Source organism: Rattus rattus, chromosome 15 (assembly GCF_011064425.1).
Source record: "Rattus rattus isolate New Zealand chromosome 15, Rrattus_CSIRO_v1, whole genome shotgun sequence".
Taxonomy (NCBI): Eukaryota; Metazoa; Chordata; class Mammalia; order Rodentia; family Muridae; genus Rattus; species Rattus rattus.
In genome coordinates this window covers 748,545-820,633 of record NC_046168.1, presented here as the reverse complement: position 1 = coordinate 820,633, position 72,089 = coordinate 748,545, and the positions used below count along the sequence as shown (strand labels likewise).

Sequence of the window (72,089 nt, the reverse complement as noted above, 5' to 3'; positions counted from 1 at the left end):
AGTGGAACACTGTAAATAGTACCCATAAAATGATTTAGGTTGGCCATAACTCACCAAGGCAGGGAAACAACTATTTTAAGCAGCTTGATAAGGTGGTTGAAAGGATTTAGTTCACTTTAATACAAATTTACCAAAAGCCAATTCTCCTGATGTCAATTTGCCTAATTAATTCATCTAAAACGAAGGTATTAAAAAAGCATTGATTCCCAATCCAAGCTATGAATTGGGTGATTTTAACCTGAGAGAAAGAGAGAAGCAGTGATGCAGAGGGTCAACTTAAATCAAGTCAGATGTTGGTTAATTACTTCCAAAAGCTTTGTGCAACCATTGTCCTAGCATATCTTACAGTCAGGACAGTATTGTTGGTCAAAAGGTTTGTGGTTGGTTTAGTAATTATGTTTCTTTTTTGGTAGCAAAGATGCTAGAACACAGGGGTAAAGGCATCACCTTGACTTCTCCATGACTTCTTCAATGGGTTAAGTTGATATTCTTTTTAGCAGTGGTGACTTGCTATCAGTTTATGGAGAGCAACAACAGCCTGGGTTGTTTAGAAGTTTTCATGGGACCCTTTTGGCCCACAACTCAATCAGATGTAACCCAATCCTGGTATAGAAGCTTTATTTGGTGACAAGAGATGACCAGTTGAGGCTCTACCTCCCCCATTATTTGCCAATTTCAGTATAAATTTCAGGAAACTTATATTAGGCCATTTTATACCTCAAATGGCCCTTAATTCTAGCTATCTCTCCCCATATTAGCTCCCTTGTCCCTCTCTCCCATCCCCCACACCAGGTAATTCTCCCATTCCAGCCTGACCCGTCCGTCCATAACTATCTATTGCATTATCCTTTGCAAATGAGGGCTACATGTATGTAACCCCTAGTCTAGAGGTTCTCAACCTATGGGTCGAGACCCCTTTGCAAGTTGCATATCAGATTACAATTCATAACAATAGCAAAATTATAGCTATGAAATAGCGATGAAATCATTTGATGGTTGGGCATCACCACAATATGCAGAACTGTGTTAAAAGGTTGCAGTGCTAGGAAAGTTGAGAACCACTTGCCCTAGTCTTTTACTCTCTACCTAACCTCTGTGATTCTATGGATTGTACCTTGGTTAACAGTGACATAGCAAATAATATCCACAAATAAGTAAATACATGCCATTTTTTTCTTTCTGTGTCTGGAATGCCTTGCTCCGGGGTTTTTTGTATTTTTTTTAATTCCACCCACTTACCTGCAAATTTCATACTCCCTTGTGTAATTGTACCACATTTTATTTATCCAGTCTTCTTTGAGGAACATCTAGGCTGTCCAATTTCTAGCTATTAAGAATAAAGCAACCAAGAATATGGTTGAACAAATGTCCTTGTGATAGGATAAAACATCCTTTGGGTATATACCCAAGAGCGGAGTAGCTGAATCTTGACTCAGATTGATTCCCAGCTTTCTGAAGGACTGCCATATTGACTTCCATGGTGGCTGTACAAGTTTGCACCCCCACCAGCAAAGGATGGGTGTTCCTGTTACTTCACAACCTCACTGGCATAGCTGATATTCATTTTATTTATCTCAGTAATTCTAACAGGCATAATATGAAATCTCAAAGTAGTTTTAATTTGCATTTCTTTTATGGCTAATGATGTTGAACATTTCTTTGTTTCTCAGCCATTTGGGTTTCCTCTTTTAAGAATTCTTTGTTTCAATCTGTACCACACTTTTAACTGGGTTTTTGTTTGTTTGTTTGTTTTCTTGTTATCTAGTCTTTTGGGTTATCTATATATTTTAGATATTAACCTTCCGTGGGATATGTAGTAGGTAAAACTCTTCCCATTCTGTAGGCTGCTGCTTAGTCTAAATGATGATGCTCTTTGCCATGCAGAAGTTTTGCAGTTTTATGATGTTCCATTTATTAATTGATGATCTTAGTGCCTGTGCTAATAGTGTTCATTCCTTGTAGTTTCCTTGTGGAATTTTTATTGTCACTTATGAACACCATTGTATCATCTACGGATAAAAATACTTTGACTTCTTACTTTCCAATTTGTATCTTCTTGACATTCTTCAGTTGGCTTGTATCCCTTCTCTCTCCTAGACTTTTATCAGGAAGGGGTGGTAAACTTTGTCAAAGGCCTTTTCTGCATCTAATGAGATGATGATGCAGTTTTTATCTTTCAGTTTGTTTATATGATGGGTTACATTAATCGATTTACTTAGGAAAAGTTTCCCTGGGATGAAGCCTATTTGATCATGGTGGATGACCTTTTTGATTTGTTCTTGGATTTGGTTTGGAAGTATTTTATTGAGAATTTTTGTATATATGTTTATAAAAGCAAGTGGTCGGTAATTACCTTTTTTTGATTTTTTAACTATCTTTATGTATGTATCAGGGTAACTTACCTTCTAAAACAAATTGTGCAATGCTCCTTCTGCTTCTATATGGGGAATAATTTGAGAAGTATTGGCATTCATTAATTCTTCTTTGAAGTCTTGTAGAATTCTACACTAAAGCCATCTACCCCTGAGCAATTTTTTGGTTGAGAGACGTTTAATTGCAGCTTCTACTTGATTAAGGTATATAGTTCTATTTAAATTGCATTTCTTATCTTGATTTAACTTTGGTAAGAGGTGTGTATTGAGAAAATTATCCATTTCTTTTAGATTGTCCAATTTGGTGGAATACTGCTTTTTAAAGCTTGTTCTTATAGTCTATTAATATGAGACATCTCCATTTTTATTTAGGTACTTGGTGCTATAAACTGCCTCTGAGAACTGCCTCCTTTATGTCCCATAAGGCTGAGTATGTTCTGCTTTCATTTCCATTCAGTTCTAAATGTTTTTAATTTCTGACTTGACCTATTTTTTTTCATTCAGTAGTGAGTTTTTTCAGTTTTCATGAGTTTATTAACCTTAGTTGCTTTAATCTGTGGTACTCAGATAGGATACAAGGAGTTATTGAAATGTTCTTGTATCTGTTGAGACTTGCTTTGTGGTTGTGCTTGTTTGTTTGACTGTGTGGTTGATTTTGGAGAAGGTTCTGTGAAGTGCTTAGGAGGTATATTCTTTTTTTGTTTGTTGAAATATTCTGTGAATGTATACTAGATCTATTTGATTTAATTTAATTTTATTTTTATTGTATATTTTATGTATTTACATTTCAAATGTTATCCCCTATCCCTCTTCCCCCCATCAACTCCCCCTCCCCCTGCTACTGTGAGAATGCTCCAACTCCCACCAACCCACTCCCACCTCAAGACTCTGGCATTCCTTTTCATTGAGAATATGAGCCTCCACAGGACCAAGGGCTTTTCCTCCTATTGATGCTGAACAAAGCCATTCTCTGCTACATATGTGGCTGGAGTCATGGATTCCTCCATGTGTACTCATTGGTTGATGGTTTAGCCCCTGGGAGCTCTGGTGAGGTCTGCTTGGTTCTGCAGTTCTTCCTATGGTGTGGCAAACCCCTTCAGCTCCTTCAGTCTTTTTTCTAACCCCTCCATTGGGGTCATCTTGTTCAGTCCAATGGTAGCTGCAAGCATCCTCATCTGTATCAGTAGGACTCTGGCAGAACCTTTCTGTAGACACCCATATCTGACTCCTGTCAACAATCACTTCTTGGCATCAGCAATAGTGACTGGGTTTGAAGTCTACAGATGGGATGGATCACCAGGTGGGGCAGTCTCTGAATGACCTTTCTTCAGTCACTGCTCCATGCTTTGTCACTATATTTCCTCCCCTGAGTATTTTGTTTTCTCTTCTAAGAAGGAATGAAGCATCCACATTTTGGTCTTACATCTTCTTGAACTTCATATGACCTGTGAATTTTTTCTTAGGTATTCCAAGCTTTTAGGCTAATATCCACTTATCAGTGACAACATACCATGTGTGTTCTTTTGTGACTGGATTACCTTACTCAGGGATCATATTTTCTAGTTCCATCCATTTGCCTAAGATTTTATGTAGTCATTGTTTTTAATAGCTGAATAGTATCCATTATGTAAATGTACAACATTTTCTGTATCCATTCCTCTGTTGAAAGACATCTGGGTTCTTTCCAGTCTCATAGCTATAAGGCTGCTATGAACATAGTAGAGCATATGTCCTTGTTATATGTTGGAGCATCGTTTGGATATATTCCCAGGAGAGGTTTAGCTGGGTCCTCAGCCAGTACTATGTCCAATTTTCTGAGAAACTACCACACTGATTTCCAGAGTGGTTATACAAGCCTGCAATCCCACCAACAATGGAGGAGTGGTCCTCTTTCTCCACATCCTCACCAGCATCTACTGTCACCTGAGTTTTTATCTTAGTCATTCTGACTGGTGTGAGGTGGTATCGCAGGGTAATTTTGATTTGCATTTCCCTGATGACTAAGGTTGTTGAACATTTCTTTAGGTACTTCTCAGCCATTTTGTATTCCTCAATTGAGAAATCTTTGTTTAGGTCTGTACCCCATTTTTAATAGGATTATTTGATTCTATGGATTTGAACTTCTTGAGTTCTTTGTATAGTTAGATATTAGCCTTCTATCCAATATATGATTTGTATTTTTTGATGACTAAGAATGTTAAACATTCATTCATTCATTTATTTATTTATTTATTTATTTATTTATTTATTTATTTATTTATGTGCTTCTCAGTCATTCAGTATTCCTCAATTGAGAATTCTTTTTTTTTTTAGTTCTCTACCCCATTTTTAATAGGATTATTTATTCTCTCAGGTCTAACCTATTGAGTTCTTTGTATACATTGGAAGTTAGCCCTCTATTGAATGTAGGATTGGTAAATATTTTCCCAATCTGTTGGTTGCTATTTTTGTCCTGTTGACAGTGTGCTTTGCCTTACAAAAACTTTGCAATTTTATGAAGTCCCATTTGTCTATTCTTGATCTTAGAGCACAAGTCTTTGGTGTTCTGTTCAGGAAGTTTTTGCCTGTGTCTACATATTCAAGGATCTTTCCCACTTTCTCTAATAGTTTCTATTAGTTTCAGTGTATCTGGTTTTATGTGGAAGTCCTTGATCCACTTGGGCTTAAGCTTGGGACAGGGTGATAAGAAAGAATTGATTTGCATTCTTCTACACGCTGACCTCCAGTTGAACCAGCACCATTTGTTGAAAATGCTATCTTTTTTCCACTTGACGGTTTTAGCTCCTTTGTCAAAGATCAAGTGACCATAGGTGTGTGGGTTCATTTCTGGGTCTTCAATTCTACTCCATTGATCTACCAGCCTGTCTTTATACCAATATCATGCAGTTTTTATCATGACTGCTCTGTAATACAGCTTGAGGTCAGGGATCGTGATTCCCCCAGAAGATCTTTTATTGTTGAGAATAGTTTTTCTATCCTGAGTTTTCATTATTCCAAATGAATTTGCAAATTGTTCAATTCTGTGAAGAACTGAGTTGGAATTCTGATGGGGATTGCTTTGAATTTTTAGATTGCTTTTGAAAATATGGCCATTTTTACAATAGTAATCCTGACAATCCATGAGCATGGGAGATCTTTCCATCTTCTGAGATCTTTGATTTCTTCTTGTCATATAAATCTTTCACTTGCTTGGTTAGAAACACACCAAGGTATTTTATACTATTTTTGTCATTGTGAAGGGTGTTGTTTCCCTAATTTCTTTCTCAGCCTGTTTATCCTTTGAATAGAAGAAGGCTACTGATTTGTTTGAGTTAATTTTATATCCAGCCACTTTGCTGAAGTTCTTTATCAGCCATAGCAGTTCTCTAGTATAATTTTTGGGGTCATTTAAGTATACTATCATATCATCTGTGAATAGTAATATTTTTACTTCTTCCTTTCCAATTTGTATCCCTTTGAGCTTTTGTTGTTGCTGTTGTTGTTGTTGTTGTTGTTGTTGTTGTTGTCGTCTAGTTGCTCTGGCTATGGATTCGAGTACTATATTGAATAGGTAGGGAGAGAGTTAGCAGCCTTGTCTAGTCCTTGATTTTAGTGGGACTGCTTCAAGTTTCTCTCCATTTAGTTTAATGTTGGATACTGGTTTGCGTATATTGTTTTTACTATATTTAGATATGGACCTGGAATTCCTCATCTTTCCAAGACTTTTATCATGAGGGGATTTTGAATTTTATCAAACGCTTTCTCCACATCTAATGAAATGGTTATGTGGGGGTTTTTTGAGTTCATTTATATACTGGATTATGTTGATTGGTTTCCATATATTGAACCACCCCTGCATCCATTGGGATGAAGCCTTGGTCTTGGTCATGGTGAATTTTACATGGGGGACACTTTTTTTTTCATTGGTTGAGAGTGACTTTTTAATGACTGAGTAGTTATTTCTTTTTCTATTTTTTGTGGGTTAAGAACTGTTTAAATGATAGTTTAAATCCTGGGCTTTTTTTTGGTTGAGACTTTTAATGATTGCTTCTATTTCTTTAGGGGTTACAGAACTGTTTAGATAGTTTAAATCTGTTCTTTTTTTAAAATTTCCTCAGATTCTGTTGTTATGTCTCCCTTTTCATTTCTGGTTTTGAATACTCTCTCTTTGCCCTCTGGTTAGTCTGCCTAAGTGATTATCTATCTTGCTGATTTTCTCAAAGAACCAGCTCTTGGTTTTGTTCTGGCTTTTTTTCTTTTTGATTCTTTATATAAATCCTTTTTGTTTCTACTTGGTTAATTTCAGCTCTGAGCTTGATTATTTTATGCTGTTTATCCTCTTGGGTGAATATGCTTCTTTTTGTTCTAGAGCTTTCGGGTGTGCTATCAAGTTGTTAATGTATTCTCTCTCCAGTTTCTCTTTGAGGCACTCAGAAATATGAGTTTTCCTCTTAGCACTGTTTTAATTGTATGCCATAAGTTTGGGTATGTTTTGCCTTCATTTTTATTTAATTCTTAAAAATTTTTAATTTCTTTCTTTATTTGAGTTCAGCATTGTTCAACTTCCATGTATATGTGGGCTCTCTGTTGTTTTTGTTGTTATTGAAGACCAGCCTTACTCCGTGGTAATCTGATAGGATGCATGGGATTATTTTAATCTCCTTGTATCTATTGGGGCCGGTTTTGTGATCAATTATATGATTAATTTTGGGAACATACCATGAAGTGCTGAGAAGAAGGTATATTCTTTTGTTTTAGGATGAAATGTTCCAAGGGTGTCTGTTAAATGTATTTGGTTCAAAACTTCTGTTAGTTTCACTGTGTCTCTGTTTAGTCTATTTCCATGATCTGTCCATTAATGAGAGTGGTGTGCTGAACTCTTCCACTATTATTGTGTGGTGCAATGTATGCTTTGAGCTTTAGTAAAGTTCCTTTTATGAATGTGGGTGCCTTTGCAATTGGAGCACAAATGTTCAGAATTGACAGTTCATCTTGGTAGATTTTTCCTTTGATGAATATGAAGTGTCCTTCCTTATCTCTTTTGATAACTTTTGGTTTAGTTGATTTTATTTGGTATTAATCTGGCTACTCCAGATTGTTTATTGGGAGCATTTGCTTGGAAAAAAATTTCCCAGTCTTTTCCTTTTAGGTATTGTCTCTTTGTCACTGAGGTCTATTTCCTGTACGCAGCAAAATGCTTAGTCCTGTTTACATTTACAGTCTGTTAGTCTATGTCTTTTTGTTGGAGAATTGTGTTCATTGATTTTAAGAGATATTAATGAACAGTGATTTTTTTTTCCTGTTATTTTTGTTGTTAGAGGTCGAATTGTTTGTGTGGCTATCTTCCTTTGGGTTTGTTACAAGAAGTTTACTTTCTTGCTTTTTCTAGGGTATAGTTTCCCTCCTTGTTGTAGTTTTCCATCTATTATCCTTCATAGGGCTGGATTTGTAGAAAGATATTGTGTAAAATTTTTTTGTCCTGGAATACCTTGGCTTCTGCATCTAGGTAATTGAGAGTTTTGCTGGATATAGTAGCCTGGGCTGGCATTTGTGTTCCCTTGGGGTCTGTATGACATCTGTCCAGGATCTGTCCAGCTTTCATAGTCTTGGTTTAGAACTCTGGTGTAATTCTGATAGGTCTGCCTTTATATGTTACTTGACCTTTTGCTACTTTTAATATTCTCTTTTTGTTTTCTGTATTTGGTGTTTTGACTATTATGTGAGGGAAGGAATTTTTATTTTAGTCCAATCTGTAGGTTTCTTATATGTTCATGGGCAGCTCTTACTTTAAGTTAGGGACGTTTTCTTGTAAAATTTTGTTGAAGTATTTTCTGGCCTTTAAACTGGAATCTTCATTCTCTTCTATACCTATTATTCTTAGATTTGGTCTTCTCATTGTGTCTTGGATTTCCTGGACGTTTTGGGTTTGGAGTGTTTTGCTTTTTGCATTTTGTTTGACTATTGTGTCAATATTTTCTATGATATCTTCTGCCCCTGAGATTCTGTTCAATCTCTTGTATTCTGTTGGTGATGCTTGTGTCTACAACTCCTGATGTGTTTCCTAGGTTTTCTATCTCCAGTGTCATCTCCCTTTGTGATTTCTTTATTGTTTCTATTTCCATTTTTAGATCCTGGATGGTTTTGTTCAATTCTTTCACCTTTTTGGTTGTGTTTTCCTGTAATTCTTTAAGGGATTTTTGTGTTTCATCTTTAAGGATTTCTAGTTGTTCACCTGTGTTCTCCTGTATTTTTTAAGTGGGTTATTTATGTCCTTCTTAAAGCCCTCTATCATCATCATGAGATGTGATTTTAAATCCAAATCTTGCTTTTCCGGTGTGCTGGGAGATGATGTCATGTAGTCTTGGTTTCTATTGTTAGGGTCCTTGTGCTTGCCTTTCACCATCTGGTTGTGGGATGATGTCATTACACAGGTGAAGGCAGATACAAGATAGAACGAGGCCTGTCATTTGGATGAGAAGGATGGATGGATGGGAGAAAAGTTTGAGGGAAGAGGAGGAGACTGAAACACGGAGATAGAGGAAGCTGCGGAGAGAACAGGGAGGTTGATGTAACGATTCCACTCTGTGTGTTTACAGGTTGTTATGAATATTCTTAAGAGATGGATGTGTATAGGGGTTTGTAAGTTTAGGTTGGCAATTATATATTATCAGTTGGATCAGAGGTTATTGTGTTGTGTGTTCTTTCTTGTGACGATATAAGTTTAAGAGAGTTTGGGTGGCGGAGACACTCAGCTGCCTCGGAATTGAGATGAATATTTCTGGCATGGTGATAGCTTGCCTTTCGAACTAAATAGGTAGAGAGATTATTGCCAGGCTCAGAGAGAGGCCTTCAGCAGTGTGATATGGGATGGAGCAGAGCAGGTGAGATGCTTTGCTGACTGAGATCAGGTATCTTGGGGCACTGCGGTGCCAGAACTAGTGGGGGTAAAAGAAAGCCATTTACTATAATTTTACAACATCTGGTTATCTCTGATATTAGTAGGTCTTGCTGTCTCTGATGGAGCTTGTCCCTCCTTTGGGCCTCTGAGTCTGTGATCTTAGGAATGAGAGGGCTCCTGAGAGACCAGCTCTCTCAGGGCATGTTTTGGGTCCAAGAACTGTGGGACAGCCCCAGCTCTGGGTGTAGGTGGAGCCCAGAAGGGTCCTGTTTTAGGCTGCCCTGCGGCTCCTCCTCCCCATTATGTGTTCCTGAAGATGTGTCTCTCCTTGGACAGTCAATGGAAAAAAGTGGGGTCCCACCTGTGGGCTGTGGTCTTAGGAAGGAGAGCACTCCTGGCAGACCAGCTTTCTGAGAGTGGGTTTTGTATCCAAAGGTTGTGGGACAGCCTCCAATCTATTTGATTTACAATGTCAGCCCCAGTATTTCTCTGTTTAGTTCTTGTCTAGGTGAGTTGTTTGCAAGAGTAGGGTTTTGAAATCTCTCATGAGTGAAGATCAAGATGTGATTTAAACTGTAGTAGTGTTTCTTTTACAAACGTGGGTGCCCTTGTGTTTGGATCATAGATATTAGAATTGCAATGTCTTCTTGGTGGATTTTTTTCCTTAAGTGTATAGTGTCCTTTCCTATCTCCTCTGATTAGCTTTGGTTTGAAATCTATTTTGTCAGAGATTAAAATGACTATGGCAGCTTGCTTCTTAGGTCCATTTGCTTGGAATATCTTTTTCCATCCTTTTACCCTGAAGTGATGCCTAACCTTGATGTGTGCTTCAGAAATGCAGCAGAAAGATGGGTCCTGCTTTCCTATCCATTCTGTTAGTCTGTGTCTTTTTTATTGGGGGAATTGAGACCCTCAACATTGAGAGATATCAATAAACAGTGTTTATTTCTGTTATGTTCTTGCTGTGGTGTGAGTGTGTGTGTGTTTCCCTTCTTTTGATTTGCTGGTCTAGAACTATTTATTCTTTGTGTTTTCTTGGGTGCATTTAACCTCTTTAGATTGGAGTTTTTCTTCTAGTACCTTCTGTAGAGCTGAATTTCTAGATCGATATACCTATGTTTAGTTTAATCATAGAATGTATTATTCTCTTACTCTACTATGATTGAAAGTTTTGATGGGAACAACAGTCTAGATTGTGGTCTCTTAAAGTCTATAGAACATCTGTCCAGGTCCTGCTGGATTTTAGACTCTCCATTGAGAAGTTACTTATTATTCTAATAGGTCTGCCATCATGTTAGTCTTTTTTTGTTACTGTAGCTTTTAATATTTTCTTTGTTCTGTTTGTTTATGTTTTGGATTTTTGTTTGTTTTGTTTTTTGAAAAATGGTTTTTCCGCATATCTCTGGTTCTTCTGTAACTTGCTCTGTAGACCATGCTGGCCTCCAACTCAGAGATACACCTGCCTCTGCCTCCTGAGTGCTGGGATTAAGGGCATGTGCCACCATTACATGGCTTCTTTCTTTGTTCTTCATGGTTAGTGTTTTGAATATTATGTGCTGAGAGAACTTACTTTTCTGGTCTGTTCTATTTGGTAGTCTGCATGCTTCTTGTATCTTAATAGACATCTCCTTCTTTAGGGAAATTTTTTCTATGATTTTGTTGAAAATGTTTTCTGTGACTTTGACCTGGTTCTCCTCCTTCCTCTATTCCTATTATTCTAGATTGGTCAGAGTGTCCTATATTTCCTGGATGTTTTGTGCCAGGATATTTTTAGATTCAACATTTTTATTGACTGAAGTGCCCATGTCTTTTATTGTATCTTCTATGACTGAACTTCCCTCTTCTATCTCTTGTATTCTGTTGGTGAGCTTTGCTTCTGAGATTCCTGTTCTGGTTTCTAAACTTTTTTATTTCCCAATTTCTCTTGTTTTCTTTATTGTTTCTATTTCCACTTGCAGGTCTTGAACTATTTTATTCATTTCTTCCACTGTTTGTGTTCTCATAGATTTCTCTAATGAATTTATTAATTTCCTTTTTAAAGACCTCTATTATTTTTATAAAGACTATTTTAAGGTTTTTTATGGTTTAGAAAAACATTTCTGTTTAATGATAAAGCTCAGCACACTCCAGCACCAGGACTGACATGGAGTCAAACCTGTAAGGACGACTGGGTGACCCTATGGAGCCTCACATGGTGAAGAGGATGAGGAAAGCAACCGTCAAACACAAGAGCCCCATGGCCTCAGATAGGGCAAAACCCAGAATAGCATAGAAGAGCTGTTGCTTGAGAGATGGGTTCCTGGCATAGTCAGTAACCAAGCTACCAAACACTGTGTCAATGCCAGTCCCTGATCCAGCCACACCAACTGTGGCAGCACCAACTCCAATAAACTTGGCTGCTGTGTTGATGCCCTGGGAAATAACACTGGTCTGGAATTTCCATCTGTCCACCTGGAGCAGAGAGCTGCTATACAAGAGCTCTTAAATGGGCCTCTGGTCTACTCAGGGGGAGGCAGACACAGGCCTAATTAGACCCCTGGTATAGGAGTGGATCAGAACTAAAGAAATGATCAGTGCCTTGGTGGTCTGCATTTTTCAATCTCACAGCTTTAGCCCTTGATCTCCTATTTTAAGGTCTTTTACTTATCCTTCAGCTATGTTGGTATACTCAGGGCCTACTGCAGTAGGGTTGCTGGGCTCTATGAGAGACATATTGTTCTGGCTGTTATTGATTGTGCTTTTACACTGGCATCTAAACATCTGGGCTTTGGAAGATGTAATTCTAAGTGCTAATATCTTGTCTTGTCTTTTTGGGAAGGTTAATGTTTTGTCCCTTGGTTTTTGTTGCCCTCTTTGGTTCTTAGGAAAATGTGATGGCTGTCTGTTGCCTGGTAGAAAACGCTTCTGGGATCCTTGTAGATGTGGTCACTGGGGGTTCCAAGTAAAATGTGTTTCTTGGTATTGAGAACTGACCCTTAAGAGTGGGGATGGATAAGGGTGTGGTGCTGAAAGGATCTACAAGAGGGAGGGAGGAGAGCAGGGTTTTCCACCAGAATCTTCTTAGACCCTTGGTATTGGAGAAGTAAAGGAAGAGAGGCCACAGCAGGAGGTTGCTACAGAGCTGAGGATGAGGCTAGGGAATTGGATCTGGAAAAAACAAAGGGAGAGGTGAAGATCTGCAGTGAGCCTACTCGCTTCCTTGCTCAGAGTGGCCCTGTGGGCTCCCAGAGAGTGACTGCTGGAGTTAGAGCCTGGCGTAAAGCTAAGAATGGTGGAGGGAAAGTTAGAAGAGAGGTCTGTTGATCTATTGGATATGAGGGCAGGAGGGAAGGAAAGATGCGCAGGGGTCCCCCCAGAGCTAGGGATGAGACTTGGGGATTGGGTTGGAGGAGAGGAGCAACAGGCAAAGGTCTGCAGTTAGCCTACCTGCTGCCCTGGCTGGAGTACCAATGTCATCTTTTAAAGTATTTGTTTATTCTTGCTATTCGCTGTAATATTACTTTGTGGCTTTCTAATTCCTAGAGCATTTTGCCTTTGGATGTTGTTCATGGTGGTTTTGAAATTTAAAAAAATTAAAAAGTATACATATGAGTTAAGTATTTTCTTTGTTTTTTTCTTTTTTATCTTCGATTTTTATTAAATTGGGTATTTCTTATTTACAATTCAAATGTTATTCTCTTTCCAGGTTTCCTGTCCATCAGCCCCCTAAACCCTCCCTCTCCCCTCTTTGTTTTTTTCTCTTCATAAAATTTGACCCATCTTGAGGTATTTTTAATCCATCAATTTTCATTATAGCTTATAACGCTAATATTCACTTGTCCTTAGTGAACTCTGATTATAGATGTTTATATGTAGTTTAAGCCATGTGGCTGTCTGCTAAGTGGAACTTCTGAGAAACCCTCCTAAAATTTCCTTTTCTTGCTGATGAAAATGCTGGAGTACTAGGATCCACACTGAACTATGGGAGATTTGGTAATGGGGATGTCCATCTAAGGACAGAGAAGAGAAGTTATACCCCCAATCTTAAATAATAGAGCAAACCCAGCATCCACAAGGACTCCCTACCACCACACTTCTTTTTAGGAGGGGAGCATAACTTCCATCCTGACTAAGTCACTTTTATTTTTGAGTCTTTTATATCCAAACCCACTTATCTCTTTATTTTTAATACCTTATCAGCTCCCCACACCCTGTGGGTGTGTATACACCTCTTTTCATGTGTGTACTTTACTTAATTTTATTGAATTTATTTTGGTGTTACCTTTTACACTTTAATGGGGTAAAATGAGCATAAAATTTACCACGTTAACCATTTCAAAACTGCTTTCACAATTGTAGGCTTAAATTTTTCAGAACCTACTTTAATTAGGGTTCTTTTAATGTTTCACCCTCCTTTCTAGCTGCCCTCTGGAGGTAGAAGGAAGAAAAGTCTATAGGAAACAGTGTTTGTGGACCTGTTTATTTGGGGAGATCCCGATCTTTGTTGTCAGGATACCAGCAGTCCAGTCCAAAACATCAAACATGAATCAGTTGCAATAATCCAGTCTAATTGGCAAACACCAAACACTAATCTGTAGCAGCGGCCCGATCCAGAAGAAACTGTGAGGCTCTGCCAAATTAGCCCAGGTCCAAGGACGTGGCAAGAAACAACCAGAGTATCACAAAAGTTCTGTGACAAGTTACTCTCTATGACGTCATGAGAAGCGAAGATCAGTGCAGCAGTGCAAGGCAAACGAATGCAAAAGCTTCATCACACTGTCTGTGCAGTTATATTTATATTCTTTTTAATCATCATGCTTCCTTTCACATGCCTGCTTCTGCAAGATAACCTCTCCCCTGTGTCTGCTTCAGCAAAACATCATATGACGTAACCGAGTCTCCAAAGAAACCAGAAATTGCCATTTCACACATTGTACGGTTTTGCCTCCATCCATCACAAGACCTTTTTGTATTTTGTAAAACCAAAACCTTATTAAATAATTATCCATCCTACCTTACAGACCACAAAAACCATTTTCTTTTATGTGCCTATTTTAAAATATTTATTTTGTATCTACTTGCTGTTAAGTGAAATAAACCAGACTCAGAAAGACAAATACTACAGGAACTCTCATGAAATCTTGGGTCATTTAAGAAATCAGCAGAAAAAAAGTGGGATCAGGGAACAAGAGGCTTTGTGGAGTTGAGTATGATCAAAGATCATAATACACATATGGAAATGTCATAATAAAACCCATTATTTTCACAATTAATACATTAATAGAAAAAATACTTTATGACTTTATGACTTTACCACTATCTCCTTAAAGAGACATGACATTTGGAGATAGCTTTGTTTGGCTTATTTCACACAGGGTCATGTGTGTAAAGTTCATCCATGTTCAATAGTATGTGTAGAATCTCCTTCTTTCTGTGATAAATAACATGTATGTATGTGTGCATGCACATCCCCACACACACACACACACAGTCCAGACCACATATTACTAGTCCATTCACCTGTGGTGGCCATTGCTCTAGCTGCCATGTTTTAGCTATTGTGGTGGTTTAAATAGGTTTGATTCTCCTATACTCAGGTGTTGAATGCTTAGCCCACAAGGAGTGGCACTATTATGAAGTATGGTCTTGTTGTAGCTATGGCCTTGTTGGAAGAAATGTGTCCCTGTGAGGGTTGGCTTTGAGGCCTCCTATCCTTAAACTGCACCCAGTATGAAATTCCATTCTCCTCGCTGCCTTTCTATCAAGATGCAGAACTCTCAGCTCCTCTAGCACTAAGTTTGCCCACACAGCGCCATACATCCCACCATGATGATAATGGACTGAACCGCTGAAACTGTAAGCCAGCTCCAATGAAATGTTTGCCTTATAAGAGTTGGTTGCCGTGGTCATGGTGGCTCTTCACAGCAATGAGACCCTAAGAGCCGTTATGAATAAAAACCCCTGTGAATGTGAGTTGGTTGATATCTGCTTATGGTTTTTCAATTTCTTAGAATATGTGTCCAGATATGGAATTGCTAGATAATACACTAATTCTAATCTTATTTTAGGGGGCAGGCCATGCTGCTTTGTATAGCGGTTATCCTATGCTATATTCCTACCAACATAAGGGTTGCAATTCCTCCTCATCCTCACCAACACATAGTATTTCCTGTTTTGCTTAATTATAGCCATCCAAATAGCCATGAGCTCTTAGAGCTTGTAGCACCCTATTACATTTACCCTAATATCTAGCGATGCTAAACTTACTTTCTTGCCCTTAGTGTTCCCTTGTGTATCTTCCTTGAAAAAATGTCTATTCAAGTCTTTTGCCCACTTTTGAATTGGATTGTTTGAACTTTTGTTGCATTTTCGAAGGTCTCTGTGTATTCTAGATTCATACATACTTTACAAAGTCATAAAAATAACACATGCTAATTTTAAAAGACACAAAGAGGCATGTAATAGGAAAGAATGTGTCAGACATGATCTCCCTACCTACCAAAAGTAAAAGCATGTTTAATATTCTTGGAATATTTTCTTTCTGCTTTTTTTTCCCTTCGTGTCTCATTTTACATAGCAAAATACTTGGTTTATGGCAAGTGCCACAAAATATCAGTTTATTGATTAAAGTATGTATATATTCATTTACATCTTGACTTTTGGCTCTTTAGTAGATGAAACAAAGGTACATTATTTTATTAATATTAAAATATAATGAAGATATTCATACATAGATTTTTGTCTAACTATAATTTCTATAAATGGAAAGATGTTTCGCCACCTTTATAGCTTTGAGCATATCATAATAAAAGGTTAGATTTTAATGGGACCAATACCCATCTTTGTATCCAATATTTAAAGCAATGAAAGTTTGAAATATAGACGGCAAATGAGGATCATTTGTTACTGACAAATCTGATATTAGAGAAGGTGGGCATATATTTAGAAAAATATGATTTTTTTTATATATTTTTTAAGATTTTATTTTATTGTATGAGTACACTGTAGCTGCCTTCAGACACACCAGAAGAGGGCATCAGATCTCATTACAGATGGTTGTGAGCCACCATGTGGTTACTGGGATTTGAACTCAGGACCTCAGGAAGAGCAGTCGGTGCTCTTAACTACTGAGCCATCTCTCCAGCCCCCGAAAAATATGATTCTTACATTGACTTCTAGAACTGAGCCCAAGAAAGGTAGTTTTTAAGAAATTGGCAGACATGGAGTAGAATATGGGCTTCAGATGGGGAGTTTGATTCAAGAAAAAAAGAAACAGATGGCTTATGCATGCACTATTTACCCTTCCAAACTCTGCTGTCAGGAGGCAGAGTTCTTCCCAAGAAGAAGTGCAGGATTAGGTGCATGTGGGCTAGAAATATCAAATTATTACAGCTCCTTTGAAATGCAAAAGAGGGAGAAAGGGCACCTCATGTCTTTGAGGAATGCTGTATTCATTACTTCTCATGACAAAAATACCTGACCAAAACCAAGTTGAGATGGAGGAGGGACCACTCTGAACCAGAGTTTGGGGATACACCCCACCTCGGTGGGGAAGGCCTGGTAGCAGGAGCATGAGGAGTGGCTCACATTCAATCATGGTGCAGAAGCAGAGACAGTGCATGCACCCTGTCTCCCCATACATTCCTTTTTACTAAAGCTCATACTCCAGTCCATGCAAGACACACCCAGGGTCTGTCTTCCCTCTCAGTTAATGCGGAAAAAACACCTGTACATATTTAATAAATGAATAAAATTTAAAACCCACTGCTGCTGCTGCTGCTGCTGCTGCTGCTGCTGCTGCTACTGCTACTACTACTACTACTATTACACACACACACACACTACTACTGCTACACCACACACACACACACACACACACACACACAGGACACACACAGAGATTTAACCCAGAACCTTGGGTGTGCTAGTCATGGGTGCTACCTCTGAGCATATTATACCTCAGCTCTACCTAAAATTTTAATGGATAATATCCAATACGTAATTATTTCAGTTTATTACTTTTGCTCACTAATGGCATTGAACAGTTGAACATCTTCCATGTTTAAAATTCTGTAGTCATTTTTTCATATTTCTGAAAGCCTGAGCACTTTTCTTATACATTTTATGATTCCTTCATATAATAAAAATATCTTTCATTTTATTTTCTGCTACAATTTTGACAGTCCAACTGCCCTTTTACATCAGGATTATACAGAAAGAGCCTATGTGATCATTTCCAGTCTTTGTGCTTTAATTTACTGCCTTCAGGCTTGGAAACTTTCTCTCTTAACAGGTGCTTAATAGATGTGGTCATTTGAATAGGTTTGGTCCCCTTGTGTTTGAATGCTTGGTCATAGGGAGTGGCACTATTGGGGGGTATGGCCTTATTGAAGGCCACTGTTGGTGGGGGGGGGCTTTGAGGTCTCCGATGCTCAGGCTCCACCCAGTGTGGAAGAAAGCCTCCTCATGGATGCCTGTGGAAGACAGTCTCTTCCTGGCTGCCTTTGGATCAAGATATAGAGCTCTCAGCTCCTCCTCCAACACCATGTCTGTCTGCACGCTGCCATGCTTCCCACCATGATGAAACTGTAAGCCAGTCCCAATTAAATGTTTACCTTTATAAGAGGTGTCTCTTCACAGCAATAGAACCCAACTATGACAATAGAGAAACATCTTTGTTTTATTTTACTTCCTTCAAGTCTTTATTTATCTCTTTAACCTAGTGCTATTCCTGGAGTTTGGGGCATGGTGAGAACGTTTGCTGCCCGTCATATCTCCATGCCCATGTGCTCTCTCCTTCACCATCTGCTCTCTCCAGGTAAGCAAACAGAAAGGCGGAGAAGTTGGAAAGAAATAAAACAAAATCAAGTGACATTGCTTTTCTTAGAAAGAAACAGTTTAATCTTCGGTTGGCCAGCTTCGTCGGGACACTTCTCCTTCATGGTTAGTAGGCTAAACTATGTTTTATCCTAAAATTAAAATAGGAAAATTCATTGTAAATTTCCATAATGTAAGAAGAGAAATGTCAACCTATTTTTAATAAAGGTGAATACCCTGAGAAATGAGTAAACTCCCATGTCCTATGTAAAATGTGTTAAATTTGAAATTTAAATTTTAACTAATTAAATATCAGGCAGATTCGTTTTAATGTAACTGATTTTTTGAAGCTTGTTAAGTTTCTATTATTTAGAGTCTCACAATTAGGATCTCACTGGAGACGAGAAGGTAAAATTGAAGAGATTAAAAGGGACAGTGTGAAAAGGAGAGGGAAAGGTAGGGAGAACCAAAAAGGGGAGGAGGAACAGAAGAGAAAGGGAATCTGACAGAAGATGAATTAAAGAGCTGGGAGGGGGAGGGATAAGAAGGAGAAAGCTGAGCAGTAGTAGAACACCCAGGACAGCTGGGGCTACAAAGAAACAAAACAAAACAAATAAACAAAAGAGGAGGGAGGGCATGAGAAATGATTCAGAATCATTCAGAATGGGGTCAGGTACCATAGTGTGAACTTGTTAAAACAGACAAGACAAACAAAAGCTTCAAATTTCATCCACTGTGCCTGGCATGTTTCTAAGCTCTTCTCAGATATTACCTCTTTCTTATGTAAGTTTATTAAAAGACTTGATTATTTTATGAATTGAGTACAGTGTCCCCCGTCTTCAGACACACCAGAAGAAGGCATCAGACCCCATTACAGATGTTTGTGAGCTACCAAGTAGTTGTTGGGAATTGAATTCAGAACCTCTGGAGGATCAGCCAGTGCTCTTAACCACTGAGCCCCAGCCCCAGATTTTTCTTGATGTATAAGGAGACATTAGCATCGTGTTTTCTTTGTTGGAATTGTTAGCACAGACAACCATTTTTCTCTTATAGTTTTTCTAATTATTGTTTATTATTATTATTGTTGTGTGTGGATATACATGATGCAAAGCACACGTATCACGGCACTTAGGTAGAGATCATAGGACAACGTTGTGACATCCATTTTCTCCTTCCACCTTTACCTGCTGAGCCATCTCACTGACCCTCAACTCCTTCAGAAAGTCTAATCCTTGTAAGAAGCAGGCTGCACCCAGCACTTCAGTGACAGGAATTCGTCATGTTGCTATCCAAGTACCTACAAAACTAGAATGAACATGTGGACTCCTTCTTGGTAAAATGGAAGAGAAATCTTGCACCCTCTGGTTTTATTATGATTTCTGGAAGGTAGAACTCTAGAGCCAATGTACTTGGCCTCCTGTGCTTGATGGTTTCTAAACTCCTGATGCAACAGGCCTCTGGGGCACAGGCCTAATGCACTGTGTTCCTTCTATGAAATGTCAAGTCTGCATTTATTGCAGTAATTATCCACTACACAAATATATAGACTGAACATTGATTCTGAGATCACACTGTAATCTAGCTAGTGCGTTCAGTGGGCCAAATAACACTATCAATTTTTCACAATGTTTTAAAGCCAAATTTGCTGCTTAGATACTTAGAGGTGTCTTGTATTCTGATAAATAGTTGACTCCATATGTCAGGGCAGTCGATAATATTCTTCTAATGGGAAGGACGGAAAACGTGCAACTTTATTGTAATTAAAGGAATGCAGCTGGAGCTTGGCTGTAGAATGTTTGCCTCACAGGCATGAGGTCATGAGTTCAAAGCCTACTGCTGCAAAAGGAAAAGGAAATACAAATTAAATCATCACTGTGTGTTTATTATGATTTCAAAGATGAAAAAGATTGATGATTGTATATTGCATGGGATGAAGAAACTTTCAACGTGTTGGTACATGTACACTGCATTTCTAAGACTAATTTTGAAGTGTGTGTATGTGCACATGTATGTATACATGAGTGTATGTGTTTGTGTGTGATTGTATTATGTGTGTGTAGCTTTGTTTATTTCACTGTTTTTGGAACGGGTTTTGAGAGAATAATTAGACTAATCTGGCAAATATCAAGAGTTTTCACTGTAATAAAAACTTAAAAGACTTTCAAATGAAATAAAGTATTACTGTATCACAGACTACTACACGTAAGTTAAAGAATTTACATGCATGTGGGAAGACAGCAAATTATAGAGAACGAAGTTAGTACTACCCTTTAAAGTACTTGTTAATGTAACTTCTGCCTCCAGTGCTCCTTCTAAACAAAGAGAGCTCAGTCACATGATCAGTTTTTCTCTCCCCGCTCCCCTCCATTTACCTCATGAAACTGTGGTGACTTACTTAACTGGTAAAAAATATTTGAGACAAAGCCTCACTTTATAGCCTTGAAGTTGCTATGTAGACCATGCTAATCTAGAACTCACAGAGATGTACCTGCTTCTGCCTCCTGGATCCTAGAATTAAAGGTGTGTGCACCACCACAGCCAGCATTTAATTAGAAATTCAAAGAAGAATAACTATTTAATGGCTAACTTAGCTCTGTCTGGGTTTGTCCATGAAATTTGACCAGCAATACTCATTCATTTCTCTTCCTCCACACTGTGCCTGACACCCTGATGGGAGAGTTAATAATTTAGTGACCACATTTAGCATTCACACTCATCTAAGCTTTAACTCAGCTGTGTCACTACTAAAAAGGATACATTTAACCTTTGTGCTATTCTTTTATCATACGTGTCAGTTCAGAATTCCCGACAAGGAGAAAGTTGCTACTTATCAGGCTTCTTTGAACATATATGTTACATATGCAGTTATGTATGCCTTGAAAGTTGAGTCCTGAGGGTGCCTCTGTACTTCACTTACTATTTTTCATAAATTCTAGATTTTCATATATCATATTTAAAAAGAAAAGCTTGTGCTACTTTTAGGATCAACAGGTAGAAATCAATATAGACATTCTACTCTGAATAAAGAGAGAAATAAAATATAACAGTGAAATACTCCAATATTAACACAGCCTCTCTGAATTATGCCGTTTATGGCTTCAGTGTGCATAAAGAAATGGGCAGTGTCATTCACTCCTGGTTGCCTCGGGTCTTGTGGTATACGGTAATAGGAGAAAGAATTTATTTTGTCATTGACTAGTTGTGTGACATGGGAAAAGCTGTTCTCCTTCCTCTGGGCCTCAGTTTTCTCACTAAGGAAGTTTCTTTTGGATTCTTTGTAGTGTCCAGTGGCTGATGCTTCATGTACACCTTTCGAGTGTCATCTATTATCATGTTTTTAAGTGTCCTCTTGCCTCTCAGAATTCTCATTCCTGGGCCCAGCCCTTCCCGGCAGATGAGACCAAAGGTGATCTATGAATACTTCATAATGGGGAGTCTGAAACAGAAGTTAATGTTTGTGAATCACTAGAGCAAGGAACTGTATGTTTGAAACCTATGAAAAAGAAGAGGAGAAGAACAAAATATACATAAAGATAGATAACCGGGGAAGATAAGCGTAAGGAAAGAGTTCTGGCTTTTGGGTCACCAGTTTGGGTCATTTTTGGAAGTCCAGCCTCATTCCCATCCTTAGTTTTAATGAGACAACCATGTGTCCTAGTGATAAATCATTTTAGCTTAACCTAAAGGGATCTGGTTTCTTTGTCATCTAAGAATCTACAATGTACATCCGTGTCAGTGGAAATGATCTTATCTTGTCCTTTGGGCCTGCCATGCTAGAGCTGTACGAAACAAAATCCCCAAGTGATTTCAATTTCACCTGGTTAGTACTCAGCATGTGCAAGAGCTAGCTCCCTTCCCAGTCCAGAGTCCTCCATGATGAGATTCAACACTGCCTTCCTATTCTAGATACCATTTGCAAGCATGGGCACCACCCACTCACGATTGCTCTAGCAGGACCTTGTCAGATGTTGGAGTTGAACTGTCATTCTACTGTGTCTTTGTGAAAGGTGTAACAGAAAGATTGAGGTTCCTGAGACCCACGGTTCCTGAGGAATTGGCCTAAAAGGGCTGAAGAGGGCTGGATAGCTGCTGCAGCAGACAAGCAGCCTGTGCTTTGTAGGGACAGGGAGAGCAGTCAACCCTGGAGAATGCAATAAGCCACAGGACTTGAGACCATAATTCCTTTTAGAAACACTGGTTTGGGAAAGAAAATACTATCAATAATTTAGAAAGAAAAATCATCTCAAGCTTTGAGTCAGATGGTTTTATAATTGAGATTTTTTTTTTAAACTTGCAAATGCTTCCCTTGATCCCCCTTGTCAACTTTATTATTTGATATGTAATTTGCTTGTCTTTCAAGTAAAATCAGTTCCTCAGGTAGTAAGTTCTGCTTTTCAGCTGAGATGTAACAACCCAGGAGAAACTGAGAGAGTTCTCTCCTCAGTGTAAAGCCAGATGACTTTAAAACCAAGAAGGCATTTTAATTCTGAGGCCCTTTGTTTTCACACACGTGGGTATCAGTCTTTTGCTGACGTGGAATCCCTGCACCTCATTATTCTAGATAAATAAATGAAGATAAACCTCCCTAGCCTTTTCCTGTTTTGATTGTATTTCTTCCTGTTTTTCATCATTTATTTATAAACAGAGTCAAAATATACCGTGGAATACTAAAAATGGCTTTGTTGTCAGATAGAGGGATGTGATTATTGTATGCAAAGATGCATAAGAGTTCATTAACAACCTTGCAAACTTCCTCTGCACAATACACAAGGTTTAAGGACAGAGTTTATCACTGAAAACATGTGGTACTATTTATTTCTGGTAGCAAACTCTCAAAATAACCCAGACATTAATAAAATTAAAAGTTGCCTGCACTAATATCTGAATTTTTATGGGACTTGAGGAAGTCTCTGTTATTATTAGTTAGAAACTGTACTGGGGAACAATCAACAACAGTGTTTGTTTTGTTTTGTTTTGCTTTGCTTTTACTTTAAAAACAACTTAGCCTGTGTGTGATCTGTGCAGATGCATGCACAGAGGGAAAATGTGGAAATAGTTCACACTGGTTATCTGTGTAATGGTTTTCCTTTTTGAAAATATGATTGCATCTATTCACGGACAGTGTGCTTACGAACACTAAAGCTTCTGGGAGTCAGTGCTCTCCCTTTTGGTGTGGTACTAGGGACTGATCTCAGGTTCTCAGGTTTGGCGACAAGCCCCTTTAGCTGCTGAGTCCTTTCATGAACCTCCAGTTTTCTTAATGGTTTATTTAAAAAGAACATGTGTGACTTTCATAATAGAAGTTCAGTATCACATAAAATCAGAGTAAAGCAGTAGAAGCAAAACTTGAAGATGGGAACCACGTCATCAGTCTCCCCACACACTTATGCATCGGCGTTCATTTCTGTTAGCTCTTCTGTTAAACTGATCGGTGGTTATAGCAATTGCTTATCACTTCTGTGGCTAGAGAGCCTAATGCATATCACATGACAACTTTGTAGCAGTGAAATACTGAACTTCATTTTTCACGATCTCGTGTCTTCTTCATTTATCTTTCTCCATTTTTTAATCCCTCGTTTCTTTATGCAGGCTAGACTCCATTCTGGGAGTAAACCTCCTAGTGCCTCTTAAAGGAGCTTAAGGGCAAACATAAGCCTGGCGACTGTTTAGGGTAAAAGATTTTCAAGGTTTCAAATTTCAGCAGGCCCAAAGTGGATCAGTCTCAGGAGAAACTGGAAACCAACAAGCATTTTACTTAAGTCATATAACAATGGAGCCGTTGTGTACCACTGTTGGGTGCACACCAAAGGGAGGTTAGCACCACACTCATTTACTATCGTACACTTCTGAGTAATAAAAGGTGTGTGTGTGTGTGTGTGTGTGTGTATGTGTGTGTGTACATAAGTGTGCATGTATTCCTGAGTAAAAGGGGTATCTTAGTTGCAAGCTGTATCGTGTCATGCCAGTCAACAGCCAAACTAATCAGAGGAAGTAATGCAATTATTTCTCCATGAAGAGGAAACTCGTGCAAATGTAATTGACTAGGGTTAGGTGTGAGCAAACTGCCATTTCCTAAAGACGCCTCTGCTTTCCAGCCCGATGTTGTAGTTTTCTCTTTGTCTGTTTTGTTTACTTACCTAGTACAATTTTAGTGTACTAAATGGATTTTTTAAAATCTCGATTTAACACAAGAATTATATTTGTGTTTGGTCAGTTACATTTGTACTTTAGGGCAGTTTTAAACTTTAAAAAGAATTCATTATCATGAAATACCAAGACTCAGAATCTTATCTAAGAGCCAGCAGCCAAAGCGCTAGAGACTCACTGGGGAATCTCACCCTTAGCATGAGGTTAATTGGGATCTTTTTTTATTCTTTTGAGACAGGGTCTCAGGCATATAACTCTGTCTGGCCTCGAACTCACTCTGTAGACCAGGCTGGCCTCCAACTCTTGTAAAGATGTCTGCCTCTGTCTCCCAAGTGCTGGGATTAGAGGCATCGACCACCACTGCCTGAGAATGGCTATCTAAATGGATAAATTCTTCACTCTATGTAGGAGAGCCTTACAAAGTAGCCTTAAGAAACCTCACTTGGACTTGTTCTTTATTGCCTGTCTGAGTCTAGACAGTCTAAGGTGCCCTGGCTATGCTTTTAATCCATCTGCCCAAAAAAGTCATAACGGGCCTCACCTCTCTTACCCTACTACTTAGACCCAGACTTTGATCCATTTGAACGTGAAGGTGACTTCAAGCCCAGGGTGTTTTTAGATCACTGATCATGGTGGTGAAGCAGCTACAAACAGATTGATCATTTAACTATTTACTTGAAGAATTCACATTCATTTTATTCATGACGGAGATAAGAAAGGTGCCATGGGACTTTACTTCTTTTCCTCCGAGACGGAGCAAAGACACATGAGTAAATTTTTTTACATTTGTGTTTATTATTGTGTATGTGTGTATGCACTTATGTGCCACAGCTTGCGTGTGGAGGTCAGAGGATAATTCTAGAGAGTCAGTTCTCTCTTTCCATCTTGGGTTCCAGGGACTGAACTCAGATCACAAGCGGTTGATGGTACCTGCTGAGTCATTGCACACCGATTCCTGAGTGTTTTTAATGCCAACTCTCTGTGGGGAGAGAGAGAGAGCTGTGTGTATGTGTGTGGAGTGTGTTGTACTATCTCCAGTTTGCACTTTGATGAATGAGATAACACACCCCCCTTAAGAAAAAGAGGGAAGGGGTGATCACGTACATAATGTGGCAACCTTTTGAGATCATCTTGATAAAAGACTTCCCCATGGATATAAGCGCTCGTGGCTTTGGGAATGAGTAGACTGGAACTGGAAAACTGAGAGCAGCATTTGCTAGGCTGTGGCTAGCTACAGAGAGATACCATGTTATTAACACGCAGAGTCCCTTCATCCCAGTCAGCGGCTGCTGTCCTTGTGGAAGCCTTAGAGGGGTTTTTAGCAGTACTTCCCTTCCACTTTAAAAGTGAGTTAACGAAGTTGCGTGGTCACTCCCTCTCTCAGGTTTCCCCACTCTTGTTACTATTAGCATTTTGAGCTAGAGAGCTCCTTTCTTGTGGGGGCCTCTCCTGTGAACTGTGTGGTGTTGAGCAGTGGCTTTGGTCTCTCCTCAATAAAAGCCACAGCATTCTCATCTCCAGTTAAGAAAGATGAAATGTCTCCTAACATAAACTGACGCCCTGGCCCTGAAGGGGAGGAGGACTGTTCGTACTGAGAACTGTCCAATCTAAAGCCAATGCTTAGCAAAATTTAGCTTCAAAAGGATAATCTAATCTACCTGTTAACAGAAGGTGAAGCAGCAGGGAATGAACCTACCCAGGAGGGTGGCGTTTAAGTACTCCATTGTCAACAAAAGTTCATTTGTGGGGGTGGCCCATGTGTGTGTTTGTGTGTGTATAGTGTGTGTGTGTGTGTGTGTAGTGTGTGTGTGTAGTGTGTCTGTATGTGTGTGCGTAGTGTGTGTATGTGCGCAGTGTGTGTGTGAAGTATGTGTGTGATGTGTGTAATGTGTAGAGTGTGTGAATGTGTGTGTGTGTGTGTGTATGTGTGTGTGTGTGTGTATGTGGGGTGTGTGTATGTGTGTGAAGTATGTGCATGGTGTGTTGTGGCTGTATTGAGGTGTGTGTGTGAAGTGTGTGATGGTATGTTGTGGGCATGTGTGTGTATGTGTGTGAAGTGTGTATGTGGTGTGTTTTGTATGTGTATGTGTATGTGTAGTATGGGGTGTGTGTCTGTGTGCAAAGTGTGTGTAGTATGTTGTATGTGTGTGTATCAGCGTGTGGTGTGTGGTGTGTGTATGCTTATAAACTGTGTGTGGTATGGTGTGGACATGTGTGGGGAGTGTGTGAGTGTCTATGGTATGTTTCTGTGTGTGATTACTTGGCTTCCTAATTGTAGAGAGGTACAAGGGCTAAATAAATAATTAAACACGATAGCTGAGGAAGGGGTCTCTAGTGATAAAAACTGATTTACTGCGTTCTTGTCAGATTGAAATAGCAAAGCAGGAAGTGACCATCACTCTCCTGGCTGTGAAGTGTGACTCTTGATTCCACCCTTCCCCCAGTGATAAACAAGATCCAGGTAACAGCCAGACTCTTCAGCAGTGACAGGTCATGATCATCAGTGTCCCGTATTCTCCTACTCTTATACTTAGAAATGACCACCATTGCTTTCACACCACCATTTCCATTTATTAGCAAGAACAGAGGAAATACCAATAGCACCAATTAAAAATGAATCCACATGACGTGTTTTATCCTTACAGCTGTAATAACTAATAACTAACACGAATTGGAAAGCACTTCATAAATTTAAAAAGTGCTGTACATATACATTATCGTTATCATCATTAATAAATTATAGCCCGATTCTCCTAGTTCAAAAGGCACGTAAGGTCAGTTACATGGGCTTCAGTGGGGCAAAATGATCACAACCTACAATGTAGCAATGGTTCACATGTGCTGTCAACAAGTTTTACCCCATGCAATCCTGCAGAGCTGAAGTTACACACCCTTCAAAATATGGGAGAATGAAGCTAAAAGTAGACAAGACAGGTTTTTTTTTTTTGAGATTTTATGCCTTTTAAAACAGACTCCTACCTCTTTTATATGCTTTTAAATAGATGATATAATTAATCAAATGTTTACGTTGTGCACAACAAACTTAAAATGTCTTATTTATGGTAACAGCAAATTTTATTACTTTCTATGAGCTGATATTCCGGATAGCATTTCAAAGCAATCTGCAAATTCAAAGAGGTCAGATTGGTACAATTTTGTGCTTGCATACCCTCAGGGACTTTCTTCAGTATTTATTCCAGAATTCTTACTAGAAAAAAAAACAGCTTTATCCATTCTCTTGCCAACAGGAGTCTTGGCAAGAGACAGCCCTTGGCTGACCATAAATAAAATTCCTTGAATCACCAGCATCTTGATTTAAGAAAGAAATTTTACTGTGTCTTTCATACACAAAAGCTGATTAACAATGGTTTAAAAAAAACACTATTCCACTTTTCCACAGGTGTACAAAAGGAAATATAACGGGCTTACATTCAACAATAAAGCTTAAAGTTCACTCTAGGTAATAGTTGCATTAATATTCACATACACAAGCACAGAGTAAGTATATCTCAGGAGTCTTATAATAGCATACAGCATACATATGGGAGATTGATTCAGGTAACATCATAGGTGTTAGTAAGCTTAGCAATTCAGAGTGTTATAGAAAAGGAAAACTAAACAAGGCGAAGGTGTAGGCTAGCACACCGAGACAACCACAGAATCAGAGGAATGAAAAGTCTGCTCACTGAATGTATGAGAAAACAATATTTTTTCTTCAGTTTCTGGGTCTTAATATAGTGGGTTAGAGAAGGTTGTGTAATCAAAGTGCACATCATTTTTCTTAGAAAAGAGAGAAAGATCCTTTTATTTAGTAATTAATACATGCAAGAGGCAGCCCCCAGAGTGACCTGAAAGAGTAAAGCTGTGATTGGCAGGTGGCCGGTATAATACAGATGTTCCAGGCAATTCTCTTAAAGCACTTCTGTAGCAGCAATGATCATTTCAAATGGCTGTAGACTGGATTCTCTTCTTGAGGGAAGGTTGGGGGGAATTGTATTCGTCATATTTCTTTAAAGATTTATAGCTATAGACTTTCTCTTTTTTAATAAATCTATCAAACAACAAACAGCATAAAGTGAGGTCTTGGGTTTTTCTTTTGCTTTTTGCATATGTGTTGTTGGAAAAGGAGGCATCCTTTTCATAAACATTGTGTGCAAAAGAATTCTTAATAGCGTGAGCACAAGGACATGTACAGGAAACGCATCAGATCTGCTTCTGTTGCCCTGGCTGACCCTCTTGTTAAATACTTAACTGCTGGCTTGTGTGCATAACACAGGTTTTGAATAGAGTGATATTACTGCCAACAGACGTGAGGGACTCCTAAAGCTTTGTCAGTAGGGATGGTTTTGTCTGCTAGAGGATGACCACCACACCTCCAGTTGAGAGACTGAGAAAGTCTGGTCCTTTTAAGTTTCACTATTCCCCCTCCAGATCAAAGACTCCCGATGTTTATGTGCCTCTGGTTCCCAGCCCTTCTTACGTCAACTAGTCTAATCTGGACCATCCCAGCCAATACCCGGCTCTCGAACACTCTCGGTAGCCACACATGCCCAGTGACCACAAACACCCAGCTGCTCAGCCTGAATACCTTTCAGCCTGCCCTGCAAATATCAAGACAGGATGCTTGAAGCACAGGGCAGAGAGTCCAACTCTCACGGGCGGGGCTGGGAAGCTTCTCCTTTGCGGCGGGGGAGAAAGGAAACCTGGGTCTGCTTTTTAGGTTCTGAAAACAAGCCAGAGTGGAGAGAGAGAGTTAACACCAGACTTAGGAAAGCTTTTAAGACAAAACCTGTTAAGTGCGATCAAGACAGACACAGGGAACTTTCGGCAGATTTCTGAGGTCTCTAAGAGGGCTCATGTCATAGGAGAAAGGAGCGGGGGAGTTGCTACATGGGAGAGATTTGCCATTATTACAAAAACTGGCTAAGTGGCTTGTTTCCATTTGGTGGCCTCACTGGTCACTGTTGTCCGTCGTGCTGTTCCCTTTCTCTTTTTTCTCCTGGGTCTTGTTACCCTTCTTCTTTTTCTTCTTTTTCTTGGTCTCCTCCTTTTTGCCGAAGGTTATAAAATCGCTTTTGTCAATTTGGTTGTTAGCAGACTCCTGCCGGATGGAGATGATTGCAGGAGATCCTGGGATAATGAATTTGTCTGGCAACTCACCGGGACCGGGCTGTTTGGGGTTGCCGGGTCCGTATTTAAAGGTCCAGCTGTTGCTGTTGACACCAGCGCCCACTGGAGGGGACACCTCTCCTGCCTCGGGTTCTGAAAGACAAAGTATCACAAATCAACAACAGTGAAAGCAAGCCCTCCCTTACTCCACACACAAGTGGGAGAAATTGCCAGTGTCTGGGAACAACCAGCAGAGCAGATCTTCTTACCACAGGGCCCACAAATCTAGTTTTCTAATAACATGGTTTTGACTCTTTGGGAAGAATTTCCTGAATAACACAGCTGTGTAAGCTTGCCTGGGAACAAGACAGGAAATATTCAAGCTTAAGACGGAAAATGCTACTTTCAGTGTATTGATTGGGCACACAGTTATTTTTACTCTCTTTTCTGTTTGTTTATTTTATTTTGTTTTTGTTTATTTTTTCTAGACAGGGTTTCTCTGTGTAGTCCTGACTGTCCTAGAACTCGATCTGTAGACCAGGCTAACCTCAAACTCTTAAATCCTGGGTGCTAGGATTAAACTTGTGTTTCTCTGCCACCTGGCTTATTTTCCCCTTTAATTCTGCCCAAACTATAAATGGACCATTTGAACCAACTATCTGCTTTAATTCTATGGATAAAACAGAGATGAAATGGGAAGAAGTTGGGTATAGAGATCACTTCACAATAGGAGAGGATGAAATTCTGCTATTTGGATAAAGTATTTCAATTTCATTCCCAAGCCAGGCTTCCTTCCCCAGAGTGGTCATAGTCTATACACCAAGGCCTACAGAGTAGAAAATTGTTCACTTTTTGGAGAAGTAAAGTAATGTTTGCTCTGAGCCTGCAGAAGATGACTATGGAGGCACAGAAGGCTCCATAAAGTGTCATCGTGACTTAGAAGAGAAGCCAAAGCTGGAAAGAGAGGCACGGCCTGCCCGAAAAGGTGACTCAAGGAACCATGACACAGGGAACTTTTAAAAACATTAGGGCTTATGCACCTCGCTCTACTTTGGGGAGACTCATAGAAAGTTCAGCCAAATAACTTGTTTATGTTCTTCTGCATCTTAAGGTTGTTCATACCTGGTATTTCCATGCCTTACTTCCAACCATTTCCTTGGCGTTCCTTAGTGCTACTGTTTTGAACACTGTCCACACCATGTTTTCGATACTATTTCCTAAACCAATCATCATATGTCATTCTTATCCTATCAAACCCCACAGGAACACTTGTCACTTCCTTCTTGAAACAATGACTCATGAATTCTTTGTCACATAGGAGAATAATATACCCCCCACGGGATCTTAGTGTTGGCCTAGGCTTCTATGACACAATAGATTAAAATGAAAGAAAGAAAGTAAGTAAGAAAGAACGAAAGAAACATCTTGATAGCATATGCATTTCACATAGACATAGAAACACCAAGGGACTGGATAGTTCCCAAATGGATAGCTCTAATCTAATTTCATGGGTTTCAATAAAAAGCAGTGAATTTTTAGACAGGTGACAAGACAAAGGAATGTACTGTTTATTCCTCAAGGATAACAACTTAAACGGTAGACGGCAACTGGTTAGTACAGGTTGTTACTATAGGTTAGTACAGGTTGTTACTATAGGTTCAAGTCCAGGCCAAATCCAATGTTAGCTGTTTCCTGGTGGTTACACTGACTTCTCCCTAGTGTGTTTATGAGCACTTCTGTTTTTGTTTTCGTTTTTCAAATCTATGTTTTGCTTTTAGAAAAACCAAAAAAAGAGCCAGAGAGAGTTTCTTCCTCTTCCATATTTTGCAGATGTGTCCTCAGGTCAGCACAGAACATTCTTCTGACCTTTTTTAAAAAACAAAAACAGAAAACAAAAAACAAAAAACTTCCTTTGCATGGTCCTCTTTGCCTATGGCATTTGATAGATTTGGTCTGCGATTATCTTCTCTATTTTATCTCTATGCTCTCTTTTCAGGGTCTCAGCCCTGTTTGGGGGCATGAATGACTAGCTATAATAAAAAGTCGAGCAAAGTGACACATACCCATAATCCCAGTATTCAGGAGGCTGAGGCAGAAGGATGGAAAAGCTCAAAGACAACCTGGACTATGTAACAAGTTCAAGGATAGCCTTGAACTATCTCAAATAAAAATAAATGTATGAACAAATATACTAATGAGATACAGATATTTACTTAACGTTCCATCCCTCTGTGCTTCAGTCTTCTATACCCAACTGCCTCTTTGATGTCTCTGCTTACAAATTTCAAGAAATTGCAAACGTAAAAAAAAACCCTAAAATCAAGCTTTTGATTCCTCTCTTCTATTCCTGCCTAATCTTTCCAGTCTGAGCACACAAGATCTCATTAACCCGGTGGTTCCATCCAGGATGGACATAGCTTTATTGTCCTTTATTGTTCACTCTTTACAATGCATTGCCAAGACTTATTTCTGATGCCTCCTAAGTACATCCGACCCTGTTTTCTCCCCATGTCCCTTCTTTTCAGGACATCATAATCTCTTCTGTAAACCAAAGCAATAGCTCCCCCACTCCGCTTTCCTGCTTCCTCTTGGTCCCTCTCTAATCCCCCACATTGTAGACAAATTATCCTTATTCTTTAAAGCCCTCCAGTTTTAAAAATGGAAGTAAAATTCTTTAAAATAGAAATCAGATGAGATCACTCTCCCACTTAAAATTATTCAATAACTGTCTATTGCCTTGACTGGGGAAAGGAGACTCTTTTGATATGGTCTATAAGAACTGTGAATAACCTGTGATGTGGTGCCTTTATTCTCCATCCATGGGGGTGTTTTGCCTCAAGATTTTGAAAATCTTAGGTAGATTGTGAAGGTGTAAGATTTGCACTAAGCCGTGGGAAAATAAGATGCTTTCAGGGTAAAGCTTCTCCAAGATTCTTGTTGGAAGATGCATCATAAAGTATAACAGTGACTTTAGAAGAGAAACCAGAGCCATCTCAAGCGATCCCCCTTTCATTCTTCAAAAATTCCATTTGAAAATATTTTTACGTGTATGCATGTTTTGCCTGCATGTATTTCTGTGTATCGTGTGTGTGCGTGGTGCTGGAGGAAACCAAAAGAGGTTCCCTTGGAACTAGAGTTAGAGATGGTTATGAGTGAGCTGCTTGCTGGGAACGGAACACTGGTCCTCTCAGCTGCTTCTCTTAACCATCCATCTCTTTCTCCAGCCCCTCCCTTCATTCTTATCATGAACTCCACCATTCTTCTAGTGTGTGATTAAACGTTGTCTCTTCAGAGGAGTAGTCTATAGCCATTCAGGCCAAGCAGTTACCCCTTTACCCAGTAGAATCTACGTCTGCAAGGTTTACAAAGGCAAGATGTATAGACATAGATATGTTTACAAATATAACCTGTGCCTAGTATAATCCCTGGCCCATTCGTGCATATAAATACTTGTTAAGTGAATGGATGGTTATCATAAAAAGAAGAAGTGGTACCAGCTCTGGTAGACTGAACCAGTTCATATTGATAATGCTTTTGAAGTCTACATAGGAAATGAGGCCATGCATACAAAGTGGCAATCTTGATGCTCAGCACAATGTAAGCTCCATAATTGATATCTAATATGAATGTGAGCATATATATATGTGTGTATACACACACACACACACACACACACACACACACACACACACACACACACATTTTTTCTTCACGATGCTTGGGACTAGGAGAGCCAGATAAAGTGTGAATTAGCAGCAAGCAGGAGAGAGGTGAACAGGAAGTTTCTTTCTCCCCTAAATTCCTTTTCTTATAGCGCAATTCCCTTGACAGTGTTAATACTACAGCACTCCAAGGATAGGGCAAGAGACACCCCAGCTCTGAGGCTAAAACTAATTTCTTCCTATAAAATAATCCAATCTTCAGCTTAGCTCAGCCAGAATCCACTGATCAATTTTCAGACACAAACTCTGACTCTGAAAGACCTAGAGAAAAAGGGGTGTTGGAGTCTCCATTTTTTTTTTTTTTTTTAAAAACCCAAGGCCTTTCACATGTCTCTGCTACTGAGACACACCATCTGTCTCAGTCTTATCTATCTCTCTCTCCATCCATCCATCCATCATCTATTTTAGTTGAAGACAAGATCTTGTTAAACTGAGCCTCAAACTATTGCAGCCTAGGCTGTCCTTGAATCTACATTCCTGCCTGAGTTTCCATCATAGCTGGGATTACAGGCCTACCTATGTCACTGTGCCTTTAAAGATGAAAAATTAAAAAAAAATGCAAGTAGGGATTAAACCTAGGACCTTGCACATGCCACATAAACAATCTACCACTGGGCTATAGCCTCAGCCCTGAGAAATGTTTTAAAACTGTTTAAAAGTCTCAGATTCGGTGTCCAGAACTAGGTTTCAGTACCACTAGAGTTTAGGTGCCCCTACAAAAGCCCAGAAGAGAACATTTTCTGACCTCATTTCTACATGAGGGTTCCCTTGCAGTCACCCAGAGATCCAGAGCTCAGAGATAGCTTCATTCTATGGAGGTAAAGGGCATTAGTGGCCATGTGAAGGGAAGGCCCAAGGAAGGCTTGCAGCCAGCCCACCTGCCAGGAGCTAATTGACCTCTTTTATATTTCAGTAAGCTTCCTCAGCCTTTGCTGGCTGCTTGGTTTTTAACTGACTCAGCCTAAACTCTGAAGAGGCAGCCAGAGAGCTATTCAGATACATTGTCCACATGTTCAGCTTCTGTGGAGCAGGAAGAGGTGTGGGTTCTCTAGTACCCCCCAGACACTGTGCTGCACAACCTATTCTGGTCTCCTCTTGTAAGGCAAACACCTCCGAGGGCTTCAGCAGCATCTGCATTGTGACTCACTGAAGTGAAAGCTCAGCTTAAGGATCTGATGAGACAGCCATTACTGACCTCCTACTCGGATTTCTTTTTGACCAAGGGAACTGAAGGTCCCTAGCTCTGCCTGCTAAATGTTGTACCTTTCAGGCAGTTCCGAGGATATAATTCCTTTTGAACATGATAAGAGGAGATTCAACAAACTCCATCTGCAAACCAGTTCAAGCAAATGGTCCACCAAGGAAATCTATCTTCTTTTAGAGATACCTCTTCTCCTCCTTAGAGTTCCCACGAGGCCTCTCCCATTACTCCCTGGGACTAAGACACAGACAATCAAGATCCAAAGAGCTGGAGTTCAAAGCCTGAGACACCTAGTGAGACCCTGCCTACAGTTAGTTTTTAAGTAGTAAAGGGACTGGGAATACAGATGTGTAATATCCTCTTGCTTAAAATGCAGAAGGCAAGGCCCTGAGTTCAATCCCCAGTACAACCCCCAAAATCCAAATAGATGGCCTTCTAAGATCCTAGAAAGAGGGTATAAGAAATATCAATCTACAGGAGTTTGAATCCGTAGGAAGAGCCATTCCATATATTAAGAGGACAGCTCAAGATTTAGATGTTTTAGTAAAGTAGGATCACAATTATGAAAAAAAAAGTTTGGGTTTCTTCCTTCCTTTTTTCCTTCCTTCCATTCTTTCTTTCTTTTTGGTCCTGGCCAGTTTCTTTACAACTTAAAAATCAGAACGGCATGCATTTTTCAAAAGTACAAATCTTCCCTTTTTATTTTAAAAAACTGCTTTCCGGAAGTAGCTAGCTGGCAACTTCATGTAATCCTATAATCCACGGTCACTGTCCAGGGGTCTCTTAGCAAAATTCCTCTCTCTCCTCTTTCATGCTAAGTCTGGCTGCATGGGCCCATAGCATTCTTCAGGGACTAAGAATGACTGGGGACTCAAAAGCCAGGGGAGGTTCTTTAGATGTTTCAGTCCATGCCAAACCTGTAAATGTTTCCCCAAAGCCCCATCTGAGCTGCAAGAAATAAAAGGGGGACAAGGAGCGCTATAAGAAACAGGTACTGCTAACACGTGCGCCTGTTTTGTAGATGAGGGGCCTAAGGACCAATTTTGGACACAAGATTACTAACCCGTTTGGCCGACACTAGGATCTAAGCAGATTGCAGAGGCACATTCTGAACTGTGCACCAAGGTCATTCGATAACATAAAATATAATACATGCACAGGAGTTGTTATGACTATCTGTCTTGTTGCCATCTTGGAGAGGCAGAGAGGCAGGCAGGAGCCTCCGAGCTAGAATCTGCTGAAAGAAACGGAGGTGGGGGAGGGGTGCGAGTGTAAGGATGAGGAGTCAGGAAAATCACAGCTCAGCCTCCAGGTTGCAGGCCCTCCCCCTTCTCCCCATTCATCCCTTTGTTACCATCTCTGGGATTCGGTGCCGAGGTTAATAAAGAGCTTCCAGAAAACCCATCATTGTGATTAAAGCCGAGGACTATCTTGCCAGACAGCACTTTGGAGCCTGCCTACCGCCCACTCTGATCTGTCAGTGCACCCTGCAAAGGCTATTAAATGATTACAGGCGCTTCCGGCCCAGCCAGCCAGCTCCCCTGGACCGTTCCTGCTTCGGGGTGGGCTGCTGCTGCCGCCCCCGAAACCCACTGCTAAGGGGAGACTCTAGTCACCAAAGGCTCTGTCTGGGGTTTGCATGTGAAAACCCAGAGGCTTGGTGCTCAGTGACACTCCGCCTCTCTCTCTCCCTAGCAGCTTCTGCCACCCGCGCCACAGTCAGTGTGCTTCCTTTCAAGCGATTTCGATTTCCTTTGTGTCTTCTAGTTTTGAGCAACGGGCTCTAGCCCCAGTTCTGTTTTCAGAACCTAGCAAGAGTTTAGAATTGCATGCATGCTCGTTCTGACTAAAGGGGAAAAGAAAAAAATCGACAATCAAACTGCTGGAAAAAATAAAAAATAAAAGAACGGGATGTAGGTAGAACACACCCTCTCCTGTCTACCTTGCTTCCCACTTTTACTTGGGTTTGTGGACTGACTGGAGAAGCATCACAGAACTCGGGGAGAAACCAGATCTGAAATCTGAACCCTGTCCTGGATCTGAAAGACAAAAGAAAGGCTACAACCACCTGGGGACTAACCAACCGTGTTCTTTATTTCCCTGCTGCTTCTTGGTTCTTACACGGTGGCCACAAAAAGAATTCCCATAAAAACAAATGCCAGCACATATTTCCCCGAGCTCTACAAGAATTGAAACTTTGTTACCAGGCTACCTAGCTACATGGTATAAACTACAATGATCCAGATATCTTTTATTATCTTGGTCCTCTGTTTTCATTTGTAAAATGGGTAATAATAGTAGTTGTTATGAGATTAAATGTAATTCTTAAAGAGCGCCTGCTTGGCACAAAGTAAAAAACTCATTAACTCTTACTTGCTAGTAAGATAAACAGAAGATTCACTCCTTTATTAAAGGACTATTGAATTCTTACCATGAGTCAGTTTATCTATGCATTTTGTATATATGTGTTTATTCGACTAATTTTAAGTTATTATAATTAATTAAATGTATTTAAATATGGATTTTAAAATGTTTTATTTTTCAGATAAACATCTGAAGGCTTAAATTACAGCAAGTTGATTTGCTCTGAATCACTCAGGAATTTGGTAGTGAAGCTGAAAAACCATTGTCTCAATGGATGGCCCTTGGCTCAGTAGGACAATGGTTTCTCCTTTGAACACAGGCACCTTGGGAGGCCTGGCAGTGTGCTGTGTTTGTGTCTGTGCGTGTGTGCCTGCGTGCATATGTGTATGTGTGAGTGTAGGGGTGGGGCTGCTCTAGATTCACAGATCTAGCTTTCTGATCTCTGATTGGAAATCAGACTGGGCAAGTAAAAGGCTGATCCCCAGGGGTCACCAGAAATGACACTCCTGGTGTTTCACTCTCTTTGGGTGGGATGAGCTGATCTGGAAAAGGATTCTATGACTGTTTGGTGCCTTGGGCCGCAGCTGGGCTAATTTTCAGTAATCTTGGAGCGGAAGAGAGAAATACAGTTGGCATATTTTTAAAGCCACAGCTCTCGCTTTTGTGCCCAAAATAACCCTGCCATTTCTAGGTTAAGAGTATAAAGGCATCACGTGCTCCAAATCCTAATTCAAACATTGGAATGGCTGGTCCCATACCTCGCCACCTTCCGAGCTTGAAAATTCAAATCAAACTTCTCTCAGTGTCTTCCACAACCCAGCCATGGCTCAAGCTTCCTGTTTTCTCTGTCTTATTTCCTGGCTGCTTAGGTTCGCTAGGGTCTAGAAAAAGGAATTTCCCTTTATAGCATTTCTTCTCAGAAAAAAAACAAAAAACAAAAAACAAAAAACAAACAAACAAAAAAAAACTAGTCCACACTCTTCCATGGCAGCTGACTTTTACACCCTAGGGGACAATGCAAAGAATTCAGATTCTTCAGGAATGGGTCTCAGATTTGAATAAGGAGTTCATCCTTACTACTCACCTGCTGTAAAACCTTGAGCTTTCACTTGACCCTCAGCACCTACCTTTTCTCATATGCAAAACAAAGATAGCAATGCACACCTAATGGGATTGTGAGCATTAAAAGAGACAAGGCTCATAAATTACAGAGAATAATGCCTGGCATAAAGAGACACTGCAATAAAGAATAATTATCATTAGTGTGTAGTATTCCTTTAGGACCGTACTGCTGTTAACTTATTTCTGTGGGCAGTACTTCCAAGAAATCTCTTTTCCAGGGACCCTCATTCCAGAGGATCCGACCTTCCCAGGTGCCACTGAGGATCACCTTCCCAGTTTAGAAGTGGCTGAGAGGGATTCTTCAGGGCCTGTGGAAGCCGTTGCCTAGTTTGACTTGGTAGAAAGCACTCTAGATTAGGTATCAATAGCCCTGAGATGCTGGGCAGTAGTGACACACGCCTTTAATTCGATACTTGGGAGGCAGAGGAAGTCAGATCTCTGTTAGTTCCAGGACAGCCTGGTCTACAGAACAAGTTCTAGGACAGCCAAAGCTTTGGGTTCAAACATCAGCTCCACTATTCTTTCTTCTCATTTCTTCTATACCATTTTTTTTTGGTTCTTTTTTTCGGAGCTGGGGACCATCTTCTATACCATTTTTGTAACATTGCTTTGATCGTTTCCATCTGTAAAACAGATAAAATACCTTCTTCTCAGAAGCTTTATTACCTATGCCACTAAATGCATTTATTTACAACAAGGTGGCCCTTACAGCAGGCCATAAGGCTATGAATATGAATTAGGAAGGTGAATACAGACAGGTGACCTGTTCTTGAAGAGTTACAATAGAGTGAGAGTGAGTTTTATGGTAGAGTAACTGGCATAAAGATAGCTTTCCTTCCTAGAGGAAGTGAAATAGTTTGGATCTTACAAGTAAATTCTCTCCTCTCTCTGCTCCAGGATTCTCAATGTATCTTAATGATAGCATTACTGTAAAATTGTTATTTTTATACCCTATGACCTCACAATTCTACTTCTAGAAACACGCCATACATGGATATTAGTGAAAATGTTTAAGACATATGTATAAGAATACATATATTGTATTGTTTACAGATGAAATATTAAAGAAGGAAACTGGGCAAAAATAACTTGAATTATAGGCTTACAACTTAGTACTATCTGCTTAATAAAAGAACAAAGTACATTGGGGGCTGGAGAGATGGTTCAATGATTAAGAGCACTGACAGCTTCTAGAGAACCCTGGTTCAATTCTCAGCACCCACATGGCAGTGCATGCATGCCACATAGCAGTTCACAACTGTCTGTGTAATTCCAGTTCTAGAAGATCTGACACCCTCACACAGACACACACGTGGGCAGAACATCCATAAAATAAAATGAAGAATAAGCAGGTCTATTTGTACTGACTTACGCATTTGTTAGACACACAAACACATAAAAATGTATTGGGAAAAAAGACACACATGAGTTGTACACTAGCATGCATAGAAAAATCCCATTTTGATTTACGAAAAAATGTATACATTACAGACCTAAATGTTTTAAACGTCAATAGAGTAAACTCTGATGTAAACTACAGACTGTGGGTGATAAGGATTCATCAGTCTAATTTCATCCTTAGTAGCCAATCTACCTCTCCGGAGTAGAGTACCCACCCACCCACAGTAAGGGACCATTGTGCATGTGAGAGGGGGCACCATATTTCCTGCTCTATTTTACTGTGAACCGCTCCAAAACATAAAGCTTGTTAGCTGAGGATGGTGCTACACACCTGTCTTCCCTGTACTTAGGAGGCAAAAGACAGCAGGGTTAAGGTTCAAAGTCCACCCTGAGCACACAGTAAGTAGTTCTAGGGTAGTTAGCCTTGCTACATAAAGAGATCCTGTGTTAAGTAAGTAAATAAAATGTATTAATTAAAAACCATTTGGGGGTATGCACAAAATTGCTAACATTGGCTGCTTCGCTGAAGGGAAGAGTTGAGAGGAAGGCATTTTTATGCAAACAGTACCATATAGCTTAAAATACATCAGTACACCACCAATGTAATTATATTTTATCTTTAAAATTTTTTATGAGCATCCTGGGAGATGAGCACTACTCTACTGAAAGCACTTGTTTCTGGGATGGTAGAGAATGAGGCATTTCTCATTGTTTTAGTTCAGCAGAAAATTTGATTTTCAAAATTTTCGTTTCTTTCACAGCAAGGACCTATTTCGTACCTCGGAGTGCCTTGTGAAAATGGGGGAGGGATCCTTAAAAAATTAAGAGCCTCAAGAAAGATTTTAGTGTAAATATGAGAGACAGTACAGCCAGAGTCACCAGGAAGAGTGCAGACGTGAGAGGAGAGAGAGGGGAAGAGCAAGAGAGGAAGAAAAGAGAACCACGAGAATAAAGAGGCCAAGGGCGGGCCAAAAAAACTCAAGGCCTAAAGGAATCAGAAGCTGGGGGAGGGGAGGCAAAATCCTTGGGTTGGAGAGGTTTAGGATTGGGCGGCGGGATGAGAAACGCTGGGTGGAGCCACAGGTAGTGGGGAGTGAGCCTAGAAGCCCGGCACACGCTTTGGTATGCTAATAGAAAACGCGGTTAGCTATTTCTCCCAGGTTCCTTTGGGACCTAGCAGTGATGTCTTTCTAAGTGTGGGGACCTGTTAAACCAGCCTACCCTGGCTGGACCTAGAGCCCACGGCTGGCTAGTATCCTCCTCCAACCCAGTGACAGTCTCTTCCGTAAGTGCTGCCGCTGCCTGCCCAATCCCAAAGTGTGTGTGGCACAATCATCTCCCTGCCCCGTGCCCCCGCCCCGCCCCCGCCATCCCCCTCCCCCACGTCCCCACCGTAAGTAAAGCATCCTGTGCCTTTGGTTGGTCTTTGAAACTTTTCTTCTCTACCCTCCCCCTCACATCGCAATCTGTGCTTCTCAGAATCTGGCAGCTATCCCAGGCTCTGCCTTGCTGTGTCACTTCTCAGCCTCAAGCAACCATTTCTAGACAAGGAGTGATACCTCTGCATCGAGGACATAAAATGGAGACTCCGTCAGAACGCCACGGAAGCAAGATGACAGGAGCATGGAAGACCTGCACCACTGTCACCACCTTGACCTACACACTTCAATCGCAGCCATTTAATCTGGTAAAAACATTTCAACTCCTATTTACCACGTACCAGGCACTGTGATATTTTAAAAATAATTTTTTTTTTTCGGAGCTGGGGACCGAACCCAGGGCCTTGCGCTTGCTAGGAAAGCGCTCTACCACTGAGCTAAATCCCCAACCCCTAAAAATAAATTTTTAAATTTTATTTTTTTGGTTTTTTGTTTTGTTTTGTTTTGTTGGTGCTTGGCGCAAAACCCTCCAGAGCAACCCTCATGCATGGTCCAGTCTCCCTTGTTTTACATATTACTGCACAATTTGGTAATGCAAAAGAGACTTTGGCATTGGGAGGTTTGCTAAGTGGCAGTAATAGAAAGTCGACTTTAAACATGCCTACCTCCGTGATACACACTTTCTCAGATATGATCACACCAGGTCCCCCTCAATTGACTAAGAACACTTTCAATCCAGACCTACAGATTACTATGGGGGGATTGGGATGGGGGTACTGTCCATTTGCCTCCCCTTTACTTCCCTGTCTGTAGACATCTAAGTTACCAAACTGGGTTAGAGAGAGGAAAAAGGCTTTTCTTGTTAGCTTATTAACTCATTTTGACACATCACAGGCTGGTTCCTGACGATTTGGTAGAACTGAGAGAGCTTAAAAGCATTTTCTAAAAGCAAACCCAGGGGCTCCACAGCCAAAGAATTAAACTATCAGTTTTGATTTTTCGTCTCTTGTTTGTTTGTTTTTTAATCAGTATTTAAGGCCCTATAAAATTTGGCTTAGTTTGATTTCCCTTTTACTTTCCTACCCTATCCACCAAGGGCATGTCCTGTAGTCACCAAGTTTATTTACTTCTCTTTATTTTTTTTCTCGTATTGTTTCCCTTGCCTGAAATGTTCTTCTTCCCTCATACTTCCCACTCTGCTATATGATCATATTAAATGCCAAATAACGCCAGACACGGTCTCTACATTCGCAATTCCATCTTCTTGGCTTCCATACATCCATCACTCATGGCTTTAGAGAAAGGGCTTGTGCCTTGCAAAAATAATTTGGGGGATCCTCTCAGAAAAGACGGACCAGCTCAGCTGACTTACATAAAGTTTGTGCTGAGTACAACAGAATCAGACATTCTGAACTTACCCCACCCCCACCCCAGTCGGCCCTGTCTGGGCATGACAGGGCTGTTTTTATCACATGACACTGTCCTCTTTCTATCATAGTTCTGTCCTCCACTACTGTCAGCAAACAATATATTATTATTATTACTATTATTAAATGTTACATGTGTAATTATTAAACATAACACATTTAATATTTTAATCATATCAGCTGGATTAAAACCTGATCCGATATGAACGCTTAATAAATAGTTGGTGACTCTATAGAATGTTCCTACCAAACCCAATATTGAAACCAAACAAAGGAAAGCCCCTCTGGCAAGAATCCCATGTCTTCATCTGTGCCGGGACAGTAGAGGATAGAAAGAGAAAACAGGAATAAATGAAAATTTTAAGAAGAAAACCTGATGCCAGTGGCCAGCGATGGAATTGTAGCAACCTGCCTGGGCCTGGGTTGGTGTAAATAACTTCCTAGTGCGTTTCGAACAGCCACTTAGAGGCTATTATCCTGGAGGCAAGGTTTGTGACCCTGAGTGAGAAAGATCACAGAAGCTAATGTACACCTCTAAATCCCTGGATTCGAAGATAACACACCAAAAGAGCCATCCTCCCAAAAGAAATTTCCCAGAGGCAATTATGTGGAATCAACTTATTCTTGGTCTAACACAAGGAAATTGAAGTGACAAGGACTGAATGGTCCCACGACAGCAGACCTCAGGACAGCACTGGACTGATATCTTGGTGCCAACACAACACACAGGGATGCTGCTCCTGAGGAGGCCCTGTAAGAGCCCAAGGCCTTATCACTGTCAGCAGTGGGAGCACTCAACTGCTCTCAGAGAGAGCTTTGCAAGTGCCTTGCCTGTTACATCTTAAGAAGAAACTGGTGTCAACTTAGGTTCTTGTGCAAGGTACAGCTAAGAAACAAACCAACCCTGGGTTACATATGAACCCAGAGAATTAGACCCCAGTTACCCCACTCCTGTCTCTAATGTAGGAAAGCACTTTGAGGAAAACCTGGAAAGTTAAGGAATAGTGTGTAAAGCGCTTTCCATCCTCAAGTTCCCGGTGTGCACGCACACACACACACACACACACACACACACACACACACACACACGGATCAGGTTCTCAAACCGTCTCTGCTATTCTTCAAGTAAGTCCTGATTGTACACCTCCTTCCATCCTCCTAGGCACACATGCTAAAGGCAGATAAGCCAAGCCACATGCGTCGTTCCCTGGCATCACTTCATGGACAGTGACTTTTTGCAGCAGCTACTATGCCCCATAATTACTCTTCTAGAAGAGCCTTTGGGTGATTTGGGGCCTGGCTTTGCCTGCCTCTCCCAACCCTTAGAACAAGGTTCTTAAGCCAGGTGCACATCAGTCAGTCTCAGGCTTCAACATGGTCATGTGGTGGGAACTACTCCCTTTTGTCCAGAGAGAGAGGAGAATGCTCACCAGGCGGGCTCTTCTATCCCTTGAGTGATGTGCTCCAGAAAGAACAAGGAAGAGACCTCTAACTCTATTCCTTTGTTTACTGTTCTGAGGAAATAACTGTTTATTCTACTGGGGGAAGGAGGTATGGGAAGTCCGACTTTAAATGGATTGTACCATGTATCGGCAGTCACTGTATTCACAATATACCTTACCTAGATTCTTGTTCTCTATTCTCCCCAACTTGTACTGAGCAATCAATCAACTACGACACCTCTCCTCTCCCACCTAGGGAACTGGATACTTTTTTATTTTCATCCCTTTCATTTTGGAAATTGGAGGCCCTGGTGGTATTCTACAGGCTACACCAATAACAATACCAACCTTGATCATTCAGTTCCTTGCAGTTAGTTTTTACATTTTATATATTTATGTATGTAATACTGTGCTGTATGAAGTGGGGTTGGCGCATGCTCCAGGTGAGCGTGTGGAAGTCAAAGAACGACTCTGTGGAGTTGCTTCTCTCCCTCCGCTTCCATGTGGGTTCCAGGAATCAAACCCATGTTTCCAGGCTTCACCTGCCGAGCCATCACACCAGCCTTGCATCTGCTCTTAATTCGCTAAGGTTTTGAGAGAAAGGATGATCAAATAGTCTCGATAGAGGTAGGGCAATTCGTAGCTTTCAAAAGGAATTTGAAGGCATGTTCCTAATATGTATCTTAATTTATCTTCACCTTTACTAAACTACCTACATGCACACACACATACACACACATACACACACACACACACACACACACACACACACACACACACAGCCACCTCCGCTTGAACACCAAAGACCCTGTCGTAGGTAAAATGATGTGCCCTTTAATATGTTATATTGCACCATAAAAGTGATCTTAATCCTATATGATTAAAGATCTTGAGAGAGATTATACTGGATTAGCTAAGCGAGCTCAGTGCATTTCAAACGTCCTTAGAAATGAGAGAGAGATTGATTTGCAGATCCTACACTGCTGGCTTTGAAGCTGAAATGAGAGTCCAAATGCTTGGACATGCAGGCAGCCTCTTACAGCTGGAAGTGTAAAAAGATGGGTTCTTTCATTCTTTCAATGACTTTTGAGACAGGCTCATGCTAGACCACCCACCCTGGTCTGGAACTCCACATCTTCCTGCCTAAGCCTCCCACTTGTTAAAATTACAGTGTTGGAATTACATCTTTGTGCTTCCATGCCCAGCTTTTGGGAGTCCTTCTAGAGAGCCTCTAAAAAAACCTACAGTCCTTCCAACTCCATTATTTTATCACATGAAGCCTACTTGGGGCTTCTGATTTTCAAAACTATCTGACAAGTTATATTGTTTTAAAATACCTATTTTGTGTTAATTTGTTGTGATCTTTGGATACAGAGGTATAATTTGTACCCTAAGCCAGAATGATGCTGTTATAAATAACTAAATTGGAATTAGGCATTGGGTAGAGTCTGGAAGAATTTTGCGAGACAGGATAGAAAGGGCTTCAACTACTTTAGAGAGACTGGTAATAGAAATGGGTACTAAAGACACTGCACAGAAGACCCATAAAGATATAGGAAACATGAAAAAGTAATCATACATTTCTTAGAGAATACCTAAATTCTTGTGAATATACTATTCATGCAAATATATACATTGAAAGTGCCTGGCGTGGGGCTGAGATGGAAACACAAAACTCGTTATTGGCAATTGAAGAAAAGTAGGCCCTTGCTTTAGTGTCTGGAAACACACCATGATTTAGCCCCACTTGGGACTTTGAGGTGCTTTAAGATAATAATCTGTGATATCTGAAGCCACAAAATTTATGTGAACTTGCGACAGCAGTAACATGAAACCAGAACAGGCCACTGTAGTTGGCCTAGAGCTCAGACATGGAACCCTTCACCTGCCACATGGGGCAACATGACAGGAGCATAGTAAACAAATAGGGCAGCAGGAAGATGTGGGCTGAAATGCCTTTTTGGCATTAAAGAAACCAATAAAATTTTCTTAAGCACTCATCGGAGTGTGTAAGCCTTTTACTTGACACCAAAAATACAAAAGTCAGCAAAACACTTTGATCAGCTGCATGATGTAAGGAAATCACTTACTTCTCATAAGCTTCCACTTCCTCCTCTGAAACATGGAAATGATAATGAACTTCTCTCTTAAAGTTGTGTACGGCCTGAGGAGATATCTCACTCAGTTGGTAAAGCGCTTGTCTTACAAGCAGAGAGACGATGCACAGAGACTTTAGTTTGATCCTACATCCATGCTTTAAAAAAGAAAGCAAATATGGTGTTGCCCTGAAGAGGCAGGGTCAGATTGAACCTAAGAGCTGCTGGGTACTGAGATACCTTGTCTCTAAATAAAGCTGGAGGAGCACCTAACAAATGACACCTATGGCTGTCCTCTGAGCACCCCCTAAACACACACACAAACACACACACACACACACACACACACACACACACACACACACACACACACACATACACACACACACAGAGTTACTTATTTATGTAATAGTAGGCCTTGCTGTTAAACCTTCCTCTTGTTCTAAAAGACTGTTTCTATAGTACCAAAGACAATGGTTTAAGAGTTAAAGACTTTAGATTTATTTATTTTATTTATATGTGAGTACACTGTAGGTGTCTTCAGACACTTCAGAAGAGAACATACCATTGCCGATGGTTGTGAGCCATCATGTGGTTGCTGGGAATTGAACTCAGGACCTCTGGAAGAGCAGTCAGTGCTCTTAACTGCTAAACCATCTCTCCAGCCCAAGTTAAAGACTTTAAAAGCTGATCAACAAAGACCTTCCTATGTGTACATTCACTGGGAAAATCTCACTAGGGTTGTTTTTTGTGATTTAGTGTTGAATTTTGTTTGTTTCATTTTGTTTTCCTAGTAAGGGAGCTGGGATTCCAGCTCAGATGGCAGAGTGCATTCCTAGGAAGCACCATGGGATGCGTCCCATTTCCAGTCTTAGGAGAAGGCAGAAGCAGGGGACAGCCTTTCTAGTACATTTTGGAAAAAAAAAAAAAGGAAATTCTGCATCTTATGGCTCATCATCAAACTCACAAACTTGTATTTTCCTCAGAATTGTTTACATATCTTGTGATCTCCTCCCCCCAATATCTAACTTCTCTTCATGCAGGTTGGTGAACATCTATTCCAAATTTCTCACATGTTCAGTGTCTTCAGGACATTCATCTGGCTCCAGAAAATTATGGGAACAGAAATGAAACTCATGTTCTTAAGCAACACAGTGTCTATACTGTACAGTTAAAACAAAATGGGAAAACAGAAGACCTAGAGAATATCACTTCATTGCTTAGTTTTGGCCCAGCATGTCATGTGAGTAACAGCTCTGGACAGAATTGACTGTTGTTGGATGTAAACTCAATATGTTCAAATTTCTTGAATCATCAACACTGACTTTGCTTGTTTTGTCTACAAAGCAACCCTCACTCACTTTTCATTTTTAAGTCATTTTTTTTTAACATGTGATGGTGACACCTGTGATCCAGAGGCTGAGAGGTATGACTCTAGTAATAACAAACTTCTCATTGTTTCTTTTCTCTTGTGGACCCAAGTCTGACCACCAAAAACTACCTCTTCATACCTCAAATTTCAGTGCTTATGACTATTAGGCATATCTCCTACAAAGCTCTCAATTTAAACAGGAACCCAAACATCCCTTTGCCTGGATTTCCTTTGGTAGTATCACCTCTATTACTAGCACTTCCCATCCTTTACCTAGACCTCTCCTTAGAAGGTAGACAAGATGGTTGCTGAGGAAGTGCTTGGCTTCAGGAGGCAAATTAGGGTAAAAGAGAAGCTATCTCTGCTTCTTACCCCTTTGCTGATTAAGAGTAACAAGGCTTCCAATGCCAAGGCAGACACAATGCACACAGTCACTTCCAGCAACTGGAACCCTTATGAGCCTTCCCTAGAGACCCCTGGTCTACAGCCAACATTTGACCTGAATATGTTTCTCCAGATTAGGCAGTGACCTTCTCAACTGCAAAGCTGACTGCTTCTATGAAGATGATTTTTTTCAAGTTCCTTTGGCTATCTCCAAAAATTCTTGCTATAAAAGTCCCTTGCTATCACTGTGGCAGGATTTAGTTTGTAGCTTGCCAGTGTGAGTGAGACCAAGGGCAAGACTCTCTGGAGCTGTAACGCTTAAAGTAATTTTGAATTGTCATGATAATTCTACTGTAAACCAGGTCAGAAGTAAACTTTTCTTGTTCTAGTGCCTTCCAAATAGGAGTTCCCAGACTCCTAATCTAAACAATCCTAGTGATCTTCCTCACAAAAGGAAAAGCAGACTCCACCCTTCATTTCCCCTTCCAGACAAAGCCTTCAAAGGACAAGCAGCCTGCTATCTTTAGTGTCTGTGCTGCTGAGACAAGTGGAAAGATTTGTGAATTCTCCCTTTCTTAGGCTTTTTACAACATTGGGAACTCCCTAGCAAAAACCTGACTCGCTGTTGATAAAAGGCTTTAATAGTCAACAACAGAAAAAGTGCATAGCAAGACCTAGAGGAATATTCAGAAATCCTATTTCATGAGCTTTGTTGCTGCTGTTGGTTAGCTGGTTGGTTGGTTTTGTTACTTTGTTTTGTTGAGATTGGGTCTTGCTATCTAACCTGGTCTGAAACTTAGTATATAGACCAGACTGGCCTTGACAATCCTCCTGCCTCAGCTGCTGAGTGCAGGGATTTCATGAGTGTATGCTACAGCTGGTTCCACATAACTAGTGAACAAAAGAAGACTAAAGCATATGATTTTTCAAAAATGTAGTCAAAGTTGTCAGGAGGAAGTTCTCCAGGGGCCATACTCTATTACTCCAATGTAGTCAACATATTAAGTGGATCTATGACAACCACAGAAACTATAATGAGGTCCTATTCTTTGCCCAGCATTAGCCCGTGTCTTTGAATCTATGGGGTTCAAAGGAAACTTTAGCCCTGGGCAACAGTTTTTGGTGTCCTCCTCTCCTCACTGTGTATGCCCTCAAAATGTATGTCAAGAAGCACGCATGCATACATATGAGATTGGGTAATTTCCCATGAGACTTAGAGTCTTCTTTTGAGGACAACTGAGAAGGAAGAAATTCTTTTAATACGCATCGTGGTTTCCAAACTACTTATTATACAAAAAAAAATTTTAGGACATCAAGACATTCTCAACTCCATCCTTTTACCTACACAGTCAATAAAATGGAAGGTGCTGAGTGTCCCTCCAAGTAGGAGATGAAGAAAGGACACAGACAGAGACAGCAAGCTTCCTGGCTTCTCCTGGGACAATTCTTCTTGCCACATCACCTTGATACCTCCCTCCAAACCATGCCAGAATAAGCAAATCTTTGTGTAGCATGGCTTACATCTTTGTCAGGGTTTCTATTCCTGCACAAAACATCACGACCAAGAAGCAAGTTGGGAAGGAAAGGGTTTAATTCAGCTTACAGTGTTCATCACCAAAGGAAGTCAGGACTGGAACTCAAGCAGGTCAGGAAGCTGGAGCTGATGCGGAGGCCATGGAGGGATGTTTCGTACTGGCTTACATCTCCTGGCTTGCTCAGCTTGCTCTCCTACAGAATCCAAGACCACCAGCCTAGGGACAGCACCACCCACAATGGGCTGGGTCCTCCCCGCTTTGATCACTAGTTGAGAAAATGCCTTACAGCTGGGTCTTATGGAGGCTTTTCCTCAACTGAGGTTCCTTTCTCTGTAATAACTTCAGCTTGTGTCAAGGTGACACACAAAACCAGCCAGTACAGGTTACATGGAGTACTCCAACAAGCATAATGAGCTCCCCCTGAAAATGAAATTGCATCTTCCAAGGGTTTGCTTCCCCCACCCTACTAAAGATCGGTCACTCACTACATAAAGCTCTTTTCCTGTCAAAAGGAAGGTGACAGTGGAGGACACAGAGAGGAGCTGCCCTACTCACAAGATCCCTGAACTCATTTTTTTTTCCTAATAAGGATATGACCACACCTACCAGGACTGGCATTGCCATGACAACAGCTGAAGTCCAGGGTGAGCGGGTTAGTGGAACAGCAGGCTTTCTAAAGTCTTCCCAAAGGGCCTGAGGCTGCACTCACTCATGAGACATAAAAGATGTTGACAGTGCTCCTAAATGGACTCCAAAAAACTTACTGGACGTGATTTCTTTGGGAGGAGTGATTAGGGATGGAGTCTATATTGGGTCTTTCCTTGGGGACTTGGCTTGGTTAGAAAGGCAAAAATCTATAAAATGAATAAGAGCTTGGATCCCCCTATAAAACTAGGACACATAACCATGTACATTTCCCACCGAGTAAAGAGATGCGACAAACCAGGACAAAGGCAATCTTACGAGGAAATACAGAGACAAGCACTTAAAATTTCAGTGACAGTCTCCCCACAGAGACTACTCAGAGAACCTCAGGTCTACATTTTGAAATTAAAGAAAGGATAGATTCATTTTTTTAAAAAAAAAGTCTAAGAATTCATAAAAATAGCTATTTTCTCACTAAATTTGTTTGAACTCTTTAACACGTGAGCGCTATGCCATTTAATTACTACAGTGACTTTGTAAGGAAGACACTACTCTTACACCCATTTCTCTGAAAAAGAAACGGAGCATAGAAAGGCCCTAGGTGCACACAGCAATTAATCAACACAGCAAACGTCACAGGAAGCTTGTTCTGGGTCTGCAGCTCCAGTGCTTGGCAATTATCTCTTGGGTCTTGGAAAGCCCCCTACTTCCCACAAGAATCATAAACATACAGCTTCCACATAGTTTCTGAGCCTCTAAACATACTAGGCAACATCAGAAATATTTACTCTAGCCCAAGCCATCTTTGCTGTTACTGATTTGTGATTTTGGCACTGGGGATTGAGCCCGGGCCTTCCCACATGATACATAAATGCTCTAACACTGAGTTACATTCTTTTTACTTTTTATTATGGGATAGCATCTCCTTATGCTTGCCCAGGTGGCCTTGAACTTGCAGACCCCTGCTAGCAGCTCCTAGGTAGAGATGACAGACCTGTGTCAACAAACTCACTTCTAAAAGGATTTCTAAATTTTAGGGTGTGTTGAGATCACCTAGAGAGCTTGTCTGAACATTTCTAACAAGTCCCTAGATGTTATTGGTATTCTATCCCAGGAACTGCACGTTGTGAACCACTGCCGAGTACCCTGAGTTCTCTAGCTAATAAGCCTCATTGTCTTAGAGCCTCTCCCACCCAATTAATCTTTTACTGTTTAGTTCCAGGTCCCCCGGGACCTTCCTTCGCAAGCTATGATGTTATCTTTGGCAGAGCTGTGTGCCTTGGAATTCCCTGGGATCTTGATAAATAGAGAGAACAGTTATTATCCCCTGTTATCCATGGGGGATGGACTCCAGGATCATCAAAGATATCCAAATCTGTTGATATTCAAATTACATATAAAATGGCATAGTGTTTGCATGTAATATCACAATCTTCCTGTATACCTTATATCATCTCTAGATGAGTGGTAATGCCCAATACAATGAAAATACTATGTAGTTTTTACCTTGTACTATTTAGGTAAGAGTGGCAAGAAAAAAAAATCCCTATGTGCATCTGATACAGATACATTTTTATCACATATTTTCTAATTGTGGTCGGTTGACTTCATGGATCCAGAACTTGAAGATTTGACTGGATTTCCCACTCTAAAATATTTTTACTGTTGCTTTCTTTTATTTACCATGGTTGTTTTGTTTATAATTTTATTTCAGAGAGAGTGTCCCATGTAGATTAGGGAGGCCTCAACTTGAGACCCTGCTACCCCGCCACATAGCATCTCTTGTGCTGATGTGTGCACTATCACATCCGGTTTGCACATGTCCAGTAGCTCTTGAGGGTCTACAAACTGTATAAAGAGGGGCCTTGAACAACTAATAGGCAAGAGCAGCCTGACCCACTGCAGACAGTCAAACCAGTTCCCTGGCAAGCAGGGCCCATCTTTTTTAGAGGCTCTCAGGATTCTCTCTAGGAATTAATCACAAGAGAACATTCATTAAGACTTTTTCAGGGCATTCGCCCAGACAAAGTTAAAAGTTGAACAGCAGTGCCTGGCCCTTTAATAACCCTGCCTCTAGAACACATTTCTCCATCCTTGCAGAGGCTGTAACTGTATTTTGTGCATTCACTGTTTAGCTAATTTTCTCTGTGCTCAGTCTCTTGGGATGCTGGAGGGGAAATAAGGAGACATGTGATCCAGGTCTGCTTATACAAAAGGCAAGACTGGAGAACAGGGGTCAGTAATCAGAATTATCCAATTTAATGCCTGACTTGTTTATCCTACAGAAAACATCACCTGTGATGCCTCCATTGATCCCTTCAGAATATAGCTTCTTTATCCCAGGTTCCTGCAGATTGTGAAGTTAAATGAAGAGCTTAGCAGCAAAGCAGAAGAATTAAAAGGAAAAGCAACCCCAAGAGGCACACACGTGAGTAATGAACAAAGTGGGCCCAGGTTCCTTTATGCCTCTGGTCACGGCCACCCTGGTATTGGCGTGAAAAGGACAGTCAGTGGCAAGATATGGGAGGGACTCAGACACAAGTGTAAGAGGCCGAAAGCAGAAGAAAGAAACCTTCCAGAAACAACTACACCTTCACCATGAAGCACACACAGTCCATGAAAAGCAGGCTTTGTCTGAGACTGAAAACCAAGTTCGGAGAAGCATTTTCCTTTTCTTCAGGGAGCAATGAATAAACCCTCCTTGCCCCATGCCCAGGAGGGTAGTAGCAGGTGACTCAACTCTATAGATGTTGAATGATCCAGGTAACCTCAAAGAACCTGTATCTGTACCTACAAATGGGAACTACTGGATTCTAACCATCAATTCATCAAAGCCATATAGTGGATTACAAGCCATGAAATTATTTCCCCCCAAACATGAGTAAGCATATAAGCATTGATGCGCCATGCCAACCACTGTGATGCATTTAGGCACTTTGTCATTGTGTACTCAGTAAGTCTGACATCGGAATTCAGCTCAGCTCTTACTGTAAATAATAATTATTAATCTTTACACCATTCCTCTTCAAATGACAAAGAACACACTGTGAGTTCTAACTCCTCAAAGTACAAAGGACATGGCAGAAGGCAAAGGAGAGCCCTTTTACTTTCATGTAATCGGTATGGATGCATTTCAAAGAGTATGGTTAGGTCACCACAGAATGACTGGAAAATGTGAGCTCTGACTACCTCATAAGGGCCATGAGTCATGTATCAGCAGCAGTAAGGATGGAAAACAATGGAGATTCTTCATCCATCCCCATCAAAACTATGGATCAGGAACAGTTGGGATAGATGATCTCCACCCCTTTCCAAAAACATATTGGCTGTGGATAGATGGTGGATGGATGATGGGAATATTTTTTTCTTGAGGATGTGGTAACTGTTAGATTTCCCAGTTTCCAGTGCATGGCCCCACACCCATGCATGTGTGGGCAGCAGTAACAGGACTTAAAGGGCCATCAAAACAAATGCCATGGAGGTAGGGAGGATATGGGGAGAGATGGAAGGGGTAAATAGGGATCAGAGAGGATCGGATTTCATTGTATACACAAATGAAACTCTCAAATATGAAAAAAAAATAAAAATAAACTTGGATGCAGCTGCTTGCTCTCCAATAGCAAATGTAAGTGTATGTGTGCATATATACATGCATGTGTATATATATACATATATATATACATGCATATATATTGAATGTGTGTATATACACATGTATATGTATGTATATGTATGTGTATGTATATGTTACCTATCTATACATATACACATATACAAATAAATTTATGCTTTAGGAACATTTATTCCTAACATCCTTTTTAATCTGAAGGACAAACCTGGTTCTAAAACATGAAATAATCCTATTTAATATGTGGCTGGAAATTTACACTGGCCAATATCATTAATGAGATAATACATTCAAAGCTAGGCCTTAACTTACCAAACTAATCTATAATGTCTCCATGACAGCAAGACTAACCCTAGACGTAGGGAGGGTGAGCAAGCATGACTTCAGGTGTAGCTTTGAGTCGCTCTGACCTGTCTAAGTGCCTCCTCATCCTACAACAGTTCATATTCTGAAAACACTCTCCTCTCTCCCTCATTCACTGAACTGGGGCTGCAGATTGGTTCAATAGAGTCTTTCATGTTCTTCCCCTTACCATCTGGCAATATTAGCTGTCTAATAAATTGCTTCAACTAGTGCATTTTTGACCAAACTTACTTCTAGTTGACATGTGAAACACTCCTAAGTCGCAGATGCTACTTGATTAGAATGAATGAAGGCCCTTGGAGTTGCCAGCAAGAAACAGGCCCTTAGCTGTGCTCGCTATTCAGCCTACCCATTTGAAAGGCATCTGGTTATTTTTAGAGAGAAGTTTTCACATATATGTTTTTATGTCATCTGTTCTGTATTGTGCATGCACTCATTTTAATTTGGGTGGATTTTTGCAAAGCAGCATGCTTTGCAGCCATGTCACATGGGCCTGGATTTGGAGCAAGATACAAGTGTGTTTGAACCCTGTCTCTGCTACTCGGAAGCTGTGTGAACGTGGATAAGTACTGAACCTCTCTGTTTCTTCAGCCTTTAAAACTAAAGCCAGTGTAAAAGTTCTCGGTTATCTATTTTCAATTCTTGAAGAACTCTTCAGCATAAAATCAAAGCAGTCATGTATATACAGAAATCATGTTTTTATGGAAGAAAAGAAAGACTCAAAAAGGAGCCATCAATATTTCTACTCAAAAACCAGGTCATTTGACAAGTTTCCAGAACTGAAACAGGAACGGCGAGGTCCTGACTCTTTACCTGGTGTTGCACTGGATACTGTTGGCCACTGTTGATCAGGCCCTCCTGGACCAGCCCGTAGAATGCCAGCCTCCTCCAGGTGCACAGAGCTGAATAAATATACAGACCCAGATAACAGTTAGACCATGAATACTTTTCCAACTGTCTTCCCACCCTCAGAAATTGTCCCCATTATGAAGGGAGGGCTGCAGCTAACACTCCTTGCTCATGCTTGAATTGCAACCATTACTGTTGAGCAGACACCTTGTAAAACTGCAAAACCATTGCTGACTGCCTGCCTGCTGTGCCACTGTGATAATAACATGTTCTGTCTTTGGTTTTCATTAAAGCCTTGTGGTGCCCACTAAATCTAACAAAAGACCCACAAGAAGGCAAATGCCATCCTGACGTCTCGGTGCTGACGAGGGAAGCTTGTTCTCTGAACTCCCAACCCTCTCTCAGGTTAAACATACTAATATCATTGATAGTAATATTAGTTTGGCTACTCAACTCATTCCTGAGAGTGTGGGAGTGGGATGTGAACACGCACAGCTGAGAATTGAATCCTAGGTCTCATACATGCTTACTAAGGTCTTTATCATTGTGATACATTCCCAAACCTTCCTAGTTTATTTCAAGGACAGCTTGTCACTAAGGTGCCCAAGCTGGCTTTGAAAGTTGCTGTTTTTTTCTCTCTCTGACTCCTAAGCAGTAGAGGTTATAGGCATGAGCAACAAAACTCAGCCCAACCATTTAGTTAGGTTTTTTTTTAATGAAAACTTTATTTGATATACTACAAGGAACAGTTGGATGGACAGACAGTGAGAAAAGTACTGCCTGCTTCAGCTCTGATTAATTCTTAGCCTTACTTCTGTTTTATTTTTCCTGTTTTGTTTTATGCATAGATGACCTACCCAACATATCCTAAGACAAATAAACCCAATCACAGCAATTCATAGATCCATCAATGACTAATTCAACATAAAACGCTGCTGGGACACGACCTGAGAGACTATTAGAGGCTAGCAGAGAGAAAACAAACCATCCAAGGTCAGGGGAATACTGTGTCAATTTATGTATGTCTACAGCTAGTACACATCAGAGCTCCAAATATATTTAGATAGATAGAGAAGAAAGAAGCAGAGTAGCACCAGTTGGGGTTGGGCTACTGATCCAACTCAGTAGCTAAGACAATTCTCTGAAGTTGGTGTACACATTAAAATTAGACTTAACACCCCTATCCTTCATTTCCAGCCCAGAATTTTCTTTCTTTCTATTTTCTTAATATTAATATCCTTTGGGCGTTCATAGATCTACCAGAAGAAAGTATAAGGACATAAAGATGTAACTTCCTTGCAACCAGATCAGCTCAAAGCAGATTTTAAAAGTAAAATGAGAATGGCATGATGCCCAAGGCTAGACATGCCAAGTGCACTGTGAGAAGGGGGCGTTCTGCAAGGTCACAGCTCTGAGACATGTTCAGTGCCCTACTCTGTCAACAAGACACAATACTTTAGTTTCAAGTTTCATTTCTCACACACTTAAAACCCTAACTGAAGCCCAAACCGGAGCAAATTGAGGCAAGAAAGTGATAATTCCTTTAGTATTTTATTTTAAACAGAGTTTCACAAAAGCTGCACCTCATAGCTTTGGTACCTCTCAAGCAAAACACTAGATCAATCACAATGGTAAAAGCTGATATGTAAAACGAGTTTAATTTACCTAATGCACAGTTCCACAACCATCCCAGATATACAATCCCTCTCTAATATATACAAACAATTCCTCTGATGCCTTATATAACAGCATCTGTATAAGGGATTCTAGACTAAAATCATGACCCTGGTTCTAGCATGACATCTCACCAAGTCAGTTACCAACCTTTAGCCCTTCCCTGATTACTTCTGATTCAGAAATAGCATTCATATAATGATCTCTGCTCATTTGTAAGCTTGAGAAGGCATTGATTTATTTTAATCTACTGCATGTTTAATGAGCTAAAATTACATTTTCATTAATTCTACACATACTATTCTTTAAGCATTTTCTTTAGACATTGACCTATGTTTGATGAAGATTCAATTAATAATTGCCCAGATATTCTGAAGAGCATAAAATCTGAAGTTCATTTCTTCTTCAAAGTTAAATCCTTTTGCTAATATAATCATTAGTTTCTTGAGTCTCCCTATCTGGTTTCCAAATAATGAATCTTTCATTTGGCCCCATGGCATGGACACATCAGCTCTGGGAATCAGTTACTGTCAGAGAGACAAAGTAGAATAGACCAAACTATATTAAGTCTGAGTCTTGAGCAATGCTATTACTCTACGGTGATCTGAAGCAAGCTAGATTTAGTCTCCAGATATTCAATAATGTCCTGAACACAGCTCATCTCTAAAGAGCTCATGATATTGGTAACAATAAGAAAGCAAAATGATGGAGAAGATAGAAGATTCTAGAAGGGGCAAATATGTAAAAAAGAATAGCTCTCAGTTAATGTGTCCAATAGTGTGTAATAAGAGTCAGTGCGAGATAAAAGAAGAAATGTGAGATAGGAAACAGTATATATATATACCTTTATAATGTACTCAAACCTGAACGTGCCTGACTTGTATTAATTATAATTTTTAAGAGAGAGAAAAAAATGTGTGGGTGAGAGTGATGAAGAGCTTGAAATCATGGCAGGGAATTTAAAATGTTTTAAAGCTGATACAAAAGGTTCTAAACTGACATATCCTTGCAGGAATTTTGATGAAAGTACAGAAACCAGCCTCTGATTCCACGTGGCAGTCTCATTTCCCAGCACTCAATAAGCACTTGGCACTGATTACTTCCAATGTTTCAAGAAATAATCATGAAGACCAAAAATAATTGCATTCCCGGGCAGAGTTTTTAAAGCTTCCCAATTTAAACAGCTGCTTCTGGGCTGTGGAGATACAGTTTATCTTACAGAGCCCACTTCAAGTTTCTCCCAATTGAAGGAAGGAATGAAGGAGAAGGAAGGACATACCTGTGCATGCCTGCTCTTAGCGAGGCAGAGTAGCGCCAGTCAGGGTTGGGCTGCCGGGGCTGCAAAAAATCACAAAGGGAGTTTGTTGTTAAAATGGCAAATTATTGTTCACTCAAGGCAGTATTACCTGATTAGTTATTCCTTAAACATTTCCATGCACACAATCCAAAAGAACCAAATGGGACATTTCATAACACATATCAGTTTAGGAAATCCGTACTTAGGGGTGCTGTGAGGGTCAGGCTTAGCTGTGCCCTGCCCAACATAAGTCTATGTTCTTAAAACATTAGAGGAGTTTGTCCCATAACAGGGGCAAACATCCATTGTTTCTACCCTCAAATGCCCCATCAGAGGCACACCTTCAGTCCTGTAGTCTAGCTAGGACCACACAAAATCTGCCGACCTGGCTGGACTGCAGAGGACTGCAATCTACTGCTGGCTTTGCAGACTGCAGCATGTTTGACCTGAGAAGGATGTGCCCAGTCATAACACGAGCAACTGATAACAGCCTCTCCAACTGATAGAGAAGGGATAGCAGAGAGAAGGACACAAACCACTGCAGTTTGACCTTGCTTTGTCATAGAAATCCATGAGGACCCCAATTCTTGCTGTACCACCTGTGTCTTAGAAAGAAAATTTGTGTGTCTTCTGCCCACAAACTGTCATTCCAAAGTAGGATTGATACAGAGGAAAATATGGCACCTGAAGCTATCTTGTGGTCAGAAAGCACTCAGAATCACTAGAGACTAAATCAGGAATGGATGCTAAAATGGACATGGAAGGGCATTATAATTTGTGCTTTCTTCCAGGTTACAATCATCATAGTTGACAACATAAAGCTGTAGCAGTGCCAACCAATGAGTTCAAAGTTCAAACTATTCTTACCCCCATCATTCATATAATCCATGCAAGTAATGTGAGGTATTTTTATAAATACACTTCATAATGCCCACCGAAGTGATGGGATCAGCATCCCTACCCCCACACAAGTTGTCACCTCACTGTTTTGTATTCTGATGGCAAGATAGGTATATGTAGCTGGCTTCTTCCTTAATTTTCAAATCTATAACATGCTGATTGTCCCATATAAAGTTGAATAAATTACCCACAGACTAAATAAAACGGCCTTCCATTTTCTACAAGTATTATTGAGGCAACAAAAGATAAAATGTTTGCAAATAATTTTAGGAACCTGAGATCATGAGTAAAATATATCTTACTACGTTTGTTGCATGCAATAAAAAGTATGAATCCCATGCTACTGTCGGTAAGGCACTGATGGGCAGGAGAGCCTGGCCTGTTTTCAACCAGGTCGACTCTCTGACCCTGGAAATGTGAAATCTCTCCCCCTGGCTCACCAAGTTCCCAAGGTGGATCACTGCAACAACAGCCCCACACTTCCAACTTCCGGTGACTGGCTGGGATACCCCGCCAACATACCTTTCTCTGGAACTCAGTTGAGTCACCTCGTGAAGGAAAACACCGCACAATCTTGGTTTAGAATGAACAGGTAACTCAATCGCCGGGCTCAGCAACTGTGTTACCTGTTCATTCTAAACCAAGATTGTGTGGTGTTTTCCTTCACGCGGCGACTCAGCTGGGTTCCAGAGAGAAAGATACAGCAGCAAAGTGTGGGTTTGTGACAAGTGCACCCCAACTAGCCGTGTGAATTTTGAAGCGTGGGGATGGCATGGCAGCAACCCACCATGGGAACTTAGTAACCAGGTGGAGAGATTTCAGTCAGAGAGTCTGCTTGCCTGAGAACAGGACAGGACAGCCTATCAGCCTGTCCGCCAATCATTACTGTCTCCTGCCACAGGCAGGACCAGTGTTAGCTTCTCCACTGAAAAAAGTCTTTCTAGAAAGACTCTAATATCTGCTGAGTAACTGTTGCTTTTCTTTCTATGACTGGGTAACACTCATGATGAAAATCACTGCAACTTGATCTTTGGGATGAAATCACTAACATCGTTTTGCTTAGAGGCACAATTCTATCAGGGCTAAACAGGAGACTCACTTTATTACACAATCTAACTTCCCCAACAACACATTTAATTTGTCATGTTGCTATTTTCAGTAACAGTCCATTCACAACAACTTACTTCTCAGATTTATTTCCCACAGTGATAGTTATGAGATTTCTTATGGCAATAAGATCAGACAGGGGAAAAGAAAGAAAACAACTAGTACATCTTAATTCACCATCCAATACTACACAATGAAATAAGCATTTTTATCCCAATACTTTTCCTAACCAGGTGATATATCCTGTGAAACTGACTGTACATGTTTTACTCATAAAACACAGATATCTTCAAAAGATTAATGAATACAAAACTATATCCTTAGGATATAGAAGAGGCTGATATTGGATAAGGTTTTAGAGTATTTTTAGGTAAATGAACTATCACACAAGTTGTGATAATTATATTTAAATTACAAAAACGAGTGAGCTCTAAAGACATTAAATTTGCCCAATTGGTGAATTCAAGTGGTAGTTACATATAGTTACTTCTACATTCCTAGATGTTGATTCATCTTAAAAGAACGCAAAATTGAAACCCAAAACTGTATACGGGTTGCATACAAAATTGTATTCTGTTTGGAAAAAGTTCCAGTTGAAAGGCTGAGTACTGATGTATCAGTTACAAGACAGGAGGACCTTGGACTGATTATGATTGTTTCCCTCAACGATACTGGAAATTACATCTCAAGATTTTTGCCTCTTTGTCCATTTCTTCTGTTTGTTCATCTGAGAGAAGGTATCGTGTTGAGCCCAGGATGGCTCAAATTCACCGTGCCAAAGCTGGCCATGAACTCCTGACTCTCCTTACTTTACCTGCCAATTGCTGCAGTTACAGACTCACACCACCACACCTTGAGTGTTCCGAATTTCCATTGGGGATGTACTCCAACTTAGTCTTGTAATACAATAAAAGCCACAGAACTCTGGACGCAGAAAAAGTCAATTAGGTAATCCATATATATGGGTGATGTAATATTATTGAAGAACAAGAACCAACTTGAGTTCCTGCTAAAATTATACAAAGATTTAATTTATCCCGTTGTGGAATTATTTGTGATTTATGCATTAGAATACTTAAGCTACGGAAGGATGAATCACTTCTAAGATGGTTTAAGTAAAACAGGTTAAAAATATCCTATGTTATTCATAAACTCACATGAACACTCAGTGAAATAAACTGGTGCCTTCTCACCATGCAAATTGCTGTGGAATTTGTCAATAAACTGCTCTTTAAAACCTGAAACTACATGCAAGATCTCCTTTTTCTTCCAAGCAAGACTTAATTCAGGATGTAGCCAGTTTTTCATTGTGCTATCTAATGGACCTTGGTCTAAATTGCAGTAGGACGAATGCTAAGACAATCCCAAGATCCCCACACCAAATGCACCTGTCCTGTAGAATCTCAAGACTCAAAGTGTGATGGACTTATTCCCATAACCGTGCTTACATGGCTTAACTGTCTTTTAAAAGGGGGAGATTATTTGGGTAGGACCAACCTAACCACAAGAGCCTTTATATTCAAGTCAGAAGTCATAGACAGTCAAAGAGGTGTGAAGCATGAGAGGGACTCTATGTGTCAGGAGACTCTCTACAGCCAGCCCTGAGAACAAGTCACCTGATAGGACCTGAGAGAAACCTCTCTGAGCTGAGAGTAAGGCTTCTTGTTGGCCCCAACAAAAACAGAAAAGCAGGCACAGGATTCTGTCCCCAAGGAAGTAAACTCTGCCAACAATCTGAAGGAACTTCCAAGGGCCTCCAAAGGAGTCCATAGCCAATGTGTTGAATGTTTTAGCTTTATGAAAGCTGAAGTGGAAAACTCAACCACATATTGCAGGGCTGTGAGATACTAAATGGGTGAGGTTCTAACCACTAATTCATGGTAATTTGTTACAATAGAAAAGGGATGCATTAAAGAATAACCAAAATAGAACACTGAAAACAATCACAACTATATTTCATACTTGTCTTTACATAAATCAACATTGGAGGAGGATAAACTTGGGTCTGAGTAATAAACTTCCTTCCAAATACAACGTGTAAACTCTAAGATACAGAATGGGAAAACAAAATAAGCATGACTTTAAAATATACATGATAGGCTCTAATAAAAGAAAGTGCTAGGTTTGGTTATTCTGGATGCACAACCTACTGGTACAGCAGTTAATTCCTGACACACAGTTGCATCTTCCTGGAGCCAGCAAGGCCAGAAAGAAACTGACATTTCTCTCCACCTTTGCAACATCAGATATTTCTTTGCATGTTCCAAGTTCAAATTCTTGAAAGAGCTTGTATAATTTTTAGGTTAGCAAATTTAAAACATTGCTAAAGAATTCTCTTGACCTATGAATTTTTAAGTCATGGCTACTGATTTAAATATTTGGTAAAGATGTTATATTAATCAGGTAAAATATGTTCATATTATACTATGCATATAAACTCTGATCCAAGCGGAGTCCTATAAAAGTCATATTTAAGAACACCTATTTCTGAAACATTGCTAAAGATTTCTATTGACCTCTGAGTTTTTAACCCACTGCTACTTGTTAAATAAATACTGATCAAAATATTAGTATGCTAATCAGATAAATTAAGGCCATATTATAATGTGTATAGAAACTCTGATCTAAGTAAGAATTTTAAAGATAATATTTTACTATCAGACCAAATGGGATCCTGTAAAAGTCACATAATTGGCTCAACTTGGGATCCATCTCAAGGGGAGGCTCCAAGGCCGGGCACTATTACTGATGCTATCCTCCAAGAGGTCCAAGAAGCATCTGACTGAGACAGACACAGATATGTACACCCAACTAATGGACTAAGGTTGGGGACCCCTGTGGTTGAATTAGAGAAAGGCTGGAAAAAGCTGAGGAGGAAAGAAATCCCATAGGCAGACCAGCAGTCTCAACTAACCTGGACCCCTGAGATCTCTCAGACAGAGCCACTAACCAGACAACATACACTAGCTGTTCTGATGCCCCAAACACATGTACAACAGAGGACTGCCTGGTCTAGCCTCAGTGAGAGAAGACTTGCCTGACCCTTGAGAGACTCATGGCCCCAGGAAATGGTGTGTCCTGTGTGTGTGTGTGTGTGTGTGTGTGTGTGTGTGTGTGTGTGTGTGTGCATGCGTACACAGATCCTCTTAGAGGAGGAATGGGATGAGGAACTGTAGAAGGGTGGACCAGAAGAAGGGTAGTGACTGGACTGTAAAAAAAATAAAAGTAATAAAAGATACTTGTAATAATAGATTATATGTGACATGAAATCACAATGAGAGCTGTTTGAGAGGAAGGAGGCGATCAGAGAGTGGGAGGGAGAGAAAAAAAAGAAGGCAAGAAGATGCTAAAATGCAACCAATCGCTTTGCTTGTTAACACAAATGAGGAGAAAGAAGAGGAAGAAAAGAAAGGAGGAAAAAGAAGAGGAGGAGGAAGAGGAGGAGTTGCTTTATCAAATTCTCTTTGCATCTTGGTGATGGCAGTTTTTCCTCAAATACTTGGGAACTGACATCACTCTGACCTCTCATTGAAAGCAAAATTCATATCCAACCAGGGCAAGAGTCCAGAAATGAATCTGCTATTCTGTCAGGCAGACAGAGCGCCAATAGACAATGCATGATACGCTAAGCTGTGTCCCTGCAGAGTGTTCTGAGTAAGACCAGATGCCCATGTGATAGCTCACTGTTGGGTCAGAGGAAAGGGTAGGTCAATGGCAATCAAACCACAAGAAACACATTTCTCCATCAGTCAGAATATGTCTACAGAGAGAACTCAGACATTATTCCTTTGGCTCAACTTTCTCTATGGGAAAAATGAAGAAGGAATCATTTGAAGAAAACATTGTACTATTATAACAAGAACAAATAAACCTTTTTTCTCAAGACTACCCTATAACCAATAAAAATGGCAATGTTAAACAGCTCCAACTACTAAAATTTTAGCCCCACTAAAAAACTAGTCATCAAAGATGAAATTCTGGAATAGAAATTCATAGCTAAAATTTTCTTGGCCTTGGAGCTGAAGCGATGGCTCAGTAGTTTAAAGATTTGCTGCTCTTGCAAAAGATCAGGTTCAGCTCCCACCACCCACACGGAAGCTCATGACTGCTGACAATTCCAGTTCCTGAGGATCCAGTGCCTTCTTCTGCTCTTTGTAGGCTCTGAAACATGTATGGTGCAAATAGGTACACTCACATAAAACAAAGCAAATAGAAAATCAAATCTCTTGGTCTTGTGTGATGTGGTATCACATGCCTATAATCACTCAAGAGACAGAGGCAGGAGACTCAGGAGCCCAATGTCATTCTCGACTACTATTGAGTTAAGAGACAAGACTAGACCATATATCAAAAAGAAGGAGGAGGAGGAGAGGGAGGGAAAGGAGAGGGAGGGGGAGGAGGAGGAAGAGGAAGAGGAGAGGGAGGGGGAGGAGGAGAAAGAGGAGGAGGAGAAGAGGAGGAGGAGGAGGAGGAAGCAGCAGCAGCTGCTTTGTCTATTCTGATCATTTTACAGTTTTAAAAGCACACTATCACCTTACTGTACATAGAGTATAAATCGTTCTAGGACAGAGCCACCAGATGGCAAAATCAGCCCTAGAGGAGACATATTCTGAAGATTACATTAACTCTTTCAGATCCCCATGACTGGATTTAAGTTCAATATGCACATACAGTGGGTAGAAATAACCGAGGATATGATGTCTGCAAATTGCTTCGTTATGCGTAAAAGGGAAGCCAAGTTCAAATTTCTCTGCTGCTCCTTTATGACTTCACATGCTGTGCCACCGAGTACTCGAAATGACTCATTAGCGATTAATCTTAGGACTTGGTCTCTTCTCGTGGAGGCTCTGAAAGAGGTGCCAACTGCTTTCACTTCAGGTTTTCAGAAGGCTCCAAAGAGAAATTCTGTCCTGTTGCCAAAAAGCTGTCATAGCACAACTCATGAAATTAAAAGAAAACAAAACAAAAAAACCCAAACAACTAAACAACACTGTAAAATCTACCTAAAGACCAAAATCTGCTACTACATGTTGATGTTTAATAAGCAGCCAGAGAAACCTCAGTGAGATAACCAGATGAAAGCTCTGAGTAAGCTTTGCCGATAGTAAAGCAGTGAATAGATAGATAGCTGGCAGTAGCATTTTGACCGACTCTGCCATGCCGACGTGTGTGCCCATGTAATTGGGATTTCTGTCTACTCCTACCGTTGAAGAAAACAGGCTTTAAAGTCAAACCAATGAGGTTTAAAATACAATTAGCAATGTAGCAGCGTGTTATATAACCTCTCTGATAATGCTTGTTTCCTGTAAAACTTACAAGAAATGAAATCACATATACACATTTTGCAAAGCAGAGTACTTTTTATAGAGCAGAGTGATGAATGGGTACAAATTCTTTCACTTTCCATTTCCAGGTTCCATTTAATTTGAATGTTGGCACATGCCATTAGTTGAACTCCAGCACATTCCTGCCATCTCCAGTACTCAGGTAAGGAAAGAGAAAGCCCAACCTGGCAAAGTCGGCTTGACCTAGCAATGATGGTTTTGAGACAGACTGACTTCTGTCACCGTGTTGCCATGCTATATGATGGGTTTCACTTTTTCTCCATAACTGCATTAAACACAGGAGCAGTAGACCTTGGGACACCTCACTAAATTTTGAGAGATGTCTCTCAGATACCATTTGCCCTTACTCAATTCATGCACTCTCCTGCCAAAACCCCACAACAGCCATCACTTTCTAAAATAACTTTATTAAAGGTTTGTGTACTACGGTAACTATTAACACACAGGTCAGTGTAAGACAGAAATAGTTCATGAATCGAAATGCCCCAAGCTGTGAGTCATGAGAGAAAGGGCAAGCACATCATTTTCCTAAGCTTCCAGCACACAGCTGGTGGCAAAGTTGAGCTTTGTCTGGCTTGCTCTTCATGCCTTGTCACCACCTACAGCCTGCCCCAGTCCCCTATCACCTGAACTTTTTAGGCAAACACCTATAGCATCCTTATCTAAAGACAAATCATTTTTACAGGCTTCCAAAAGCTACCATGTAACAATTCTGGAAATGCGATGACATCCCACTTACCTCCCCCAACCCAATTTTCTTTCTACCCCCTTCCTTAGTCTGCAGTCTGCCTCCTGTGGCAGCTCAGCATTGACTACTTTCAGGGTGTTCTGATAAGTGAGTAATACCCATAGGAAAAGGAGAAATGCTGTCTACTGACGATCGAGAGTGAGGATTCTGGAGTTACATTACTCTCCTTCAGATTGCCGTGAATCTTAAATGTGAAAATCTAGACATTAGTAAGCCATACCAATATACTAATGAAAAGTCATAAACTATAGAAAAAAAATAGTGTTAATTCATTCTGTGCTGACTCTCAAAGTCCTAGCTACAGAATAGTTGTTTGAAAATTCACCCATAATTATAGAACAGAGCTTTGCTTTGAAATACAAGTTTAAAGGACCACCAGGCATCAAGTATACCTGCACATGAATGTACTTTTTGACAATTTCTATGCATTCTTCATTATAAGGACCAATCTGGACTGTAACTACTTAGACCCCAAACTAGTATATATCTAAGCACCATGTACAGCAAAACCATCTACCTCCTAAGCCTTTTTTTTTTTTAACCATTGGATGCCTAATTTTGGATCTAGAAAACAATTATGTGCTTTCAGAGTATTTTCATTTAACTTAAAGTCATGAAGGACTTGAAAATTATACCTTACATTTCGTCAGAAGCATAGAAATGAAGTCAGAAGATTATTGATATCTAAAGTGAATGCTGAGACCTCATCTTAAGAGGAATTCCGAGTGTGCTGAAGACATTGGCTAGGCTGCAGTTCTTGTCCCACACTCCCCTTATTCTGCTTGTCCTGATCACCACCGTCCCTACATATTCCCATCTCGCTCCTTTATGAGCTCCCTCAGTCATCAAGACAAACGTGTGCTCATTTACTCTAGCCTGCTACCATGCATTTCTTCCCACAAGAGTGACCACATCATCCAGCCATTGCAAACTCTAGCTTCAGAATGAGGACTATATTCTAGCTTCTCACTTCCAGGGTGGATTTCCAGAGGAGCCTCTCATATTAGTCCTGTGTGATTAATTGAATAAATTTTAGGGACAGGGTCTCACACTATGTAACCCCAGATGGTTTGGAACTCATATGTATAGACCAGGCTGGCCTCGAACTCACAAGGATCTAACTGCCAATCATGTAAATCCAAATTATGTTTATATCCAAGATATAAACAGCAACAATATGCAGGGGTAACCACATAACTCTGGGGGCATCTCAGAGCTTATATATTTAAAATGTAAAGCCCAAAGCAATTACCCTGTAGACGATCTAGCAGAGATTATTTCTCTTCGAACCTCACATTACCTCCTAGTAACATAACCCTTATTCCCAGACCTGTTCTATTTCTACAGAGCTGTGCTTCAACCAAAAAACACCCAAGACTAATCCTCACTTCTCAAACACCGTTATGGCTAATTCTTCGTGTGTGCTGCTAGAAAATGTTAAGTAAAGAATTCTCCTGGGCTTATTTTCTAGATAGCAAACAGCAGGTTATAATAAGATCAGAGGTACCACTAATACTCAATTTACCAGATAAACCTTTCGGAGCTAATAAATCAGTAGTACCAACCGCATGCAATTGGAGGAAGGGACACATGGAAAATATGCATGGCTTTCTTGAAGACACTTTGGTCACTATCTCACCTCATTTTGAGAGACAGCATCATTTTTTAGGATAATCAGGTTCCCAGCACTGTGCCTACTTTGGCCCGTGAGTTGCCTGTTGTCAGTCACTGAGGCTTGGGCTCCCCCAGGCCCTGGCCCTGTCTGGGCCCCTGTGTTGTAAAACATGAAAGTGTCACTCCCGGAGCCTGCTGTCAGGCAGGCCTTGTAGCAGTAGGTCTTGGTGAGGGAGCCATTGCCTCGAACCTCAATGAAGTGAGGCTGTACTTTGAGGCCATGTGGTATCCTGGCATCGATATTGTTATTGGCCTGCTTGTACAGGTCTGCAGGGCTCCGCTCCCTCACTCCACAGAAGCCTCCACAGCATGCCGTGCCATAAGCAGTGTAGCGGTAGCACTTGATGATGCTCAGAACAATGATTGTCAAGAGAAATATAAAAGACACTGTGCTTAGTGCTATTATCAGATAAAGTGTGATCTCGGAGTATGTCCGAGGACTCTTTATATGTCTCTGAGTGTCAGGGAGCATTTTCGAAACCCTGTCCACCACGGCTACTGTAATGGCCACGGTAGCTGATAGAGGTGGCTCTCCATTGTCACGGACCACCACAGTCAGGTTGAAAGTGGTACCACTCTCGTCTCCTATCTTCCTGGTGATCCTAATTTCTCCTGTGTGAAGTTCTACTTTAAAGAGGTCCGAGTCAGAAGTTGGGACTAAATGGTAAAAGAGCCAAGCATTCTGCCCAGAGTCTGAATCCATGGCTATGACTTTGGTGACCAGGTAGCCAGCAGGGGCAGACCGTGGCACCAACTCAATGGCTGCTGATGTGTTAGTTGAGGTAGGGTATAGAATATGAGGGGCGTGGTCGTTCACATCCACCACATACACGTTGGCCGTCACAGTGCTGCTTAATGGTGGCCTCCCCTTATCCTGAGCCTCCACAGTCACAAAAAACTCTCGAAATTTCTCATAGTCAAAGGAGTTGACAGCATAAAGGCTGCCACTGGCACTGTTAATGGAGACATAGGAGGTGACTGGCAGCCCTTGAATCTCCCTGTCTAGGAGTGAATAGGTCACCTCCGCATTCTCCTTTTGATCTGGGTCTGTGGCTTGCACAGTGCAAAGCAACACACCCGGCAAATTGTTCTCCTGGATGTAGATGGAATAGGAGTCCTTCAGGAAGCTTGGTGGATTGTCATTTATGTCAGAGATCTCAATCTGCAGTGTCCTTTGAGATGTGAGTGGTGGTATTCCCCCATCCGTGGCTGTCACTGTGATGTTGTAGGCAGCTACCCGCTCCCGATCCAGTGGGCCACTCACCACCAGGGTATAGGAGTTTCCAAAGCCATTCAGCCTAAAGGGCAGTGAAGCTTCTAGACCCAGGCTTACTTTCCGGTTGGAGCCTGAATCTTGGTCATTCACACTGAGAAGGGCCACGACAGTGTTGAGGGCAACATCCTCAGGCACTGGGCTGTATAAGTCTGTGAGCACCACCTCTGGAGCGTTGTCATTCACATCTATAATGTCCACCAACACCTTGCAGTGACCCGCCATGGGTACTGGTCCCCGGTCAGTAGCTTGCACATAGATCTGGTAGGAGGAAGACTCCTCGTAATCCAGAGTCCCACTTACTCTCACTTCCCCTGTAGTGGCGTCGATACTGAAGAGCTGTCTCTCCCGGTCTGATGTGTAACTGCTCAAGGAGTACCTGAGTTCACCATTAGAGCCCTCGTCCGGGTCAGAGGCATTTAACTTCACTACCAAGGTGCCTGGAGGGGCGTCCTCCCGCAGTTGGACGCGGTAAGTGGATTGGTCAAAAGCAGGAGAATTGTCATTCGTGTCCAGGACACGAACGGAGATCTGAGCTGTGCCTGAGCGAGCTGGGATGCCCCCATCCACCGCAGTGAGAACCAAGTGGTGCAAGGCAGTCTGCTCGCGGTCTAGGCCCTTCCGCAGCACGAGCTCCAGCACCTTGCTGTTCTCCTGCAAGGGTTTAAGGTCCAGCTCAAAGTGCTCACTGGGGCTGAGCTCGTAGGTCTGAACTGAGTTGGCGCCAACGTCAGGGTCCTGTGCGCTCTCTATGTGAAACCGCGCTCCAGGTGCCACGGATTCGCTTACCTGAAGCTGATAATCCGGCCGCGGGAAGCGCGGAGAGTTGTCATTGATGTCCAGTATCTCCACCTCGATCGCGCTCACCGCCACCGGGTTGTGAGCCAGCACTTCCAAGCTGAGCAGGCAGCGAGGCCGCTGCTCGCACAGAGCCTCGCGATCTATTCGCTCGTTGACGAAGAGCGCTCCGTTGGTCAAGTCCAGTTCCAGGTAGCGCGGGCTAGGTGCACCCAGATGGTTGATGCGCAGACAGCCGGGTCCCAAGCGCCGCAGTTCCAGCCCCAAGGCTCTGGCCACGTTGCCCACGAGCGCGCCGGGGCTCTGCTCCTCCGGCACAGAGTATCGTAGCTGGGAGGCCGCTGGGCCTGGCAGCAGCACCAGCAGCAGCCGGAAAGACAGAAGCAGCAGCCGGGGCAAGGGCCGCAGGGGTCGCGGATGCTCTGTCGCCCCAGGTCTGGCGCCCGCCTGCTCCATAGCCGCGGGCCCTGGCAGAGGCAGCCGGGGCAGGGCGGGAGGCAGCGGCTTGGCGAGCCTGCTCCACGCCGAGCCCGGGCCCCGCCTCCGCCCTCGTCGTTCTTCAGCTCTCACGCACTACAAATGCCCGAGACGGCTCCCCTCCTAGGCGTTCTCAAGGGCTCCGGGCCCCGCCGCCCCCGCCGACTCCCCATATCCCAGCTCCTCCACTCGCCTCCAGGCGCTCCGCGGGTCCCGATTTTCTGCGACTGCCAGCCGCCGCGGCCGCCGATGATGCTCTAAGAAGAGGGAGGGAGAAGCGGAGGGGGAGGGGGCGCTCCGCAAGTCCAGCTCCTTTTCCGCACCCAAGTGGCGGCGGACTGCGACCGTGCACCGCCCTGCCACTCCATCTACTCCAGCCTCATCTTCTTCATCCCCGACCGCCGAATCCCAGCAGACCGCGGGACCGCGGCCACTCCCTTTCTCCCTGCCCCCATCGCCCTGTTCATCCAGTCCCCACGCTCCCTAGCAGGCTTAACGCATCTCGTAAGATTAGCCTGAGAAAAGCAGCTAAGTCCCTAGAACTCCTACTATAAGCTCCCCAAGTCAAGATTTCAAAGCGCCATCCAGGAAAATAAACTGTAGGGGGACCTGGGCGGTGCCATAACGGACAGGGAAAGTAAACGCTGGGGAGGTGCTTTGAGGCTTTAGAAATATGGACCATTTGTTAAGCTGACCCCACATCGTCCCAACATCGTCTCTTAGTAGTACGGAAAGCCTTTAACTCCCAGGTCTAAGTGCAAAGTGACTAATCCTTTCTTCCGGGGAGCAAGCCTATTTCAGTATGCTGAGATCCAGCACTCAGTCCAGCTCCCAGCCATGTGCCTTAACTTTCAGTGTGTATTTTGGAAATTAACCAGTATTTCAGTGTTTAAAATTCTCTACTTAAACAACTGGCTCTGTAAAGCTTCAAGAAAAAGTCGTATTCAACAATGGGGTGGGGGGTCTAGTAAAATTTAAAGGTATTCTTCCCACATGCTTTTGCTAATCTTACTTCAAACCTTTTTTTTTTTTCATTTATCGCCCAAGACATTTTCTTTCAAGAGTGATTAATTTTTTTTTCTTTAATTGATGACAATGTCGTCAAGAGCCTACAAAGCCATTAACTTAAACGGGAGAGTTGCTCTCGGTCTGCCCAGCCAGGCTAGAGTATGAACTCATTAATGCTTCGCAAAAAGGAAGACAGAAAGAAAAATATACCACCCTGCTGTTATAAGCAAAACGCAGGAGACTGGGATTTATCTTACACCAGCAGCAATTTCAATGGTTGCAGCTCATCTTCTGTAAATAGAGGGCTCCCGTGGGCTCCTGTACCTCTTTGCCCCCTCAGACTCCCTTTAAATGGAACAAAGGCCGCACAAATTCTCTTCAGTTAACAACAAGGGAAGGAACAGAGGAAGCCTTTCTATGCTGTGTCATTGCCTCCTCTTGTTTCTGAAATAGTCAGCCTTCCCAGCCCTCTCATCTCTCCCAGCAAGGCTTAAAACTACAGCCCCTTATCGAGATCATTCCTGTTTGCATGGAGATTCTTTTCCTTAATATCCTCGCACTACATAGAGAGCCCCTTGGGTAACTTTCCAGCTATGTTAGTGGAATGAAGCCAGCGTGGGACCTGACATTTGGCATGTTTCCCTGCTTGAGAGGACAAGTTGACAGAAGCCAGATAGATTTCGAAGACCATGTTCCAGCAGCACACCCTTCCTTCAGCCTACTAAATGGGTTCAGTAACAGCACCCTACAATGTAACCCATTCCTCCTAGAGAAGCCAGTTTTCCTCCCATCACTGCCTATTTGTCCTCTTTGTTCTGCCAAGGGTGCAGAGTGGAAAGTAATTTCCATCAAAATCTATTCCTGTCTCCATTCTTGGGTCTCTGGCTTCTCCCTCTTCTGTCTGTATCCTTCCCAAACATCCCCCAGTAGCTCTGTCTGTTCGCTGTAGTAATTTGATCTCCAGGAGCCTTAATCTCTCAAGAGCACAAATTGTAGACCTGGCCTATGTCCTCACCCATTACTTATTTCAGAAAACAAATGGCCTGTAAGTGGAATCACGTTATAAGTTGTCAGGAAAAGTGACCTTTCTTCCCCTCATCTCCTCCAGCCCTCAATAGTCAATGCCACCACTGCTCAAAGCCACTGGGTGTTGACCATGCATGGTCCTATGCCCCTGAAAAGATCACAGGCACTTAAGGAAGAGATAAGGGTGACAAGGGCTTTGTGATGTTTTAAACAGAAGCCTTGGAGTGCCCTGCTCCTGGGGTGGGGGTTGGACAAGGGACAGAATTTGTCATTCAGCAAGAGTAATGGCCGAGGTGTCCATTTTTGTGTTTCAGAAGTAAGCACCAACTAATGTTTACTCCCTCAGTGACTGAAAGGGCAAAGGAGCAGCAAAATTAGCCTCCTTTCCAGGGATGTTGTACTACAGAGATGGTATTCTGTTTGGCACCACAGTAATTTCCTATCGCACGTATTATACTGAGCTTCTTGCCAACCTTACCAATGTCTGGAATGTGATTTCTCACACTGTTGCTAAGTGCCTCGTCTACAAAT

The 72,089-nt window shown here is 41.2% G+C and overlaps 2 protein-coding genes across 2 annotated transcripts; both read right to left on the bottom strand.

The window, feature by feature from the left end:
* Positions 1-11,436: 11,436 nt before the first annotated feature.
* On the bottom strand, positions 11,437-11,841 carry LOC116884918 (ATP synthase F(0) complex subunit C1, mitochondrial-like). Its single transcript, XM_032886140.1, is given in 1 exon segment — positions 11,437-11,841. A coding segment is annotated over 1 exon segment (405 nt).
* Positions 11,842-26,742: 14,901 nt separating this feature from the next.
* Positions 26,743-70,534, bottom strand: Pcdhac2 (protocadherin alpha subfamily C, 2). Its single transcript, XM_032886169.1, has 4 exons — positions 66,942-70,534; positions 57,185-57,243; positions 54,196-54,284; positions 26,743-29,454 (listed from the first exon to the last, which is right to left on the bottom strand). Exons 1-4 carry the CDS (start codon positions 69,501-69,503, stop codon positions 29,144-29,146), a joined length of 3,021 nt encoding a protein of 1,006 aa, XP_032742060.1. The 5' UTR covers positions 69,504-70,534; the 3' UTR covers positions 26,743-29,143.
* Between the last annotated feature and the right edge of the window lie 1,555 nt (positions 70,535-72,089).

Excerpts from the sequence above, each read along its gene's own strand:
- Pcdhac2 (XM_032886169.1), bottom strand. The coding sequence starts at position 69,503 with ATGGAGCAGGCGGGCGCCAGACCTGGGGCGACAGAGCATCCGCGACCC. Across the intron at positions 54,285-57,184 it reads CTAAGAGCAGGCATGCACAG|CTCTGTGCACCTGGAGGAGG; the intron begins GTATGTCCTTCC and ends ATATTTATTCAG. Across the intron at positions 29,455-54,195 it reads AGTATCCAGTGCAACACCAG|AACCCGAGGCAGGAGAGGTG; the intron begins GTAAAGAGTCAG and ends TTTGTCTTTCAG.